Source organism: Vicia villosa, linkage group LG6 (genome assembly GCF_029867415.1).
Source record: "Vicia villosa cultivar HV-30 ecotype Madison, WI linkage group LG6, Vvil1.0, whole genome shotgun sequence".
Taxonomy (NCBI): domain Eukaryota; kingdom Viridiplantae; phylum Streptophyta; class Magnoliopsida; order Fabales; family Fabaceae; genus Vicia; species Vicia villosa.
In genome coordinates, this window is record NC_081185.1 from 2831782 (window position 1) to 2903870 (window position 72089).

Sequence of the window (72089 nt, forward strand, 5' to 3'; positions counted from 1 at the left end):
TGCGATTCTTCACTCACTAATCCTAGAACTACCAAAATATTTGTTGGCATGATAATATCATGCATGTGTTGTTTCGTTTGATTCTTGGAATCAAAGTTGCATCCCGTTGACATTGGTGGGAAATAGGGAGGGAATATGTAAAGGAATGAATCTAGATATGGAGTAGGAAAAGGTGTTGATGTTTACAACTAAATACTACTATTTTGAATTTATTCTCAATTAAATCAAAATTGATCAATTTTTCAAGTTGTTTTTATAAAAAAAAAAATTCGTCTCAAATTGAAGAGAAAATTTTATCAAACATTTATAAGTCGAACAATATTGTAGGTCAGAATTCGGACAGTAAAGAACCAAATCAAGTTAAAGAATGTCATGAAAACTGTAGCATAGATTCTTTAATCCTATACGTTGATATTCAAATCTATTGCCTGCCTTGCACAATAACAAATCAAAATCATCTTTAATAAAAGTCAAATACATATCTCCCAGCTGCAGGGAATAAAAATCGTTGGAAAATATACCATATTTCCCTTTTTTGTTAACATTCCCTTACAAAAAGTCAAGCATCACCCTCCCCTTTGTGGTATTTTGTTAAGGTTTTGACATTAAAAGTAATATTATTTATGATAAAAATCAATCACACTTTATAAGAGAGGTCCATTAATTGAACTATATTTTTTTAAATAAAAAAGTTTAGGTGGGTTGCCTCCGGGGCTCTCCGGGGTTAGAACAGACCTCAAGGCTCATAGAGCACTTACTCAGATATCACTCATCACAGAGACTCTTACATCAGCAGCGAGAGTTGAACCCACGACCTCTCAGTGTGATTCAACTTCTTACCAAGTGAGCCAAACTACCGGAGCAAGATAACCACAAGTGGGAGCAAGGAGGTCCATTAAATGCAACTGCTTGTGTTTAATTCATCCAGAAAATTAGTGTTTATTTTTCATCAGCCTCCTTCAATAAAGGCAAGTTGGTAAATCACCAACCAAAGAGGTCTTAAAACTTCTAAGGCTGAAATAACACAACCTTCTGCAAGTATTGTGAATCTTAAAACCATTTGTAAAACACAATCGAACAAATAGGTATAATATAGAGTTAGCAATAAATAAGTTCATACTTGTAAAACAAAATCTAAACCAACAAAAAAACCGAGGATAGTTAGCACTTCACGCAATTTTAGCAGACTACTGGATTATGACAGTGCCAGTTTCCTTTGAATTTCTGTGTATGCCACTGCTCACTTCTTGGTTTTCTTTGGCGCTTGAGCAGGCTGGGGTGTTGCGGCAGCTGGAGCAGTAGGTGCTGGTTGCTTTTCACCGGGACCCTGAACATTTTATCGAGTGTGTTAGTGTCAATATTTATAGCAAGCAACAACTAATATACAATGAAAGTCGCAATTCATGATATCAAATGCAAGTTTATAAATTGTCAAAACATTACTGAACTACTCACTTGAGCGAATCGCTCCTCACGCCTAGCGAGCTTCCTTTCCCTGCTTGCCTTGTTCTTTGCACGTTTTGCCTCGAACTGATCAGACAAAGTCTTCTCTCTTGCCTTCTCGGCCTTGGACTTGTGGATGCTCTCCATCAAGACTCTCTTGTTCTTGAAAACATTACCCTTCACCTTCATGTACATATCATGGTACATGTGTTTGTCAATTTTCTTCGCCTCCCTGTACTTTCTAAGCAATCGTCTTAGTACACGCATCCTCCTCATCCAAAGAATTTTGGTAGGAAGCCTAGCCTCTCTTGTACCCTTGCGCTTACCTAACATTATTAATGAAACACAATATAACAGTATTCTCCATGACCGAGGTGTAGTTTGTAACTATGTATAAGTTTTTTGATATCTTATACATGGCATCTTATCAAATAAAGTACTGATTCATTTGAAGTTGGGAATGAACAAAAAAGAATACCATATCCTGAGTGACGTCCCTTCCTTTTGGCTTCCTTCATCCTGCGAGCACGTGAGCGGGAGTGAATCTTGGTTGGCTTCCTAATGATAAAACCATCCTTAACCAACTTCCTAATATTTTGTCCTGCAAACAAAAACCCTCCAAGCTTAGCAGTGCTTATATTGCAAAAGATTTGCACTCAATCAGACAGTTTATAACAGAACAGAATAGACACAACACATCTTAATGCTGGTTTCCCACTTCCAATGTTTCTTAACCTTTGTTCAAGAAATTTCAATTCAAGCATTGACTTCAGAAATTCAGGTATATTTAAGAGATGTTAGAAACACATCGCAAATCTTACAAAATCAAGTATAATCTAAAATTCAATAAATATTCAAATGGAAACGATAAACAAGAGAAAAATAGTCGGAAGCTCAAGTCAATTAATTAAAAAAGAAGTTGGGTCAGATCATTTTTTCAACAAAAAGTGAGTGAGTTGATGCATACATTAGTTGCAAAGACAATCGAAAATAACAATAGCCAACAATGCTTTCGATAAACTGAAAGCAAGCAATCCATATACATATCCATCTTTACTACTTTATTCTTTCTTGCACTGTTGTCACATAGCAGCTATAGCAAAACATAATTTACACAAATCCCCATTCTCCCACGATACATTACTTAGTACTAAATATTGTCCAGTAGAAGCTACCACATAGTCACTTATGTTAATAGCGACTACATAGGCGCTATTGTGCTACAAGCATAGCAGAATTTGAACAAATCGACATTGTTACGCAATTTGCTATTAAGTAAAAAATGTTGTCATGTTACACAAATGAAGCTAGTAAAAACATATTAATTGAATGTAATCACATGACTCATGTCATACACCCGAAATTCCATAAAAAAAAAGCCACAGATGCTGTCAAATTGCAGCACTATAGCAATGTTGCGTAGCAGAATTTAAACAAACACTATTTTCCGCCATCTGCAATTGACAACAACACCGACCGACCATAGCCGAGTCGCACCAAACTCGTTTTAATACAAAATCCTGTCAAATAAGCATATAAGCACTATAGCACACTAGAATTCGAAGAAAAAAAACCTAATTTTCAGCAATCTATAATTAACAACACTAATTTCTAGGGTTTGCGAATGGCATTGAGTTAGTTAGTTAAAGGTAAAATTTCCTATTGAAGAATCCAAAATCACAAAAATAAAACTACGAATCCAATGTAGAAAACAAAACCCTAAAAACTAGAAATTGCATTTGAAAATGGAGTAAACAATCAAAGTGAGAGTGAAGAGAGATAGATACGAACGAGAATTGGCCATGGAGATCTCATTGCATTCATTGGGATCAAGCCAGACTTTTCCTCTTCCGCATTTGAGCACGCTTGCAGAAAGCCTCTTCTGCAGCTTCAGAGACACCATTTTCGCTACCTGGTGCAGAACTCGCGAGAGAACCCTAATTTGTGTTTTTCGATGTATATATAGTAAAGGGATGAATAGGTCAATTCAAAATAACCCTCAAATTTTCCAAATTTCTCACTATGGTGCTTTGCTAGTTAGTTACTATAGTATATATATCATTACCATGGGTTTTATTAAAATAAATATTTAAACTATGATTGAAATACTTTAGATTGTGAAAATATAATTATATGTTAATTTAATTTGTCTATTAAGAATAATAAGAGAATGTTTGAAAATATGTTATATGGTAGTTTGTATTGGTTTATGATTTGATTTGGTCAATGCTCATGAAAATAGCTCAATCCATTGGTTTAATTTAGAAAGAATAAGAGTGCATCAATCATTAACGATTAGGTGGACCTTTGTTTAGAAGCTCTGTATAAAAGCATGCATATCTTTTCATCTAGATTGTAGATATGCATTCAATAGTTTTTTGTGCTACACGTTAGACAAATTAGGGACAACGATAAATGTTTCTTCATTATGAGTGACTCTGAGACACACTCAGATACACTTTTACTTATACTTACAAAAATCCTCCTCATTCATACACTAACTTACGCTTTCGGGTCCTAACCTTTTATAGTTATCCATTTTTATTGCTGAATAACCATATCCACCACACTAGAAGTCTCACCATGGTGGTCGTCATCAACATATCATTGATTTCCTATTTCAGTACATATGAGAATTGTCTTCTGATTCTCTTGAGTTTCACTTTGATTTTCTCAAATTTCTTTAGTTTTGTCTGCACAAATGTTCTCTATTGCAACTCTGATCAACTGTAACTGCTTTGTTGCTTATTCGATGATTGGTTATACTCGTAGCACCACCACCAATTTACGATCATCTATTCATATTACCCTGGACAACGGTCAACTAGTTTTTTTGTCGCCATTGAAGATCTCCATGCTTCTTCTATGATTCTTTAACCATCAATTCAAGAGACTTATCCATTTCCTCTTTCACAGATCCAAAATACCCTAACCTCATGATTTGCTCCCTTCACCACAACCTCATGTTTTAGTTCTCTGACCTTTCCACCTTCTTCAATATCTCCAAGCTTTGTTAGACGCACAAAATACTAATAAGCTTATGTTGAACATTTCCAACCTTTTGCAGCAACAAAACATGAAGTTCCCTCGAATAAAATAAAATAAGAAGAAGATTCCAACTGAGATTGCAATGTAGTTAGAGGTTTTGCAACACGATCACTCTGTCGATGTCACGGGGATGCCCTCGTCGAGGTCAATTTGCTACCGTCAAGAGCTTAAGTGTTGCCTAGGAAGCAGCATCATCTTCATCGTGACAACAATTCCCTTCCACGTGACTTAAGTGACACAGATAGTAGTCGTCACCACTTGAAGATCGTTGTCCAATGGGGCCTCCTTCTCCCTATCAAATGTAGAGAATGCCCAAGCACAACTCTGTAAAATAGTTTGTCATCCACCATCGACAAAAGTTGTTGATGGGTAAATTGACATCACCATTGATTTTAGCATCACGGTGAGGAATTATAGAGATTGACTCAAAAATCTCAAATATTTGTTTGAGAGAATGTTATACGTTTTGGGGAAACTCAATGTGCTCATGCTTTTTTTCAAAAACGCAACACATTTTAGAGAAATGCGTTGTATTTTCCTGAAACGTTTAAAACACGCTTTCCATCCCTTTTTTGTATAAGTGGCATATAAGTGTCATTGGAGAGTTTTCTAGAAAGAAAATTAGAAAGGCAAAGGAAGAGATTATTATGACTCATTGTTATAAGAATTGGAAGACTTTTGGAGTCATCTAAGATGATTGAGAAATTATTCTAAATATCTTGAGTTTGTATGATTCATATATTTAGAGTTTGAGATATTGAGAAACACTTGGTTAGAAAATATGAGATGTTCTTGAAAATTTGAAAAGCTATTCACTTGTAAATATTTTGTAATCTCCTGTGACAACTCTTGAAATATATTAAATTTGAGAAATATTCTTTCCTTCAGAATAAATCAGTTCATCGAACTAGATAAACAAACCGTCTGTGTACTCGTCGTGTGAATTAGCTTTTAGTGATTGACAGATTGATCAATTTTACTTAAGTCCATTTATTTTTAGATATCATTGTTGTGGTACATTTTCAAGCTGAATTTTAACTTTGAACATTTAGTTAAATTAGAAAAGAAAGTTCATCTCATCCAAATCCAAATTCCCTTATATGTTTGTGCTAAAAGCCCTTTGTAAGTAAAATTATAATTTTGTATGTTTATTATACATTAAAATCATTGCACTATTTATTATTTTAAATACTTAAGCATGTGCTAAAAAATCTATTATATGTTGGAATAATATATTTATTTGCTACACTAAAACTTAAGGGAATGTTTCATTAGCAAAATAAGATAATAGCACAAACCATAAACTCATGGTGATGACATAAAAACTAGAACTAATAATTACTCTATTATTACATAAACAAAGCAAGCCATAGGCCCATAGTCTCAAGTATAACATAGAACATAATAACTATATGTCATAATTAAGAGACATGTTATTATTCATCATTTTTCATTCATCCTAATTAAACTATAATATACAATGAAACATCAAACTATATTCTCTTTCATTTCCACCACTGAAATGAAATTCTGTTTATTGCCATCATCACCAACACCATGTTCTTGCTTCTCAGTTGAATTAGCTTCATCTTTTTTCTTAGCATTCTTGTATATGAGGTATAAGATCATTTGAGAGATTCCAAATAGAAATCCCAAAATATTTGGCATCTGAAAATTACAAAAAATAAAATAATTAATTAATTAGTTTGATTTCAAGCATATTAATTAATTAATAGGATGAATAAATTAAATATTTATATACTCACCATAATGTAGTTATCTTTGTCAAAGAGTCCATAGAAAAACCACATGGTGGCACATAGAGTAAGAAACAATGACAAAGAAAATGGCATGAACTCCACACTTCTTGTTTTAATCACCTTCCTCTGCATTTAATTAAATATTGTTAATTAAAAATACAAAAAATAATTTATATATATATATATATATATATATATATATATATATATATATATATATATATATATATAATTAAATATGCAAGTTTTAATTAAATATTTTTTAGTCCCAAATATTGTAAAAAATTTGTAATTTAGTCCTTAAGTTCGTGGACCTAAATACTAATTATTTAAATTATTTAAAAGTTTACGGAGGAACCCCGAACCCGTGTTAAAAAAAAATTATCTTTGACATATATTAAATATTTTTGAAAATTCAGGGGTTCAATTATAAATAAATAAAGTTAAAGAGTATGATTAGTCACATATCAAACTATATAAGATGAATGGTAAAAAAGAGAAAGCAAGTACCATTATGCTTAGAGGAGCAGCAAAGACAGCAATGTTAAAAATGGCACAAATCAAACCAACAGCATGAACACGAAAGGATCTCTTCACAACAAAGAAAGTGATTATCATTGTCATGCCAAAGCCTCCAATGTCAGCCACAAGTATCATAATCAAAGTTGATATCTGCAATTCATCAAAACATCATATGCAACACTATATTGACACGTAGATATTATAATAATAATAATTTGAAGTTATAAAATAAATGACAGTTATCACTTGTATTAGTATCGTATCACTATCAAGTTGATATGACATCAAACATGCCTTCAAGGTCGTTTTAAATTTTCAGAGACTCTGCATAGATTAATTACGATTTAAGTGTGACAAATCAAATAAGCATCTTATTTTGTCATGGTTTAAGCGTGACAAACAACTTATAATAAGATCCTTTTTACCATAATTTAAACGTGTAGAATTTTAAATCTTCTGTAATAACCCATCTTACATGTCGTCAAAGACGACCTTAGATATTACATATTACATGCAGTCTGTTTTAGAGCAATCATAATTGTTTTACCTTGAGTTTCTTGGGAGCATATATGATGAACATGAGTAGGTAAGCACCTTCTATAACACATCCAATACAATTGATTGTGATAATCAAAAGAGCATTGGTTTTTAGAAAGCCATAGTATAGCAACAATAATGCACTAAGAAGTGCAACCACATATGGAATTGATTGAAACCCTTCGGATGATTTTTTCTTGTAAATTGAATAAAAGGTTGGCCTACAAGAAGAAAAAAGTAACAACTATAAGTTATTTCTAGCATTCATACAACAAAAAATGATTTTTTTTTTTAAAAAAATTTGTTTGAGATAGGACTTACAATGGAGCTAAGAACACCAAGAATGACACAATGTTACCTAAGAGACCAAAGATCAAGACCATCTCATGATCAGAAAATGTAAACATTTTTTAGATATAGTTGTTTTTGGTTTATGTGTGGTATGAGAAGTATAAGAAAATGTGTGCTTCAACCAAGAATGATAGCTTGAATATATATATAGTGGATAGACAACACTTCTAGGATTGTCCATTTGGACCACAAAATGTATTACCCTTTTTTCTCTCAATAGAACTCTATCTTTTTAGAGCACTAATATAAAGTATCATCCAAAAAGGTTACCAAAAACTATACACAAAATATAATAAGGTTGGTAACTTCTAACATTTCTTTATCTTCATTTTGTCTAGCTTTTTCTCTTGTCAAACTTGTAAAACTCCTTTTAATTTCAAGAGCAATAATGATAAAATCTATCAACCAAGTATTTTGTATTTTACAATCAAATAAGCTTGAGTGTGGCTCAATTTTATGATTATATGGAAATTTTAGAATTAATTTTAGTAAAATTCAAGTCTTGCATTTTTACAGAAACCGATTCCCCGTTGTCTTTCCTCTTCTGTCATCCCTCCAGTCCTGACTCAGAACTAATACAAAATAAATAAATATTTTTTGTTTTGTTTTGTGAAGCGATAAAAAGAAAGATGAATGAGTTAAACTAGTTTTATGAATTGGTCAAAATAGCATATAAAACTGTAATTTACGTAAATATGTTAATAAATATGTTAATAAATATGAGTAATTTTTATTTATAAGTCTTTTTTAATATTGAATTGTATTCAATTCAAATTCTAAAAATTATAGTTGGGTCTAATATATTTGTGAAATTTGAGCCTTTCTTTATATATAATATAATATGATATGTCAATCATCCCATAATGCAACAAACTAAAGAAATTTATTTCAACTAAAAATGTATTTATTTCAAATAAGATTAATGTATAGAAAACGAAAACAAAATTGTGTATGTGAAAAATGATAGATATCTTATCATAAGGTAAAGGAGACAATAATGAGCATCCACTTTGTATTGGACGGTTGATTGAGGGCAAGTGTTCATGCATGGCATTGGCAGGAGAAATAATGTGCTCTACTTTTAAAAATGCATCAAACTTTTTCCTCTTGTTTAAAGTTTTATTTCATCATGTTGATAAAATTACAAAATAGAAACACATAAGGTAAATGAGACAAGCAATTATCACTACTAAATTAATGTTGAACTAATTAAGAGTAGTTTAGCGATTAACTTTTTAATTTTTATAAATTTAATTTTTTAAATTAATTTATGTTTAATTTTTTTATAAAATTTAATTATTAATTTTTTATTATATATATAAATATTCGAAAGCACGTAAACACATTTTATTTTAATAATAATATTTTAATTTTTGTACGCAGATGTGTGGTATGAAAATGCTTTGTTATTGGAGGTAAAGAAAGTTGTTCAATAATCAGGGTCGATGGTATAATGAAGTAATAAATTCTATAACGTATGATCCAAAATTTTAAAAAGTTCAATTTTTTTATTAATATTAATAGATATAAAAAAACTATAATAAAACTCAATAAATTTAAAAAATGCTATAATGAAAATCTAATTCATAAAAAAGATGAGATTCATAAAAAAATTTACCTTCTTTTTTATATGTTAAATTTTATTTAAATGATATGTGTTGTATATAAATTTGAAGAAATCTATATCTTTTTTTAATCAATAAAAGAGAGTGGGTTTGAAAAATATGTGTTTATGAGTATTTTGTTAGGGTTTTTTTTTTCTGAACTAATTAATCATAGAAGTTGGATAGGAAAATGAATTTGGTCTTTTATTTTGATAACTCTATTATTTGAGTAGAGGTGGCAAACTGAAAATTTTGGCCTATTTTAGACTTGTCTCATTTAAGTTGGTCGAATAATGAGACGATGCAAATCAATTTAGGTGGTTAAGTCCAATTTTTCATTTCTTTTAAAACTCTTTTAATATATTTTATTTTTCATGTCATTTAAAAAAAATTCTTTTCAAGTGTTATTTCAAAATAATGTTGAATGTAATTTTATCAACATCATCTTAATTATTTATTATAGAGAAAAAATTAAATAAATTAATAAAAAATTAAGAATAATTTAGATAAAAATAATAATTATTTAAAAAATAACAATGTTTATTAACTTTTTTGAATATGTGTAAAAAATAAAAAATAACACTTAAAAGGAAATTTGGGGAGTTATATATATTTTTTTAAGGTGATTTAGCAATAGGTCATCCAATTATTTTCTTGGTCGTCTCATTGTTGAATAGTACTCACTGAAAATAAATATATTTAAAATATTAATTTTATTTAATTCTAATATATGAATTCATTCGGGTAAAACAAAATATACTATTAAACGTTACATTTTTACATATGTTTGATTTTCTTTTTGGTTTATTACCACCGGTATAGTCCGATTCGAGGGTCACTTCTAACATCAAATGAGTTTAGTCATCTTTTGATCGTAATTGCGGGGATCGATTGTGGTCCTCTCTACCAAGTTCAGCGACAATCACTAATAAACAATTGTTAATTGATTGTTTTATTTTTTCGTTAATCATATCTAATAGTTATGACCGATATATCAATAATATAAAAAAAATGTACACTAACAATATATATCAATTCATTTTTTAAAATAAGTTAAAAAAATAAGCCAACAAATACTGTCTGTTTTGCCACCTACTAAACAACAAAATTTTGAGACAAATCACTATTCTTTTTGCAAATAATTTGATTTTGTTTAGAAAAATCACATAGATAACACAAGGAACTTTTTGGATCCGTGTTAACTTAAAAGTTTAGATCACTTTATAAATGGTAAGGTTCTCCTTTTTTCTTCCTCGAGTGATGAGTAATCTCTTAAAAATTTGAGGGGGAAATTTCACAATGGAAAGAAATAGGCAAAATGGCACTATACAATGAAAAAAACAGCCATGTTTATGCTTTCAAGTATTGATTGACTTGGACATGATGTTAACCTCAACGGTATATCATTAATTGTTGTTCAAATTTATTTGGCATTTTCAACTAATAATTTAATAGGTCCAACAAATAATTTTGATATGTTAGGAGAAGTATATAATGTGGACATTTGTTAGTACAAGAAAGTACTTTAGATTTATAGGACTATTGATATTGATATGATTATGTAATATGAGTTTAACATGGTTTTAGTTTCAATCATTTTTTATGGACTTTATTGTTTAATTTCAAATTCCTTTACTTTAATCTTTTGTTGATATTTATCCTTCTATTTTTTATGGACTTTATTGTTTAATTTCAAATTCCTTTACTTTAATCTTTTGTTGATATTTATCCTTCTAAAAAGGATGAGGTGGCAACAAAATTAGCATTTTTTAATGATATGATATTTTAAATTTATAGACATTAGTATTTGGAGACTATGGAATTTATACCAGAAATAAAAATATAAAAGTAACAATTGAGATTCGAAGTGTGTTTTGAGTTGTTTTTTGTTTCGATTATATTAAAAATTTAAAAAATATGTTTTTTTTAGTTATGACAAGTCTTGACGTCATATCTCAGTTTATTTTTGACTAAGGTGAAAGTTTTGTGTGAATACCCATTATCTCGAAAAAATAAGAATGACATAGAATGAGAACTAATTTATCATCGGATTCTTTAACTAAAACCATCCATTTTCTAACTATCCATTTATGGGATCTTAGCTTCATGAAACATTCTATCTCGCTCTTATTAAAATATTTCAATCCCTCGAACATAGTCTTAATCACTAACTATAATATATAACTAAAATATTTCAATCTAAATTTAACAAAGTCAAAATATTCTAGAGCCCATTTCATACAAATGTTTCTAAGTTTTATTACTTCAAGTTTTATCTTAGAACAATAGGTATAAAGAAAGTTATGAAGAAATTACAAAGAAGATACGCTTGTCACTCTTCAATGATTGTTGTAGAAAATATTATATGCGAAATATATTGTGATATAAGTGTGAGCTAGAAGTCTCACATTGCTTAGAAAAATGGAGGTTGAACACTTTATAAGTGAGATGATGTAAGTTTGAGAGTGTGTCTAAAAAGGGGGGGTGAATTAGGTTATTTAAAAATTTATCAATTTTTAATGAAGATGGAATCATTTTTTCTGGTTTATAATGAGGTTATGAAAGCAATAACGTGCAGAAAAAATAAATAACACATGATGTATACTGGTTTCCCTCACAGTCCGTGAGTACTTCAGTCCCCTTTCAACAGGAAAGAGAGTTGACTATTGTTAGGACTTATGCAAGACTAACAAGATCAACAAGAACAATCCTCTTGTGATCAACCACTAAGTTGAATGAGAATAATCCTCTCACTTTCAACCTCTTGCTTCCAACAATCATGGATAGCAAGGAACAAACCAAACAAGAAAAACAAGAAAACAATCATTTCCTTTCTACTCTCTTGTTTCCAACAATCCTAGAAAAACAAGGACTACACTATACACAATCTTAATTCCAACAATCTTGGAAAAATAAGATGTGATACAACAAGAGTTTTTGAATATTTAAGTTTATGGAACAATTATCACTTTGAGTGATATATCAAAATAATTGATCTTCCCTTTCAATAACAATAATTCACAAACACAAAAGTATAGAATGCTCAAGAATTTTCTATTAAGAATGATATGAAAATTATGCAGAAAATTCCTTGAATGAAGGTTAAGTGTTTGAAATGTGAATTTATGAAAATGCAAAAGTTTGATTGGAAGATGTGATTTTGAATTTAAAAATTTATGTATTTATAAGTGTATAACACCTTTAGGAAACATGGTAAAGCTATGTGAAAATTCCATGAACAAATGTCAAGTTGAAATGAAATGGTTCCATGAAGTGGTGCATGAAAATGTGTTGAAAAAGCTAATGATTTTTCAAATTCGGACCGGGTGCAATCTATTGCACAAAAATAGAAATTTGTTGCAAAGGGCCAACAACTATATTTTTTAAAAATGCTTTAGTGAGCAATAGATTGCACCAATGCAGCAACCGATTGCACAAATAAGATAAAAAAATCTGCTAAGTATATTTAGGCAATCGATTGCACCAATGCAGCAATCGATTGCACAGAGGAAAACTTGATAAATTTGCCAAAGACTTTTATGTTATGGGCATCGATAAGATATGCAATGAGTGTTTGATTACTTGACCATCTAAGACTTTAGTGAAGGTAAATATTATCATTATACCTTCTTGAAATGCAATAGCTTGAATCCAAATCCTTAAATCATGATGCTTTAACTTTGACATGTAATTGCTTGAATTTGAACATGATGCTTTATCTTTGAACTTTATCTTTGCCTTCTTGACACTAAGAGATTTGTCTTCATCAAAACATATTCATCATGGAGAAACTTGACTTGACAGATGACTCATACATCTCACTTTAAGGTTTTGGATGAATTTGTGTTGTCTCTTTCACTTTGATATTGCTCTTGACCCAATGTGAATACTCCTCATGATGATCCAACAATGATATCAGAGCCGGTGGTTCAATTAAGGGACTGACTCCTTGTATAGAAAGTCTTCATGACATGATTGTGGTCAGGTGGCGTGTTCCGTTGTAGTACCCACAACGACGGTACAAGTGTATGTGGATGAAAGAGCTTCCGATTGAGGGAGAACATAATGGATGGACTCACACTTAAGGGGAATATTATTGTGATACAAGTGTAAGTTGGAAATCCAACATTGCTTAGAAAAGTGAAGGTTGAGCACTTTATAAGTGAGACAACTTATACCCCTATCACCTTAAGATTTTGGATGAATTTGTGGTGTCTCTTTCACTTGTGCGTTGCTCTTGACCCAATGTGAATGCTTCTCGTGATGACGCAACAGTGGTACCAGAGTCGATGGTTCAATTAAGGGAACGACCCTTGTATCGAAAGTCTTCATTGCATGCTTGTGGTTAGGCAGCGTGTTCTGTTGTAGTATACCCACAACGACGGTACAAGTGTATGTGGATGAAAGAACTTTCGATTAAGGGAAAACATAATAGATGGACTCACACTTAAGAGGGAGATTATTGTTATACAAGTGTGAGTTGGAAGTCCCACATTGTTTAAAAAAGTGGAAGTAGAACCCTTTATAAGTGAGAACCCATACACCTATGACCTTGAGATTTTGGATGAATTTATAGTGTCTCTTTAACTTATATGTTGCTCTTGATCTAATATAGATGCTCCTCATGATCACCCAGCAAAACATTTGAAAAGTGTCCTAAATATGAATTGTAGAATTTTATTCTCAAAACATCTCCAAACATATCAATTTCATCTAAGTGATTCCAAATCATATAAGTTCACCTCCAACATCATTTACAATCATTTCAAACTAATAATTCACAACCACACATTCATTAATAGTCATTTAATCTAGAGTTTATACCATTCATAATCATCTTTAATCTTTAATCAAGTATCAATTCACCACATTTCTCAATTCTCATAATTTCACTAACATACTTCATCAAACATCAATCACCAATCATAAAGTACATGTTACCTAGTACTTTACTTTCTTTTTGATATGTTAATGAAGTGACAACAAATATCTAAAACTCATGCACACAATTACAATGAATTCAATTAGAAAACAAATTTTTCAACCTAACAATATTGATAATTTGCCATTAAATTACGCATTGATTGAATAATATGCATGGAGCCTTGCACATGCCAACCCCATATGTGGCACCTAAGGTGTACCAATAATTCTTAAAATACATTTAATGTGAGTTTATACTATTTTCAATATCCAAACCAATTACACAACTCTTGTTGAGTTGCTTTTGTTTGTCTAGTAAACGTGGAAGAATGAGGTAGAATCATCACCAATCATGAATCACCAATCTAGGATAAAAAGAAGAGAGTATTCAACATATAACACACACATGTATGAGTCTAGACATGACAAACCAAGCATGAGTCTAAACATGAAACTTGACGTGACAAACCATGCATGAGTCTATAGACATGATTTATCATGTTACCAAAATTTAACATGCTAGCACGATCATAGAAAGAGTGTGTACGTGTCATCACATGTGTACTTGGCACATTCAAGTGGTCGGAATTAATTCATGATTGATCATAGGCACACTTATCAATGATAAAAGACAAAAAGTTGGTTTCAATACGTAATTTCTTATATCAATGCTATACTAATTTTTTTTTTAAAAAAATTATGGTTTAAATAAGGAAATTTCTTTACCCACCTCCCTATGAGGTCACCCCCAGCGAAAATCTCAGTTTACCCCTACTTCGGAAATGCATTTTCGAAGTATTTTTTTTTAAATTTTTCCCAGACTTCGAAAATGCATCTCCGAAAACCCTAAAAGGAGGGTGTTTTCGGAGATACACTTCCGAAAACACCTTTTTTTCAGATTTTAGTGTAATTCGGAAGTGCATTTTCGAATTATGCAGAACTCTATTTTTTTGCTTTTTCTAATAGTCCCGTACGAAATATATACAAAACGTATAATATATACAAAACGGAAAAGCCGAACAAAACAAACCACATATAAACGCAATATACTAATATAATAAATAAAATTCAAATAATATATACAAACCGAGTCATAGTGTGCGAAATATATAATTCGAATACAAAAAAAAAATAAACCCGGACTCCTACTGGGTATGCCTAACCCTCTCTCCCTAGGACCTCCTCTGTCGCCTGTATGCCGCCGCACGGCCCGTGTAACACCCCTTTTTCTAACCCCAAATATATCATATAATTAACAGAGTAAACATGCATAAAGGAAAAGGGCATCACATGTTATTTTCATCACAAATGAAAACCTAAAGCAAAACATCCAACATTCTTAATATGCAAAGATCATATTTGTAACACAATGTAAATCTCATACTTCCATACATATGCATAAACGCTTGCGGAAACCAATTGAATTGCTATTAAAATTTCAATGAATATATCCCATACTATATTCATCTACCGAATTCGAATTAACATCCAATCCACAATTTTGGCTACATCGCCTTAATCAACATATCCGAGATCTCAAACAAACATATCCGAATATCCAACAAAACATAGTAAATAGCAACATCCAAACATGAGTATAAGACTACGATAAAATCCCCCCAAGTGTTACATGATCAGAGCATATGACTCGCTACCTAATCCAATAACAAACTCAGGAGCTCCTCGGCTAAATCCTCGGACAAGCTACTACTCGTCGGAACCTGCACGTTACCAACGAAGGATAACATTCAAACAGAAGGGTGAGAATTCAACTTCTTATAGAAAACATAATAATGGGAAATGTAAACATAAACAAGCATACATTTCACTATTCATCACACTTCTCAAGTAGGCAATTCACATATCACGTATTAATCATTATTCCAAAACAAATCACATGTATACAAGGCAATCACATAACACACAATGTGACTCGAAATGCAACAATGTGACTCAATGCATGTGGTACCCAATGTGAATCCAATGTTTCACCGCTTTCCGATTCAATGTTTAGAATCCAAGCCACGCTTCCGATCCGGACAAGATCAAAGCCAATACGCCTATCTCCAATTAAGGATCACGTCTTCTACGCCTATTTCCAATTAAGGATCAACGTCTCTTACCATGTGAACCCAAGTTTCACCGCTTCCACAATAAAGCCGACCATGCTATGAATGTATGTACAAATACCAACAAATTATGCAATTAAGATTATCTCGTCAATCTTAACTCACCGCATAACACCATAATCCAACTCTATGAATTATTCACCAATTGTACACAACATTCACAACACAATTTAACACATTCAACAAGGCATAACAACCATCACCTATCCAATCACACACATCATGTTTACATCTACACAAAGTGTTCCAACACTGGATATACATCATATACTAACATATTACACATAAGATAATTACACATTATTCCATATGATAACGTCACAATTTATCAATCATGTGCAATTAGATCCTATACTATCATATAGAATATCACAATAGCTTTCTAACGCTTCGAACGGCACATAAAACGGAGTTTTGGATTAAAAGTTATGGCCTTTCAAAGTTTAGAAAAAGTGCTGTAAAACAGGGTTCGCGGCGCGTACAAGGGATCGCGGCGCGCACAAATTTCTGCCAAGAGTTTCGCGGCGCGTGCAAGGGATCGCGGCGCGACTGGCGATTTTCAGAAACCCCAAAACCCAAAAACAGCATACGAAACTCACTCAAAATTCCCCAAACTTAACCCAATCATGTTGGCAAACGTTGCATATTTCGAACAACCACAGAATACATGATATACACACAAATACAACACATATTACGGGTCTTATAACATCATACCAACACCAAACATCAACTAAGCACATTTCAATCCATCAATTTATGCATATGTTCATAAAAACCTAACCTTTCTATGTTTTTCCATGAAATTGCAAAGATGAAGAGATAATCACAACAAAACACATTACCCAATCATATAACCTATAAGAACTTGTATTCAAACCCTTACCTCTTGAATTTCTCCTCCTAACTTCAAGAATCTCACAATCCTCTTCTCTTGTCTCTTCCACTATTTTTGCCTCTTTTCTCTTCTCTCCTCTTCTTTCTATCTTTCTATCTTTCTATCTAATTTAGGTTAACTCACAAATACCTTCTAACTCTAATTATTTCATTTGGGCTTAACCCACCTAATACTCTTTCTCACTCAACTAGGCCCATTTAGCTAATTCCAAACAAAATTCTACCACTCATTAATTAGGTAAATAACACATTACCACAAAATCAAATAATTATTATTCAAACAATAATTAAATAAACACATAAACAATGCCAATTATCAAATAATCCTAATTAATTAAAATGATAATAAAAATAGGATGTTACAACTCTCCCCCACTTAAAAGATTTTCGGCCTCGAAAATTACCTCAAACAAACAACTCCGGATATGATTCCTTCATCTTATCCTCGAGTTCCCAAGTGATATTACCATCGGCGACTCCACCCCATATCACTTTCACCAAAGCAATCTCTTTACCACGAAGCTTCTTCACCTCTCGATCTTCAATTCGCATAGGTGATGTATCAACCGTCAAATTATCCCTCACTTGAACATCATCTAGTTGAACAACATGCGATGGATCCGGAATGTACCTCCTCAATTGAGACACATGGAACACATCATGAAGATTAGAAAGAGACGGTGGCAATGCAATCCGATATGCCACTTCACCTACTCTCTCCGAAATTTGATAAGGACCAATGAAATGCGGCGTCAACTTACGCGACTTCAATGCTCTACCAACACCCGTTATTGGTGTAACTCGAAGAAACACATGTTCATCCTTCTCAAACTCAAGAGCCTTCCTCCTCTTATCATGGTAACTCTTTTGACGACTTTGAGAAGTCTTCATCTTCTCTTGAATCATCTTAATCTTATCCGTAGTTTCTTGAATCAACTCGGGTCCAACCACAGCACTCTTTCCCGATTCATACCAACACAAAGGAGTTCTACACCTTCTACCATAAAGAGCCTCAAAAGGTGCCATTCCAATACTCGAATGGAAACTGTTGTTATACGTAAACTCAACCAAAGGTAAGAAACTATCCCAATTTCCTCCTTGTTCCAAAACACAAGACCTCAAAAGATCTTCAAGCGACTGAATAGTTCTCTCCGATTGACCATCAGTTTGCGGGTGATACGCCGAACTCAAACGCAACTTCGTACCCAAAGCACTTTGCAAACCTTCCCAAAATCTAGAAGTGAACCTTGGATCTCTATCTGAAACGATACTTGACGGAATACCATGTAAACACACAATCCTCTCAATGTATAACCTAGCAAGTCTTTCCATCGAATAGTCCATCCTCATCGGAATAAAATGAGCACATTTCGTCAATCTATCCACAACGACCCAAATTGCCTCGCAATTACTCGATGTCCTTGGCAAACCCGAAACAAAATCCATGGAGATACTATCCCACTTCCACTCGGGAATAGATAACGGTTGCATCAAACCAGACGGCTTTTGATGTTCAATCTTCGACTTTTGACAAGTCAAACACGAATAAACAAACTCCGCTATATCCTTCTTCATACCTTGCCACCAAAACATTTTCCTCAAGTCTTGATACATTTTAGTAGCACCGGGATGAATACTCAAACCACTTCTATGCCCTTCCTCAAGAATTCTCTTTCTCAAATCCATAACATCCGGAATACAAACTCGATCACGACATCTCACAATGCCATTCTCGTCAATCCGAAAATCACCACCTTTACCTTGGTTAATCAATGTAATAATGTCAACCAATTTTAAATCCGATTGCTGACCTTCTCTAATCTCATCCAGAATACCACTTGTAAGCTTTAGCATACCAAGCTTAACACACGTAGTTGTCGCTTCACAAACCAAACTCAAATCCCTAAATTGCTCCAACAATTCCAATTCTCGAATCATCAACATAGACACATGTAATGATTTCCTACTCAATGCATCGACTACAACATTAGCTTTTCCAGGATGGTAGTTCAAACTAAAATCATAATCCTTCAAGAATTCCAACCATCTTCGTTGCCTCATATTCAACTCTTTCTGATCAAACAAATACTTTAAACTCTTGTGATCACTGAAAACATCAAACCTTGATCCAAACAAATAATGCCTCCAAAGTTTCAACACAAACACAACGGCGGCTAACTCTAAATCATGTGTCGGATAATTCCTCTCATGAACTTTAAGTTGCCTTGAAGCATAAGCTACCACTTGTCCTTTTTGCATCAAAACGCCTCCCAAACCCAACAATGAAGCATCACAATACACCACAAACGGTTCAAACGGATCCGGCAAAATCAAAATAGGAGCAGAAGTCAACCTTCTCTTAAGCTCTTGAAAATTCGATTCACATTGCGAAGTCCAAATGAAAACTTGTCCTTTCCTAGTCAACAACGTCAACGGCAAAGATAACTTAGAAAATCCCTCAATGAACTTCCTATAATAACCAGCCAAACCAAGAAAACTTCTAATCTCAGAAACAGACTTAGGAGCTTCCCATTGAGATATAGCTTCAATCTTTGACGGGTCAACAGAAATACCTCCACTAGAGATTACATGGCCAAGAAAACTCACCTCCTTTAACCAAAATTCGCACTTAGAAAGCTTAGCAAACAACCTCTTCTCCTTCAACACTGATAATACAATTCTCAAATGCTCAGCATGATCATCTTCACTCTTGGAATAGATCAAAATATCATCAATGAACACAACCACAAACTGATCCAGATAATCATGAAAAATCCTATTCATATACTCCATGAATACACCAGGTGCATTAGTCACACCAAACGGCATAACAGAATACTCATAATGACCATACCTTGTCCTAAAAGCAGTCTTCTGAATATCCTCCGCCTTCACACGAATCTGATGATACCCAGACCTCAAATCAATCTTGCTAAACACACAAGCTCCAACCAACTGATCCATCAAATCATCAATCCTTGGAAGTGGATACTTGTTCTTAATCGTTACTTTGTTCAATTGCCTATAATCAACACAAAGTCTCATAGAACCTTCCTTCTTCTTAACCAACAAAACAGGTGCACCCCACGGCGATACACTAGGAGGAATAAACTTCTTTTCCAACAAATCCTCAAGTTGACTCTTCAACTCTTTCAACTCAGAAGCAGACATCCTATATGGAGCCATCGATACAGGACTAGTTCCAGGAACTAAATCAATCGAAAACTCAACTTCACGTTCCGGCGGTAAATCGCTTACATCTTCAGGAAATACCTCCGCAAAATCACAAACTATTGGCAATTCATCAATGGTTCTCTTCTCATGCACATCTAAGGTTGCCAATAACATAAACAATTCAGCCCCATCTTGAACAGATTCACCAACTTGCTTCGCAGACAAAAACAAATCTTCCTTAACACTAATCTCAGGAAAGATAACCGTTTTGTCAAAACAGTTGATATACACACGATTAAATTCTAACCAATTCATACCCAAAATCACATCAAGTTGCTCTAACGGAAGACAAACCAAATCAATCCCAAAATCCCTACCAAAAATACTCAAAGGACAATTCAAGCACACAAAAGAAGTAGAAACAGAACCCATAGCAGGTGTATCAATAACCATACTTCTACGCATATCAGATAACACAAGATTCAATCTCTTAGCACAATCCAAAGAAATGAAAGAATGTGTCGCACCGGTATCAATAATAGCAATCAAAGGTGTACTATTAATGAAGCATGTACCTTGGATTAGCCTATCATCGGTAGAAGCCTCCGTTCCAGACAATGCAAACACTTTCCCTTTCGCTTGTTCCTTCTTTGGCTTATCACATTTGGTGCTAATGTGACCTTGCTCACCACAGTTGTAACAAGTCACACTCGAACCAACTCCACACTTGTTTGCCTTGTGACCAATCTTGCCACACTTGAAGCATGTCACAGAATCCTTACCACAATCAACAGCACGATGACCTTCACTACCACATTTGAAGCACTTAAGAGGAGTAGAAGTTCCTCCCCCACTTGACTTTTTGCCAAAACCAAATTGTTTCTTCTTATCGTCATACGGTTTCCCACGGAATTGACCTTTCCTCTCATTCATAGTCTTGTAGTGAGAAGCACTCTCCCTACTATCCTCATCATAGATACGACTCTTGTTAACCAACTCCGTAAAACGAGTAATTTGTTGGTAACCAATCGCCTTCTTAATATCATGCCTCAAACCATTCACAAACTTCAAACACTTAGATCTCTCAGCATTCATAGTATTGTAGTGAGGACAATACTTGATAAGCTCTTGAAATCTAGCAGCATAAACAGCAACAGTACCATTTCCTTGCTTCAACTCAAGGAATTCCACTTCTTTCTTTCCACGGCAATCTTCTGGAAAATAGTTTTCCAAAAATGCATCGCGGAAAAGATCCCAAGTAATTTGAGTACCCTCCTCATCAAATCTCTGAGCCATATTGCCCCACCAATCTTCAGCTTCCTTTTCCAGCATGTGAGTACCAAACTGCACTCTCTGAGCATCGGTGCAATTCATGACCCGAAAAATCTTCTCAATCGCCTTCAACCAAGCTTGAGCTTTATCCGGTTCATGCTCACCCTCAAATGTAGGAGGATTGTTCCTCTGGAACTTCCCCAAAGCACGGTACTCATCATCATCACCATTCCGATTTCCAGCATTAGCTTGAGGAATTTGACCAAGAGATCCAGCCAACATCCTCAATGCTTCAGCAATGGCATCATCATTCCTTCCAGCAACCATCGTCCTACGACAATCGACAACCCAAAACAAACAAAACAGTATCGATCGTGTCAGATACACAAATCTAATACAACGGAATTAAAGACATCAACGACTCTGACCAACTGGTCGACCATGCTCTGATACCACTAATGTAACACCCCTTTTTCTAACCCCAAATATATCATATAATTAACAGAGTAAACATGCATAAAGGAAAAGGACATCACATGTTATTTTCATCACAAATGAAAACCTAAAGCAAAACATCCAACATTCTTAATATGCAAAGATCATATTTGTAACACAATGTAAATCTCATACTTCCATACATATGCATAAACGCTTGCGGAAACCAATTGAATTGCTATTAAAATTTCAATGAATATATCCCATACTATATTCATCTACCGAATTCGAATTAACATCCAATCCACAATTTTGGCTACATCGCCTTAATCAACATATCCGAGATCTCAAACAAACATATCCGAATATCCAACAAAACATAGTAAATAGCAACATCCAAACATGAGTATAAGACTACGATAAAATCCCCCCAAGTGTTACATGATCAGAGCATATGACTCGCTACCTAATCCAATAACAAACTCAGGAGCTCCTCGGCTAAATCCTCGGACAAGCTACTACTCGTCGGAACCTGCACGTTACCAACGAAGGATAACATTCAAACAGAAGGGTGAGAATTCAACTTCTTATAGAAAACATAATAATGGGAAATGTAAACATAAACAAGCATACATTTCACTATTCATCACACTTCTCAAGTAGGCAATTCACATATCACGTATTAATCATTATTCCAAAACAAATCACATGTATACAAGGCAATCACATAACACACAATGTGACTCGAAATGCAACAATGTGACTCAATGCATGTGGTACCCAATGTGAATCCAATGTTTCACCGCTTTCCGATTCAATGTTTAGAATCCAAGCCACGCTTCCGATCCGGACAAGATCAAAGCCAATACGCCTATCTCCAATTAAGGATCACGTCTTCTACGCCTATTTCCAATTAAGGATCAACGTCTCTTACCATGTGAACCCAAGTTTCACCGCTTCCACAATAAAGCCGACCATGCTATGAATGTATGTACAAATACCAACAAATTATGCAATTAAGATTATCTCGTCAATCTTAACTCACCGCATAACACCATAATCCAACTCTATGAATTATTCACCAATTGTACACAACATTCACAACACAATTTAACACATTCAACAAGGCATAACAACCATCACCTATCCAATCACACACATCATGTTTACATCTACACAAAGTGTTCCAACACTGGATATACATCATATACTAACATATTACACATAAGATAATTACACATTATTCCATATGATAACGTCACAATTTATCAATCATGTGCAATTAGATCCTATACTATCATATAGAATATCACAATAGCTTTCTAACGCTTCGAACGGCACATAAAACGGAGTTTTGGATTAAAAGTTATGGCCTTTCAAAGTTTAGAAAAAGTGCTGTAAAACAGGGTTCGCGGCGCGTACAAGGGATCGCGGCGCGCACAAATTTCTGCCAAGAGTTTCGCGGCGCGTGCAAGGGATCGCGGCGCGACTGGCGATTTTCAGAAACCCCAAAACCCAAAAACAGCATACGAAACTCACTCAAAATTCCCCAAACTTAACCCAATCATGTTGGCAAACGTTGCATATTTCGAACAACCACAGAATACATGATATACACACAAATACAACACATATTACGGGTCTTATAACATCATACCAACACCAAACATCAACTAAGCACATTTCAATCCATCAATTTATGCATATGTTCATAAAAACCTAACCTTTCTATGTTTTTCCATGAAATTGCAAAGATGAAGAGATAATCACAACAAAACACATTACCCAATCATATAACCTATAAGAACTTGTATTCAAACCCTTACCTCTTGAATTTCTCCTCCTAACTTCAAGAATCTCACAATCCTCTTCTCTTGTCTCTTCCACTATTTTTGCCTCTTTTCTCTTCTCTCCTCTTCTTTCTATCTTTCTATCTTTCTATCTAATTTAGGTTAACTCACAAATACCTTCTAACTCTCATTATTTCATTTGGGCTTAACCCACCTAATACTCTTTCTCACTCAACTAGGCCCATTTAGCTAATTCCAAACAAAATTCTACCACTCATTAATTAGGTAAATAACACATTACCACAAAATCAAATAATTATTATTCAAACAATAATTAAATAAACACATAAACAATGCCAATTATCAAATAATCCTAATTAATTAAAATGATAATAAAAATAGGATGTTACAGCCCGCATCAGTGACGATCCTCTCCATCACGGCGACTGCCTCTGGACCGCCCTGATCAACGATACCTCGATCCAACGCGTCCCGCCCAAGCATCTCTATCCGCTGGAAGATCGGCAGGAGATCAATGGCGTGGTCATCCTCGGCCTGCTGGTTCTCCAGGATCTCCTCGTGTGCTGGCCTAGGAGCGCCGGGAGCGTCGGGTCTCATCAGAGGATGTGACACCCGATAGAACCATGTGACATATCCCTCCACACTGTGCCAGTCCTGGGTGACCCGAATGCGACGATACTCCTCTGGGACCACATGATGCTCCCAATCCGCAAATATGCCAGTGAGCTGCACCCGGGTCACTGTGTCGGGAGCAACCTCAAAAGGTGACCTGGGTATCATCTGCACAAATCCAAACTGCCGCATGCACCGCTCAGAAAGATACCGCACCATGGTGTTGGTCCCGCATGCCAACCAACCAGAATATAACGAGATGCTGTTAAAGGGGACAACATCAGTGTAGTCGCTGAATGGCCTCCAATAGATGTCATCGTGCATCGTGCGGTCGAGGTACCCACGGTATGGTCCCACTGCATTGTTCCCCCTCTGGAGAACGTATCGGGAGGCCCTGGGCATGGCGTCCTCGTACTCAGGATCAACGCGGAAGCCGTGGATGCGGGGGAAGTAGGAGATGATCCAACTCTGAAACACAAACACGATAATGTATTAAAAATAAATACGAAACAAAAATAAATGTGAAACAATTAAAATGAAACGTACCGTAAGTAGTGTGCAGGATCCGGTCAACTACCTGGTCCTCCAGTTAGAGGCCTCATTCAGCTTCTGGTATAGGTATGCCAGAACAACTGACCCCCAGTTCCACTGGTGAACGGTAGTCAAGTCCCTGAAATAGCGGAGGTAGGTCACGTCGACGTACCTTGCACTCTTGTCCACAAAGAGTGCAGCGCCTACCACAAACATGTACCAGCACCGGAGAGCGCATCCACGGTGATACTGCACAAGTAGGGCGTCTCCTGCCTCCTCGGATTCGGCCTCCGTCACAAGGTGGTGCTCGAAATAAGCGCCCAGTGTGGAGAACCAAATATGAGGCCCATTTGTCGTCTGGCACTCAAAGTCAGCAACTTCTGGCTCCATACACAAATAGAGTCCCATCCACTCACTGGCTTCGATCCTCTGGATCCGGGAGTGGTCCAACAGCGTCCCCCTGATCGGCAAGTGGAGAAGACACTGCACATCGTGCAAGGTGATCGTCATCTCCCCAACCGGTAAGTGGAAAGAAGACGTCTCCCTGTGCCACCTCTCCACAAAGGCACCCTGCATGTCGTGGCTGATGGTGGTATACCCCGTCATGCACAACCCACTAAGCCCTGAAGCTCTCACCGCGTCGTTAAACCACTCAGCATTCGGTTTAAACAGACTGAAAACCTTCCGGGAGTGGTTCACCATTTTCAAAGTCTCTCTCTCCTGTTACAACAAAAACAAATAAAAAAGTATGTTAATTAGACCGTTAAGAAAATGTTGAATAAACGGCTAAATTAAAAACGGTTAAATAATAAAGTCGGGCAAATTATAAAAATGACCTCTCCCCCCAGATACGCCGAGCGACGTGCTCGTTATAGGTAATCAGCAAGGTAGTGTCATTGGGCCCTCCCGGGTAGCCCTCCTCCTGCTCCTCCTCCTCCCCGTGTGGAGGGTCAACATCCGGTACCTCCTTCGCCTCGTGGTATGTCACTGCCTCCTCCTCTTCCTCCTCTCGCTGGCGGGAAGAAGATACCCGAGCCAGACGACTCCTCGATCTAGATGCAGAGGTACCCTCGTCCATATGCACGGGAACTCGCACACGTCCCCGACCCTGCCCCCGTCCCTGCCCCGGTCCATGCGTCGACGCCAGCTGCGCCGCCCGCTCGCGTCTAGCCGACACAGTCTGGGTCTCTCTATCCTGTCTGATGCGTGCTGGGTTGCCTGCCATGTTCCTGAAAACAATTGAATTCAATAAGAAAGCGAAACAATTGAAAAAACAAAAAAAATGAAATTCTGGACCACTTCGGAAGTTCATTTCCGAAACTGGGAATGGAGGTGTTTTCGGAAATGAACTTCCGAAACACCCCTGCGAAGAAGTTTTCTGCAACTTCCATGGCAGGCCCCAAAATCCATCTTCAAAACAACTTGTAATGCTTCTAAACAACCTAAATACTACTAACAACCTACCCCTATATCATTTATGCAATTGAAAACAACCTTAACATGCATTTGAAATATGGATCTAACAATTATAAAACTTACAAATTGAAGTGATTGGAGGGCTTTTGAATATAGTATAGCAAGGTGATTGGAGCCTTTGATGTAGCCTTGGAAGTGGTTTGCAAAAAATCTCTTTGGGGTTGAGTTTAAAGTTGATTTAGGGTAAATGAATTGGGGGAGGGGGCTGTTTTGCTAAATCTGCAAAACGCGCAGTATTTCGGAAATGCACTTCCGAAATGCTGTTCTCGAAAATGCATTTCCGAAATAAGACAAATTTTGAAAAAAAAAAGGCGCTTTCGGAGATGCATTTCCGAAAACAGCATTTTCTTGCATTTATGAAGTAAGAGGTATATTTGGTTTTTCACCAGAGGTGACCAAGAAAGTTGGGAGGTGGGTAAAGAAATTTCCTTAAATAATCATTTTTAAACTTTTTGATATTAAATATATAATTTTAAATATTTTTTATATTTTATTTTAATGTAATTGTTAATCTTGCATAAATCACATAGTTGCTTCCGTTGGTGAAACGAGAGTCATATTTGAATTATTTTTAGAAAAATCGTTAGTCGACTTTAATATTGGTTGGGAGAGAATATTTCGGTTAAAATTATTTATTTTGTTAACAATTGATCTTGCTTTATCGTGTCTCTTGTTTGTTATCGTTGTTTTTTTTACTGTGACAACATTTTGTAATAGGAACGTTTTCGACCAAGACAATCCTTATGAATACCCTTAATTTATAATTTGACCCAAGACAAGGGATGATTATTTGTCCCCGATAGAGGCACGTGGGGTGGGGTCTTCCTGCCATTCTCCAATTGAGAGTAAAGTTATATATTTGTTAGTGCCTTTAAATGGACTTCACTTTTTTACTTCAAGGTATTTCTACTGGTGGACGTTTTGGAATGTTGGCATTTTCCTAAATTCCTGCCAAAGGCTTTTTTTCTTGGGCTTGGGCATAATTATTGGGCCTTTTATCCATCCCTCATTTGAGGACAAGAAATCGGATTTGAGGTTGATACCAATCAACCCACTTCATTCTGGTTCGAACACAACTGTATTTTTTCTCTCTAATTAACCATCTACCAAATCTATTGGCCTATATTGTTATTGTAGCGCCTCAGACTCTTTGACAATTGCATTGTCAACCTTAACATTTAATGTTGACACAATGCAAGGTCTTTCAGAAGATTCTTTTTCTGAACCTATTTTTACAATACCTGCTCTTCGCTAAACTTCTATGATGACTTATATTCGACAACTTCACACCCTTGAATCTCAACTTCATTCCCTTCCCCACTTTTTTCACTCGCAACATTGATTACCTTTTCCTTATTATCTTTTACCTTTTGATTTTGATTAGACGATGAACTAACAACCTGTATATCTTTACCTTATTCGTTAGTCCCTTCTTGTTCATCCTCATCCCACTAATCTCCATCATCTTCCGAACTACTAACATCCTGGGTTTGGTCCTTCGTGAATCCTTTTAGTACAAAGATTCGTTTTGGCCCATGCATATCCTCCACCAATTTAATGCAGTAAACATTATCATTGATCTCCACATTAAACATTTTATTCAAAACCAGAGAATACTTAGTTCAAACCAAAATTCTTATAACGTCCATCTTAACGTGGTTCCTTGTTTTGTAATCAGAGTAAACATACACTTCTATTGGGCTTGTTATGAATTCAAGAAATTTGAAACCCATGCATGACATGACACTCCATAACACCTCAACCATGTTAAACGTTCATTATCCATATTTTTCGGCGACCACTGATGAATTTCAAAAAACCATTGCCTAATCTAGTCACTTTCCTCTTCAATCAATGCTTTAATCTTCTCCTCTTCGATTTCTTCAAGAAAACATAAATAGGCTCTAAGAAGAGTAGCTTTGACTCTAAAGTATCTCTCACCATTAAAAGCTTCTTGTATGTTATAGGTCATACCAACATTAACCACCACCCCCACAAAAACTCTTTTAAACCTAGTCAAATTCTTTTTCTAAATATTAAACTAAATGTTCAAATATTGGCTTTTGCTCTTTCCTCCTTCAACCAATATAGTATTTTGCCACTATAATGAAACTTGTTAGAAATCTCCTTAACCGCCACTTCAAGCAGTTTGTATTATTTGGAAAAGTTTTCTAGGCTCTCTGAATTTTCAAGACTTCAACATACTTTAATTAGTCATTTTGGCCAAGTCCTATTGAATTTTCAAGGTGAAATATAGTAAATGTTCTTTTTATCAAATACAAATCATCTCAAGTTTTTGAAAATCCTTTATAAGTTAATTATTATTTAACAATGACAAAATAATTAAAGATTCTATATTACCAAATTTTAATAATGGTAGAGATGTATGAGCCTCAATTTTATTACAGTATAATTGTAAAAAATTTGAAGTCATGTGCGGTAATCCGCCTTACACATTCTCAAATACGCCATTTACTCCTTAACTTCATACTAATATATTACTAAATCCAAAACACCTATATTATTACTTTCGATAATATAGTAATTATTACCAGACAATATATTATTATGACTTTTCTTAACATATTTTTCAGCGAAACACTTAAACAAAATGTTAGTGGAATAATTGTCCTTCTTGTATTATTATCATAAAATTATCAATCAAAGATATTATGTAGAGACTAACTTAGTTCTTTCATATAAATGACATTATAATATATGAGAGATTAAATTAGTTTAGTTAGGATCATTAATAAACAGCATCCTTTATTAATTTTATCAATTTTTAAGAAAAATAAAAAAATGTATAGCTTATTAAAAAACAAAAATCAGTTGGTAGTTAATGGAGTGTCCCCAACTTTAAGGTGTTATGAACTGTTTGGCTATTTTTAGCACAACGTAGGATGGACGTGTACGTTCACCACTGCATTCCTTATCTTCTGTCACTTCCACCATTGTAATTTGTAATGCTGTATTGTATCTTCTTACAACACCTTTTTCTTATTTACTTTTTTGCAATTTTCTTAATTCATATAAGAAAAATAAAGGTATCAATAATGTGTATCTATATACATCGTGGCAGAAAATAAAAGTGACATGAGATAATGGATGTTTGTTTTTTTGGGAGAGGGGGGTGTTATACAAATGTAGTAATATATTATTCAATAGTGGGTTATAGAAGAAAAAACATTCATGGAATGTAAGGTTTAAGTAGTTAATAAGGATGGAATGTTTCAAAAGCCTACTTTGCAACATGCATTAAAATGTTTAATTTTATAAGATAAAAAGTTGCTAATTGGATAAGTTTGTTTCCTCAAAAATTGGATTAACTTGCTAGTTAAAGGGTTGCCAACTAAGTTGGAGACTTTAATGTTTTTCTTTTTTAAATGATGTTAGTGTATGTTTGGTTGTTATTATGGGAGTCTTTAAAATCTTAAATAATGAAGAGAAGGAAAATGTATTTTAAAACTGTCAGAAATCATAATTGTAAATTGTAAAAAGTAGTAATAGAGAAGTTGACAGAGGTGTCGGAACTGCAAAGGGCAGTGTATTGGCGGAAAATCGTTGGCAGTAGTGTGGCGACGGTATGACTATAGTTCGTCGATCTTATCAAAGGTGTTGCGGTTGTAGATCGTTGGTGCGGTGGCTTTCTGGCGGAAGAGTGTTGATGGTTATCCATATGGATTTACGTAAGATTTGTCGTCGCACATGAGTAAGAATAAGTTACTAAAATATATTAATGCTTGTGTCTGCAAAAGCCCGTATAAAAAGAAGGCAGAGCGGGACAAACATATTAGAGAGTGCGGGCCTAAAACTTTGGCACATCCTGCAAAATAATGCGGGCAAAATAAGCACGTCCGACGGGTTGGGCCCGTTTGTCACCCCTACATCTGACAACCAATAAAAAACAACGTAAGCATTTTTTTCTTCTTACGCATTCTGGTTCCCATAGAAATATGGCCCTAATAATCCAGAGATCATGCCGAGATGTCATGACAATGATTAAGCACTGTTTCCACCAAAAATAAAACTCAACAAAAATGTTTTTTTTTTAACAAAAGCGCTGTTTTTATTTTTCTCTAATAAACTAGAGCGTTTTTGAAACGCTTTCTATTTTAGAAACATTTTGAAACTTTATAAAAACGCTATAATGGATATGTACTGACAGTGTAAAATAGTTTTACACTGTCATTCAATAGAAAACAAGCGGTCTGCCATGTCATTAAAAAAATATTAAAATAAAAAGATGATATAATTGGATACATGGTTGTGATTGGTTGACAATGTAAAATTATTTTACACTATCAGTACATCACATTTTTTTTATAATAAAAATAATGTTATTAAAATATTAATCTATCGTTGTGTGAAAATTGTTTAATAAATAATTTATAAATATATTTTTATAAGTCACTCGGAATCTTAAAATTTGTCATAACCTTGGAAAATCTTCAAAATCCAACATATTAAACTTTCTTATATAAAAATAAATAACACAATATTTATTTCGGAGTAAAAAGAGTTGGATCTGCAAAGTTCAAATCCTACCAAGATTATAAAATATACTAATAATTAATCTATTATAATTTGTCATTGAAAACAAAAATTTAAGTTGGTAATTCGGTTGGAATGTTTCAACAGCCTACATTACAACATATAAACTAAAATGTTTAATTTTAAAAGAAGTTGCTATTAATAATTTGTTATTTAGCTACTACTACTAGTTTAGTGACAAAAACAGCTTTTTCTTTAATCATATAGAGAAAAAATAACAACAATTGGGAAAATTTAACATGCATATAGTATCTTAAAAGGCTACTTTACAACATGTATTAACATGTTTAATTATAAAAGAAGTTGATAACTGGATTAAGTTGTCTCCTCAAAAAATGGATTAACTTGCTAGTTAAAGTGTTGCCAACTTAGTGGGAGATTTAAATGATGTTAGTCATCAACCAAGCATTGAGTGTTGATTAATATAATTGATTGGACTGAGCATGTATTGAAAAGTTAGTTAATTAGTAATCACTTTAGTTATCAAATTATTTCAATTTTGCAAAAGAATTTTGTAATGGATCATTTGTATATGTATTATGTATTATGTATTGAAATTTTTATAAACTAAAACTAATTTTGAAATTGAGTTTTGAAAATTTTCTACAATGAAAAATATTTTTAGTGTGAGTTTTGAAAATTTTAAATTTTATAACTAGTTTCATACATAATTATTATTTTTTATATAAAGATGACATATAATGTGTTTATTTAGCAGTAATTTTAATAATTATAATTGTTGGAAAATGATTGTCAGAGTAGTGATTGGTGGAGGTTAGAGTGATAATTGGTAATGATTATAATAGTAGTCGGTAGCGGTTGAATTAGTGATGAAATATAGATAAAGTGACGATATGTGATGGATAAAGGCAATGTGCAATCTCTATATTTTCTTGATTGACTTGCTAGATTGATAGCTGAGCTGTTATCTATTTGTATCTTGATTGGCCTCTTGACTTCAATTTTCAATTCATTTAGAAATGACTTCATCCATATGGCCTGACATGAAACATAACATCCAACTATGTACTCTAACTCGCATGATGAAAGGGCCACAAATGGTTGTTTTGTTGAGAATCGAAAAATTAGTGAATCAAGGAACTCCAAGTATGTAATGTTTGTTTTGTCCACTTTATCAGCACAACGCGCGAAGAACTTCATCTTCAACCCTTGAACTGTGATTTTGCAGGTTCATGAACTTGTGTTTTGAGCTCAAACACCAAGCTTGCAAGCTTCTACACACATCACCGTTCATGTCTCTCTGCATTAGAGACATTGATTGGCTATAAGCAGAGAGAATTTGCAAAAAACACACAAAGAACGCTTGTTCTTTAAAGTTAAATTAAACGGTTAATATGATGATTAAATGACAAGTAATAGAGGACTTTGAATCAGTGAGGCAAAACGAAGAGAGTGGTAACTTGCTCTTGCAGTGAAGTAACTCTTATCTACCTATTAAAAGTGAGCTTCAAGGTCTGGAAATGGTAAAATCGAGTTGGTGCTTGCAAGGTGTTTCAAACTTCTGTAATGGTTCGAGTAGCTTCAGATGATGCTGATGAAGGTTTTTGGGTGAAGAATTGAAGTTAAAACAAGCTTGAATGAAAAAACAAACTTATGGATTTTAGAGGTATCAGATTGACATTTATTGAGAGTTTTAGAGGCTTTTGAAGCTTGCAAATGAAGGCGAAAGACTCCTCCATTTATAGGAAAAGCAATAAGGACAAGGTACGGGTGAAATTAGATCCCAATCGTGTGAAATGATTTGAGAAAATTCTAGATCCAACCCGTGTGAAAATGAGCATAAAACATGTGAATTTTGGATCAACTTCATGTCGTTTTGCATTGTGGTGAATGCGTTTTGGTGTGAGGAACGGATTTCACATGGTTTGAGTGTTCGCAAGTTAGGTTTTGTGGAGTTTTGGTTTCAGATCATGTACCAAAAATGTGTATACAACGAAAATCCATCACTTGCTAACGCCAAAGCGCTCATCGCAAAATAATCAGAAAACACGTAAACTACGGTAATATACGCGTAACGCGATAAAATTCCAGCACCTCAATAAGCTATATACAATATTTGCGCCACTTTAAAACTAAAAAGTAATCGAAAAAGTAAACCGAAAACAGCCTCACGCGACTGAAACTATGCGTCCAAATGTGTTCGAGAGCTAAATCAAATTAAAACTCCTGAAATTGCAACACAATGCAAAATTCAGCAACACAACATACACATGCACATTATTACAATGATTCACAGTCCAGCACAGATCGAATTACAACAGATCGAATTACAACAGTAGCTACGCAAACAAAGACCAAAAAATCAACATGTCATACTACAAAATAAATCGCAAAAGGTAGAACCCACCCACAGAGTGTCGAAGACGGTGTCGTTGCGACGCTGATGCTAATGCAAATCGAACAAATGTTGATGACTTGAAGTGTTGCTGTTGGAGCTGTTTAACGGTTTTGGGATTGAAGCGCAACAGGTACTATTGAGAATAAGATCCTCCTTAAAGCTAGAATCTGTCCCGCCACCACCATTGACGACAAAAAGTTAAACCAGCAACATTTGTTGACTTGCAGTTTCGAACAAACAAACATAGTCTTCATATTCGCGAGAACACTCCAAAAAGTCAAGTCATGTTTTCTTCCCAGTTTCAGATTCATTTACAGTTGCATTTCCTCATTACTCTTCTCAATTCCAGAACCTTCTACAACAACCTCCTCCTCACCAACATCATTGACTGACTTTGACTTGTTCCCTTCAAATTCAATCAAGAATTTTCCCAGAAGATCAGCTACTGTATTGCCATTGCAATTATCTACAGAAGAAGGCACAAAGATGGCTCAATTGAGTATGTAAACTCAGAATTTTCAAATCCTTTTTGCATAAAAATCAGAAACCTCTAAGCAAAAGTTTCTGAAATATAAATTGATATAAATACATCAAAAATAACAGGCATTGCATCCTATGGTGGAAGGCTCAGAAGATTCCATCATGCCATGGTGGAAGCACATTGTAAATTGCGATTTATTGACTTTTTTTCGGGTCTGAACCCCTCATTCAGAAAAACCACCTTTGCCTTGGAGTAATCTGGAGTTAAGCTAGGTAGGATCTAAAAGGGTTCCAAAGCTCTCTTAGCACTTTTTAGTTTTCGGTTATCTCGTGGCTTTGATTTCCAAACGATTTTCCTTGTGTATCCTTGCAGACAAATCTGAAACAAGAGCATAATTATTGCTTTCATAGCACGCAGTCATAAATGCTGCTAACGATACACGATTAACATGAACATCCATGTCTAGTAACTTATTAAAGAACAGCGCAGCCATGCCTACTTTTTTCTCACTACATAGCTTTCTGACCAAGGTATTAGCTGTCCGAATCCAATGCTTCTTTTCCAGCCTTTCTAGAATAACCATAGCAGATAAACAATCATCTTCCTTACAATATTCGTAAGCCAAAGTTACCCTAGTAACTTCACACGGGGTAAGTCCCTTTTCTATCATAGAGTCATACAAACCCCGAGCCTCGTCGAGTTTTGACTGCTTGCATAGCCCACTTATAATAGCACCGTATGTAATAGAATCTGGAACACAACCATGGTCACTCATCCTACGGAAAAACTTCATCGCCAAGGTCAAATTTCCTTCTCTGCAATAACCACATATCATAGATGTATAAGTTTTGTTTGTAGGAATAACTCCGATTCTCACAGCTTCCTCGAAACACATCTCACTTTCTTTCATACGATTTTCCCTACAGAAGACCGCAATCAATGTTGTGTATGAATGAATATCCGGTTGAATACCACTTTTTACCATCTTATTGAATAACACCAATGCTTCCTTGATATTTCCCTGTTTGCAATGCTCAGACATGAGAATACTATAGGTGACTTTATCGGGTTTCAACCCATTATGAAAGCCATCCTCGAGCATTTTGTAAGCCTCCTGTACCCTTCCCCTTTTACAAAGACCATCAACAATTGCATTATATGTACACACATTAGGACTGAAACCTTCACTACTCATTAGATTCATCAAATCGTACGCTCTATCAAAATTTCCGGCTTTGCAATGCCCGTCAATGAGCGCCGTGTATGTGTTCGTGTTCGGGACTAACCCCTGCTCCTTCATTCGACTCAGTAGCATCTCTGCCCGGTTTAGTTTCTCATCTCTACAATACCCACTTATCATGGCAGTATACGTAAGCACATTTGGCTTGTGATTTTCGCTTCGAACAAGCTTAAGAAACAATCTAAACGCTTTCTCGGTCCATCCTTTCTTACAAAGACCGTCAATCAACGACGTATGCGTATACACATTAGGTTTCCAACCTTTCCCAACCATCTCCTCCAACATTTCAAACGCTTGCTTAATGCTACCCCTTTTGCACAAACCTTCAATCATAGACGTGTAATTAATCAAATTCGGCTCCAAACCCATATCAACTAACCTACGAAAATACCACAACGCTCTTGTCCCATAACCCTTTTCACAGAATCTACTAATAATTAACGTAAACGTTGCATTATCAACGACAAAACCCCTCTCGAGCATCGCACTCAACCACCTATCCGCCTCCAAAACATCACCAATCTTACAATACATAACAACCATCACCCTATAGCTAACAGAATCCGGTTGCACCCCTCTCACACACATTTCCTCAAACAGCAACTCTGCATACTCAACCAAACCAAACTCACTCGTCACCTTGATAATCCAATTCAAAGTCCGAGTATTCGGAACCAAACCCTGGTTATGCATTTCAATAACCATCTCCACAGCCTCCTTCAACCTCCCAACCTCAGCAAAACTCTCCACCATACACCTCATAACTTCATTCCCTTTCTCCAAATTCCTATTCCCAATCAACGAACTCGCACAAACTACATACAATCTCATAAAATATCGAAACTTTGGATACCCAATTGCCCAATAAAAGAACCCAAGAGCCACCATTGAACCACAATCACCTGCAAGTGAAGCAACAACAGTAACAGCTTGTTCGTGGGTTAAACAATCAGGATCAACCCCAAGATTGAGTCTTGGAGGTGAAACTCGTACATGGGTGTGTTCATTGTATGATTCGCGAACCAATGAACACACCCTTTGGACTATAGATTGTGATTGTATTGATGGAGCCACATCAGAATCAGAAGAAGTTAATTGTGTTGATGAAGATAAATAGCGTAGTGATTGTGTGTGGAAGATGAAGAGTGAGGTGAATCTACGTGGAATGGCATGAGTTCTGAGAATCATAAAGCACAAAATGAAAAATGACGGCGGCGCCGGTGGAGATGAGAGAGAGAGTGTGACCTAATTTTGGGAAATGGGGGGTGTAAAGAGCATAGTGGAATAAAATTATCATTTTTTGAGTATTTGATTATTATTATTATTATTATTATTATTATAAAATAAAAATAAAATACGAGAAGTGGGTAACTTTCTCTCTCTTTTTTTGGTTAGTTTCATACTCTTTCTTCTTACAATTTCTGCGTTCAGTTTCGTTTTTATTTGTTAATTTGATGCCTTTTTTGCAGATTTTTCAATGGAAAGGTGGAGTGGAGTTTTGAGTGTTCCCTTGTGTTCTAACAGTGGGACATTCTATAGAGTTGGTGCATCTCTTTGTCTTTCTTCTGAAACCACAACTTTTACTGTAAGTTTCGTTCTTTAAATTGGATCCCAAAGGTTATGCAAAAATGGACGAGTTTTTGTTCTATAAGCTTTGAGTATCTACATATCTTAGCTTTGCTTTTCTGCAAAATTAAAAAATCATACTATGAATTGAATGTAAGCTATCTTTAAACCACTTAATTAAGATTTTTGAGAGTTTCACATCAGACAATATGTTGTCTGAACATATGTTTATAAGTGTAGTAGTCAATACTAGATAGCGGCGTGGAGCAGCCGATCCCAAAAATGGGCTAGTGGGATGACTGTTATTCGGTCATTTGTTTGGAAAAATGATATAAATAGTAATTATAAACCTAGGAAGTACGAGGGAAGAACGTAGCGCAGAGAGAGGTGATGGAGAAACTTGTGATTTTTCTTTTGAACAACTAGTGTAGCAATGTCAATGAAGGAATGTTAGGGTTGAGTATCAACTCAAATTTGATTGAAAAATCCAAAATTACCTTTAAAACGTTTTAAATTTAAGGGATTATTTAAGTTTTTTTAGGGGAAAAGAATAATGGGACGTAAACCGCTCCGCCCCTACTTTCCGTTAATTACCCTATAGAGACCACTGTAGTGTTTTGCACTGCTAAGGCTCTTCCCATAGTAGCCGACCTCCGTTATAGCAATATATTGCCGCTATTAACTACTCAATTTATTAGTGGAAACAATCTTAATTTTATAAGCCAGTTTTATAGGAATGAGTTATACACAAGTTCAGATGTAGATGCCGGTTTTGTAGGGATAAGTGGGGAATTCCTATGTAGGGATGTATATCCATGCATCAAGTCCATATGTGGCCCAACATAGGAAAATAAGGTGAGAAGAAGTTACTGACATGTTATAACCTGTTTTCATTTATTTATGCCAATTGATAAGTTGAAATAAAACAATCCATAGCAGTGGTGAACTTATTCTCCTTATACCCAGAACCATGGTCGAATTTATTGAACGAAGGAGTTATATTATGTTTCTACAATTGGGAAAATGTGAAATAGGAATATTTTTTTCTTGTGGTTACAACTTACAACTTCAAATTAAGAAGTAACTATGGACTGTTCCATTTTCTTTGTTAAGTAAACTCTTCAAATATGTACATTACTGTTTTCTTTTTTGCATATCAAGCAAATATTGTCTTCTGATCTTTTTACAGGTGCCTAATGCAAATGCCATATTTTTCTGTGGTGATCGAGTTGAAAAGACTCGTAATCCATTGATTGAGAAGTTATCAGATTTACAGAAACTATCTGAAATCGTCGTGTCAAAATTTGGTTCTTCCATCAATGCTTGGGTAATCGAGGCTTCTGTTTTCAATGGACCTTTTGCGGTCTATAACGACTTTATACCATCGGTGAATCAATATGGAGAGCCAAAGCATTACTGTCCAATTGGATTCCCGGCATCTACGTCAATTGTCGCACTCCTATCTAATTGCCTTGAACAAGTACAAACTACTTTTTTCCCTCCTTAGATTTTGCTATGCTATGGTTTTAGCTACTGCTACTTTCCGAGAACGGTTTCAATATTCTGAATTTTCTTGTAATGCAGGTAAGAAAAATAATTTCGGGAAGGCAAGTAGACACTCCTTCCTGTAGTTTACATCAACCTAAGACATTCATCCTTGGATTTAGCAAAGGCGGAACTGTACTTAATCAGATGGTTACTGAACTCGGCTTCTCGGACATTGGATCCAATGTAAATTCAGCTGATGCGGAAACTTGCATAGTACCTAAAACAAAGGAAGCTTTACTAAACAGCATCAGTGAAATACATTATGTTGATGTTGGTTTGAACTCAACCGGTGCATACTTAACAAACCGCAATGTGTTTGAGAGGATCTCGGAAAAACTCGTACAAGGATCTCCTCGACTTCGTTTTGTCCTTCACGGAACCCCGAGGCAGTGGAATGACAAGCAGCGAGACTGGATACGGAAGGAGAAGGACGAAATGCTGCTTCTGCTTGAATCGGAAGCTGGCAAAAGCAGGGGAAAGCTAGAAGTTTTATCGAGGTATTATTTTGCTGATAAGCCTCCAAATTTGCAGATGCACTTTGAAATAATTGAGAGTTTAGATGTAAGTTAGTACTTCACTACACATAGGTATGCTGAAAACGTGTTACTTATCAGGATGATTGTGTGTATATAAATAAATGTTGTTCCACTGGAATGATTATATTATTGCATTGAAACTCATAACCGAATTAACAAGAAAATATCAGAAACAGTTAGGAAAATTAATAACTCAATCATTACTAGTTAATCATAGCCATTAGATCAACTTCCTAGTACAAAATAAAACATAGTTCTTAGTGTTTCAGAAACAATCAAATCAAGAAAATATAAGTTTACAGTCTCTTGGACAGATAGATAATTTATGTAATATTTCATCCTTTGTGTTTTTGCTTATGGAAGAGGAGCAGCGAATTGTCATGGAACTTAATACTTTTGAGTTCCGCATAATGTAGTCTGCAAATTTAAGCTCACACTCTGTGCCTCTCCAGAGTCTAAACAAACAAGTTCTGAGCTGAGATAAAAGACATTCTGGAACGACAGGTGGATCCTCCCAATTCTTCTCATCGATTCCATTTTCAGTTTCTGTTTCCTAAAACAAGTAAACAAAACAGAGTTAGAGTTTAAACAGAAAAAAAAATATAGTAATAATGAAGTGGAATGATCTATAAAACATACTTGGTGAATAATGAGGTGCTGAAGGTTGGGACTCTGTTGAAGAATTTTTAGTATCCATTTCCACTTTGCATGCCAAGTTTGTTCAAAGTTAATAACAAGCTCAATTCGAGTTAGATTGTAAAAGACGGGGAAATGCATAATGTGGAGCAGCGGTCTCTTGTTGAGATTGAGAATGAGTGACCTGGAATGATGGAATAAAGGAGTAAGCTCAATGTCGGAGATATTAGCTGTGAGCAAGTTGGGCAAACATTTAACCATTGGGTATGGAACAAAATCCATCCTGCCAAGTACATATACAAGATCTGTATGCAATTCCTCCAGAGCGGGAAAGCCTAAGAAAAAGTTGATCATATGTAGTGATAGTTTGAAAATGACATCGACCAAATGAAGAGTTTTAATAAAAGAAAGTTTTATTTGAGAAAGGCTTTCCTTAATGGCTACGTTAGTGAGTTTGAGGACAGTGAGAGTCTTACAAGAGTGTAAGTTAGAAAGAGTTTTCATCTCTAAAGATGAATACATGAGGTCAAGTTGTATGGTTTGAACCCCTCCTCCTTTTGTAGCTGCTGCCAAGATAAGGTCGTCGACAACTTCGGGAAATGTACACTTGAGGCGGAAGGATAGTATTGGCACTTTGGTGTGACGAGATAGCATGGCTAGCATGGCTGAATGTAGAAGAGCGGTTCGGTACAAGTCAAACATATTGAAAGTGGGGATAGAAAGCCATACTGGATTGAATCTCTTAGAGAGGATGGTTGTACGGACAGCTAAATGAGTGGGGAGAAAAGAGAGAATGTGAGAGAGAATTGAGTCAGGGAGATGGCTAATTCTATCTTGGGGTGAAAAAATCAATGGCGTTTGCGACGACGACCAATCTTTGGTCGGCCTAAGTTTGAGTTTTTTTGAAATGGATGGCAATGTATGGTCACTGTCGAAGAGCTTTTTGATTAATAGAAGTTCAAGTTGGTTTGAGACAGGGTCTTTGATTGAATTAGATTTCAAAATTGAGATAGAGTTATCTTGAATTGACATGCCTGGATTTTGAAACAACAAATTCAAACTACCGGAGGCTAATGCAGTAGGATTGAATGATGTTACTCTGGGAATGCAACAACTAAATCTATTATACTTATAGATGTTCTAAATAGGGTTTGAGTTGGGTCTATCATGAATTGTCATTGCTGGAAGTAAGGATTTAGAAACAAAGTATCGGATAGTGAAGCAGTAGGATTTTGAAACAGTAAGTAGTAAGGATTTATAAACAAAGTACACAATTAAGCGGTACACAGTAAAACCTGATTCATCGACGGATCTAAGAAGGGTAACTGGCTATTTAAACAAGACGAGGTTTCCCAGCGTATTTCTTTAACGACGCGCGTCTTCTTTTCGTAACATCATTCCAATATTTATTTATAATATAATTAAAATAAGTTATTATTAATAAAGAATAATTTAAATATAAATTGTTATAAATAAATAATAAAGAAATTAAATAAAATTTTAATTTTGTAATAATTTATTTGTCATAATTTTTTTTAAATTATAAAAGTAATTATTTTTTAAATGGTTAAAATATTATGCATTATAATTAATGAAATTATAATATTAAAAATATCCTCCTATTAACATTATAATTTTTAATTTATATTAATTTTATATGAAAATAATGTGTTGATTTAAATATTTAATAGGTTGATATTATTAATATATCTTGATTATAATGATATATATTTAATTTTGTATTTTGATTAATACAATTAATTATACTATTAATTGTATTAATTATTTAGTCAAAAAAATTGTATTAATTCATATTGATTTAATTTTTTTTATAAATATTGATTTATTTCGGATATCCATATCTGAAAAATTCCAACACAAAAAATTGACTTATTTCATATATACATATCTGAAAACATCATAAATTTAGTGCATTCGGAGATGCATCTTCGAATTTTAGAGAAAAAAAATTCCGTCAATGAGAATTTCCTAAAATAAATACACTAAAACATGTTAAGAGTATTTTTTTTATATATCATTTTTTTTAAGTTTTAATTCTCTTATTTAATCTCCATATTATAATTCATCCATTTCAATTTTTAAAGATTTTAATCTTCCCCATTCATCATAAGGACGCCAAAAACCACATCAATACCTCTTAATTCAAAGACATAGAATATTTCCTCAACTTGATAATCGCCCAATCACACATTCACAATGTTTCACAGAAAATTTTATTTCGTACCCTAACAATTATACTTATACCCCTACGCGAATTATTTTTGGACCAAAATATCCTTGTATAAATAATTTATATTTGAAATTTTTTTACTATTTTCTCACATTTTAGAAAAGCTCTCGGAACACCCAAAATATATAAACCGGAACACATTTTCAAAGTAATCTGGTTTGCAAAAATACACACCGGAACTCTTTTTGAAAGTCTTCCGGTAAAAAAATTCATACCGGAACACTTTTTAAAAGTGTTCCGGTTTTCAATTTTTTTTTTTAAAAATCATTTAGCAATTTTGGCAACAGACTAAAACCGTGACTAAAACTAAAAAGACAACATTTTAAAACCGTTGCAATAAACGTCTCTTATGTGAGTCTTTAACCGAAACACTTTCCTAAACTGTTCCGGTAATTTAATAATACACTCTACCGGTTCCGGTAATGATAATTTTTCTAAATTAATTTCGGCAACAAGTTAAAACCGATGCCTAAAACAAATAGACAACAGTTTTGAACTGTTACTGAAAATCATTTAGCAATTTTTTTAACTGGAACACTTTCAAAAACTGTTCTAGTTTCTTATACTGGAACACTTTTAAAAAGTGTTCTGGTATGATAATTTTTTTATAGAAATACTTTTGGCAACGGTTTTGAAATGTTGCTGAAACTCATTTAGCAATTTTTTGGTGTAGTAAAAATTGAAATGTTAAATTGGTTAAAAACATTGAAGGATAAAATTAACCTTTTTGAAAAATTGTAGGGGTACAAGTCTAATTATAGGGGCACGATGTAAAATTTTATGTTTCACATCTTCAAAATAGCCTTGTGTATGTTTCACAGTGTCATCCCATAGTTTAGCATAACGCATCTCGTCATTATATGTTGTTACTTATAGAAATTGGATAAGTTTTGGGCCAATCAAATACAATGAAAGACTAAAATGTCCTACATGTAAAATTTCTAAAATATTTTCAAATTTACATGACATACCGCATTTTTCAAATTCATAGGTGATACTGGAAATTTCGAGGCGATACTGGAAATTTGATGACTAACAGTAAGATTTCCAGTTTTTTTTACAAAATTTCTGGTATATTCAAACCGGAAATTTCAAAATTTTTGGTATATTGCCACCAGAAATTTTAAATTTCCAAAAATTTTAGAAAATTTTATACCGAGAATTTTGAAATTTACGGTAGTTATACATTTTTTGAAAAATACCGGAAATTTCAAAATTTCCGGTATTTTGTAATTTTTCGAATTTTCCCTTGTTTTTAATTTGTTTCAGCGAGGATCAGAGGTAGAGACGATACAATTATCAGCAGGACATTTGATAGAGTAGCAGAGGCTCGTGCTAGAGCTGAGGAGGCACAAGCTTCACAGTTTAGAGCTGGACACCATCCTCCGACCGGTTCTCATCGGAAATGGTTGGCAGAGCAGGCGGCGCAGTTCCGCCCACCATGTCATCAGAGACATGCAACTACCCAGGAGGTACAACCTCCTGCTACATTGATCGAGCGTGCTGTTGAAGAGCCTGTGGTGGAGCCGACACTTGCGCAGGTTGTTGAGCCGGTAGTTGAGCAGACTGTGGAGCCTACACCCGAGCAGGTTGTGTAGCCTCAGCCCGAAGAGGTTGTTGTTACTGAGGCTGTGGACGAGGTGTCTCTGACCGATACAGACACCACTGCCAAGGCGTCTATGGAGCCATTAGTGAACACTGATGGATTGTTTAGGCACCAGAAGTGACTTTTAGTCAGTGTGTCGTAAACATATGTACCTAAAATAGGAGAAAATCTGCTTAACTAAGAAGCACACTTGTAATCTCCAGAAGAACAATTCTAATAGAATTGGTGTTCCTTGAGTATTCTCTGATATGAATACTTGAGAAGTCCTTGAGATCTGTTAGACTCTTGGAGGGTTCTAGGTCAATAAACGTTATATCTCGTGGAGATCACTGAACACTTTATTGTCTAGGGTTAGTCACGAGTAGTTGGCTTGTGCAGGGTTAGTCACAAGAAGTTGGCTTGTGCAGGGTTAGTCTCGAGTAGTTGGCTTGTGCAGGGGTTACCTTAGAGTTTAGATCACTTTAAATGTTTTCAATTGTTTGTTTTGTTTGCTTTACTTTTAAAGAGTATTTTTGGATATTTGCTTGTGTGAAAGATTCTAACCCGAATCTCGAGATACCTTAGTGCGACACTTTGGTTTGTCCTGATGTTCCTTGGGATCCGACTCAAGAAAAACATTAGACTACCGCGTGGTGTCATTAAGCACTAATTTGTCCTTAGAACCCTAGTGAACTTGACTTTGGCCATTAGAAAATAGTGAGATAGCCGACTTTGATTTCGACCGGAGATTGGTTGATACTCGATACTACACTCATTGAGGTCGGACTCCCGGACGTTTTGGTTGGCAAAACGATTGCCGGTCTGAAATAGAGTCTTTGAAAAAGATCGGTGATATTGAGATTCCATAGAACCCGGTTACTATTTAAGACAGGTTGAACCAACTAAACTTCAGTGGGGAGGGTATTTACCTTTGAACTTCAAGCAAGCCTTTAAACCTAAGGCTACTTGTGTGACTTGTTTGTTATTTAACCACTTAATTTCCTTGCAGAATTTGTTTGTAGGACTTGCTTGTCCTCGTTACCTTATGCTTTGTTTAATGCATAATGTTAGAACAAGAAATGTTCTGATCAATATTCTTAGTTTTGATGATAACATTATGTATGAATTTTGCATAAGACAACGTGGTACTCTAATCCTTTACGTTTTCCATTTCAGGAAAAGTATAAAAGAGTATGCACAAATCAGCATTCAGAAGCACTGACTCAGAAAGTTCTGGATGGCTTCACCAGAACATGCTCTGGCAAGACATCAGAAGATGGTCCTGCAGAATCAGAACATGAACTGGAAAGCATAGAAGAATGGAAGTCAGAAGTACAAGCTCTGAAGCTCTGATGGTATCACGCTCAAAGCTCTTCAAAGTTAGAAGACAGAAGATGCTCTGCACCAAAGCTGATGACTCTGATATTCAAACGTTGTTATCTACAAATATGAGTCCAGAAGAAAGTACAAGATGAAAGGCTGTAACGTCAAATCTCTGACTGACAAACGGAACGTTAGAAGCTACAAAAGGCAAAGTCAGTAAAAGCAGCAAAAGCATGGCTCGAGGTAGTTGACAAAAGTGTGAAACATTAAATGCAGTGTTGTACTATTCACGCAAAGCATTAAATGCTCCCAACGGTCATTTCCTCTCAAGCGCCTATATATAGAAGTTCTGATCAGAAACAAAGTAGAACACTTGCGCAAAACTTACAGAAACACTATCAAATTCAAAAGCTAAAGAACTTCATCTTCAACCTCACAAACTTTGTAATATCTTAGTGAGTGTTAAGTTTAGAACTTAAGAGAAATATCACAGTTGTGATTACAGCTTTGTTAGAAGCTAATCTAAACTCTTGTAAACATTTATTTTTACATTGATCGTAAAAGAATTCCTAGAGTGATCAAGTTGTGATCTGTAGACTCTAGAAGACTTAGAGGGTATCTAAGTGGAAAACCATTGTAATTAGTTGGATTAGTGGATTAAATCATCAGTTGAGGTAAATCACCTTGTCAAGGGTGGACTAGAGTAGTTTGGTTAACAACGAACCAGGATAAAAATGATTGTGTTCATTGTTTTTATCTTTCAAGTTTTTGAAGTTACACTTATTCAACCCCCCCTTTCTAAACGTTTTTCACTCCTTCACATAACATCCGCATAACGTCATGACATCATAACATAACATGTTAACTAACCTTTTTCAAGGATCCTAGGGATTTAGGGCGCACAATTTCAGGCGCTATTATAGGAGGATTATCAAGAACAGTACCTACCAAGAGGCAAGAGGATTTATTTTCCTCTAGCCATATGTCTTACAATTCAAAAGTACAAGTATCCCGAATCAGAGGCTATGACCCACTGGATATGGTGAGCTCGATTCTCATAGAAGGACGTTCAAAAATCAGAGTTGAAGATTTGTGGATGTCCTTAACATGGGAAGAATAGTTGAAAGCACTTATAACCTAGAATGAGAACACAAAATTGCAACCGCAAAACCTATTAGATAAACTCTATAATCCACCAGATAAACAAAATATAAATTTAATTATATCAAAAGATGAACTTTGAATCACACTAAAAGTTTTTAAATACAAAAGTAAAGAATCTCTAATGGGCTTTTAATCCATAACACAAATAAAATAGAAAAAAACTCTAATGAACTTTTAATACAAATAAAAAATAAAATAGAAAATTACGAAAAATATTAAAATTCTGTTTTTGGGCTGAAAAACAAACTCGAACGGCTTAAAAAACCTTCCTATATTATTTTATATTGTATTTGCATACTTTTATTTAAAAATCATAGAGAAGGATACATTATGATAATAGAAATACTAAGGATTATTTTATCAAATCTAAATCAATCAAATTAATTATTTGAAAACTGTAAGTTCAAATCCTTATAATTAAGTTTATACTTTTTGAATATTTTTTCTTTAAAATTTACTTTGATTCCATATTCACATTAATTTAATTTTCATTATTTAAATTATTTTATTTAAATTTATTAATATAGAAAAAAATTAGGTAAAAATTATTTAATTAAAAATTATTACAACGGTAAATAAAAAATAAATTGAGTTTGGTAAAATTACTTTGAAAGATATATTTTTAATAAATCGAAGAAGAGAAAATTATTATTGATTAAAATGGAAATAATAATTAGTTTACAATTATCTTAGGAGAATCTTGCTAAAATTACAAGGTTAAGCATTTTTTTAGAGATATAAGAGTTGAACCAATGCTCGCGGAACTGCTGGCAATTAGATGGTGCCTCCAGATGACGAAATTGTTGGAAATTGAGCGTTTCATTTTGCATTTTGATGCCCTTTTTGTTGTTGACTGTATTAATAATGTTCAAATTTCTGGTCATTTTCATGATATTGTGGTTGACTGTAGGAGCTTGTTACAGTCCTGTGTTGATGTGTCTGTAATTTTTCTTAGTAGGTCCTTGAATGGTGATGCCCATCACATGGTGAGGCAGTGGCGGAGCCAGGAATTTTAGGTAGCCTGGGCAAAAACTTTGCACCATTGATTATTTATCTGTTTTAATTTTCACACCCTATTTTTACTAATTTTGTCCCTAATTTTGCCCCTGAGTTTGTTTAAAAATCGACTATCAAATTGAGGAGAGTACAAAGAAAATAGGGGTTGAGCCCGGGCGCCTGCCCGGGCTAGCTGGGCCTTGGCTCCGCCCCTGTGGTGAGGGTTGGCAAAAGTGAGGGATCTAGAACTTGGTTGAATCGTCTCCCACAATCAATCCCTTCTTTTTCTCCTGTTTCTTGTTTTAGGCTTTTAGCCTCTTAATGGAATTTCTTTTCCCGTCAAAAAAAAAAAGAGAAAGAGATATAAGAGTATATTTATGAAGTCAAAGGTTTATTCTAGAGCATACTTAGTCTTGTCATTTCTTCAACACTGAAGGGGAGAAGCATTTATAAAAAACTTACTTGTTGGTGGATCTCACTCTTTTTCCAACAATTATTATTAATTAGTAGTTAAATATGACAATTTTACAAATTAAATTTCAATTTTAACAACTTTGTCCATAAATAATATTAGAAACTTTGAAAGAAACATTAATAGCTTTCTTGTGAATTTTAATTACAACAAAAAGTTTATTTCTCTTAATTCCTATCAAATTATATAAGGTCTACAATTTGGTTTACCTTCTCGTAGGTTTCAAATACAAGACAAACACATATTAAGTAGCCAAAGACAAAAAATTGGGTTGATACTTAAAATAGTTATAATAGAGAGAAAATTTATGAGATTTTTCCTAATAAAATAAAAATTAAATGTAACCGTGTTGAACATTGAGAGGTGTCAGATACTAGACACACATTCAATCAATTGGTGATGCATAGCTTCTATTGATCAAATAGTCAAGAGCTAGATAATTATGTGATGAACCATCTGGTTGAGAATGATTTAGAACATCTGACAGAACAAGCATATCTAAAAATGCCAGGTCATCACCCATTTTAGCCTAAAAAGCACCATCAATAAGTGTAGCAGATAATTGTCCAGTTGGACACTCAATAGTTTGCGAAGAACCATGAATTTCATACTCTAAAGTTGGTGATTATTAACATGTATCAATTATGGAATTGAAAATGATCATATTTGACTTGACTTGATACCGTTATCTATCATTTCAATAAGCAACATTATATAAGACTTGCTAAACAATTTTTTCATGCATTTATGACTGCACTATAAAACACAACACCGACGTCCAATCACGACATCTTTAATCCTCGATAAACATTCATCACTTTCGAGAAAATTTCCCATTTCGTGTACACATTGGCCATTGTAGAGTAAGATAGTGGATTTGGATTATTTTGCTCCTTCATCTCTTCAAATAGTCTTCCAACTTCACCATACATGCCCTATCATCTGTACCGAAAATGTAGAGTGACGTATCTTTTGATGAAGCTATTAGTAAGTGCAATGAGATGGAAATATGTGGAATCAAAATAGACGTTGTAACAAACAATGCTATGTTGTCTAGGTACATAAGGCATGCCATGTATGCTGAAGTTAGAAAACTATCTGAATAGATAAAGACGCAAAACATATATCCAAATACACTAACTTACTCTATAGTGATCGACGTGTACACGAAAGACAAAATGTTCCAGGAAGCGATGAATGTTTATGGATAATTCAAGATGTCGCGATTAGAAATCGATGTTGTCTTTTATAAGACAATCATAGATGCACTATACAAAAATGGTTTAGCGGAGTCCTCTATTCATGTTCCTATTGCAATGATCGAGCAAGGAATCAAGCCAAATATAGTCACATTTAACTCCATAATTGATGCATGTCAACAATTAAAAACTTTGTAATAAGATATTCAAAGTCATTCATAACCATTAAGTATTTAATTAAAACATCATCAATAGACGCAATATCATTACCTGCATTATAGAGACAACAAAGCGCACTGTCTGCATCCTTTGTGTGAGACTATTTGTCATGTGTTCCTATGGCATTCCAAAATATTTTTTCGCCGCGAACCGGGTTGGCCTACTGCCATAGAACTCGGTGGACAACTTCAATTACTTGTCGTCCAAGAAATAGCCCAATGTAGAGAAATTCACAGTTTTGCCACTACCACTAGCATTGCTTTTAGAATTGAAGTACCAACTCGGTATCCAACCCAAAATCCAACTAATCCGAGGGAGACCAATTCCAACCAATCTCACCGTCCACTTACAAGGGTCCCATTTAAAGTCAGAGAAAAACTCTATATAAACTGACTAACACAATAATAGGGGGGTTAGGTGTTTGAGTTGTAAATGACTCATATACTATTCATCAATGACACTTCAAATTTAAGACATATTTAGTGTCTAACTAATGTTAATGCACGATGATACTAACATTTTTCTCAAATAATAACTACAATCAATGTGGCACTTTCGTGTCCTATGTCGGTGTGTCGTAACCCATGTCCTACAATAATGTAAGTTCACTTTCAAATCAAATACTCCATACACTCTTACATTGCATACACTTTTACAGAAGAAAATTCAATATCATATGCAAAAAACTAAAATAAAAAAAATGCTAACTATTTCTACAATTTTACTAAAGACCAAAGCTTTGTTCTAACTTCTAAGCTTGTATAATAAAAGGCAATATAAAAATAAAAACAAAACAATTAAAATAAATATTTCAATACTGTACAAATATTTATATTCAATAATAATTTGATGTAATAATAATATTAATGATAAATAGTTCAACACGATTCAATTAAAATTCAGCTAATACCAGGTTCGACATCAAGAACAACTGTGCCTCAGACGATGAAGATATTGAATGAAGAAGAAGTTGAAAATAAATCGAAGAAAAAATGTGATGAGTTTATTGATTTTTGGTTTAGGTGAAGTCACTATTTATGTATGAAGAATCTAAAATGGATTCAAATCACAATTCAAGATGAAAAATACCCACTTTTAAATATAAAAGTATATCAGTTTTTTAAGTTTGTTAATATCAAATGTATTTAATCTATAATATAGGCTAAATACACAAGCTTATTAGGTAAAAAGAAAAAAAAATAGACAATTTAACAAATTAAGTATTTTAATTGATGCTTTCAAGGAAACAGATTTTTTTAATTACATATCAAAGAAACATAATTTTTTTTTGCTTAATTTATTTACTTTTTTTCTATAATTTAAAAATAAACTAAATACACAAGTATTTTAATAGATGCTTTCAAGGAAACATAATTTTTTTTAGTTACACATGAAGGAAACAAATTTTTTTTTGCTTTATTTGTTTACTTTTTATCTTTTAAGCTAAAAATAGATTAAATATACAAGTATTTTAGTCGACGCTTTTAAGGAAATAGAATTTTCTTGGTTACATATCAAGGAAAAATATTTTTTGCTTAATTTGTTTACATATCAAGAAAAAAGTAGAATATATACACAAGTATTTCAATTGATGCTTTCAAGGAAACGGAACTTTTTTGGTAACATATCAAGGAAACAAAATTTTTGTTCTTTAATTTGTTTACTTTTTTCTATAAGTTAAAAATAGACTAAATACACAAGTATTTTAATTGCTGCTTTCAAGGAAATATTTTTTTTTTGTTTAAATATCAAGGAAACATATTTTTTGTTCTTAAATTATGCATTTTTCCTTTAAATTATATTTATTTTAACACTTAAATTATGCAATTTTTCCTTTACATGTATAATTACCACTTTTCCTTGTTCGAGGTATACAATGTCGCATTTTCAGTGGTAGCAAAGGAGGATTACTGGCCTGAGTATGATGGAGAAGTAGTTTGGCATAATGACATGATGCAACGAAAGAAAAAGGATCGCCCCAACAGTACTCGTATTCGAATCGAAATGGATGTTCATGACAAAATGGAAAGAAAGTGTAGCATTTGTCGTCAGCTAGGGCACAATAAAAACAAATGTCCTAGTCGTCGAACAACCTCAACGCATGTTAAATTGTATGCCCTCCACCATCCATTGTGTAACAACTTTGTAAAATATTTTGAAGTAATGAACTTTACTTTATTTAATGGCGAAAAAATATTTATTTCAACACTCATACAACCACACAAGCAACACGGAATCAACATAAACATAAACAACACTACATCGACAACACAGACATTAAAAACATAATTAGGGTTAACGATAGTTTTACGATATCACAACAACCAACGTAATATCGTTTGTCCCATGTATCATGTTACAGACATCGGTCAGTCTTCACTTCAACCAACCAACTCTTTGTTTTTCCCGTGATAATACACGTCATCGTTTTACGCTTTGGATTCTTCGAATGGTTTCACCGGGCGCTTACTCCCCTTCTAACCATCACATCAACGACCTCTTTAGATGGTTCATGCCGTGAATGTTCCAAAATTTCATTTTAATCGGGGCTTCACAGCTCAGAATGCAACATGCCCATTCCTCTTAAAAATTGGAAAATCAGACATGATGAAAAAATTAGAGAGAAAATTGAAGAATCGGAGATAAAACTGTGTGCGAAATGAAGGGGAATTGGTGTATTTTTATAGAAAAAACCCTAACACACAGGAGCCATCTCAGATGGCTCATATGTGCAAACCTTAACACATAGGCACCATCTGAGATGACAACCCTAAAAAGGGCACAACATAGGCGTCATCCCATATGGCGCATTCACTAATTATTTAAGAGTAGCCGCCATCCCAGGTGGCTCATGCACCTGGGTGCCCTACCAAACCTGGTCATTTGTGTAATTTTTCCTAAAATATATATTTTTTGTATTTTTTTAAATATGGTTATTTTAATTATTTTCTCTAAGATAATTTTACTAAATTGTATATATCATTTATTATACTAAATTTAAAACATATAATCTTTAATTTTTAATTAGTAAAATTGTATATATTGTAATTTTATTTTTAGTTATAAAAAATATTCATTTTTTTATTTTTTATTTTATAAAAATGCAATGAAATAATTTTATAGAATGTAAAAAGTATCTTTGGTTAAAAAAATACATTTTTCTTGTAGTTAGTACAATAGATTCTACTCTGCCTGCGATATACTACATCCTCCCAAATTATAAGACGTTTTGACCATTTCACGCTAATTAAGAAATACAATTATTAGGGAAAGTGAAAAAATATGTGACTTTACAAAAATGTCCATCAATAATTATATTGGAAAGCAAAGTTAAAAAAATCGAAAAGAAGAAAGAGAAATAAATAGTAGGGTGTATATTAGACAAAAAGTCATTAATGATGTATTGAAATGGTAAAGTGACTTATAATTTAATTTATTTTTTTGACAAAGTGACTTATAATTTAGAACAGAGGGAATAATGTGAGAGGGCTCAACATTTTTATATGTCAAAGAATAAATCAATCTTACCTAATTAACTTTTGAGGTGGGTATTTATAGACACGAGCCTACTCAGGGAGACCAATTACATCACCTACAAATTTAGCCACATGTCACTTGATCTTAACTCATTAATGGAATCAATGGAGTGAGTCATTCTTTTAATATACTCCCTCTGTCCCAAATTAGAAGTTACTTTGTAAAAAAAATTGTCCTAAATTATAAGTCAACTTACAATTCTAATACATTATTAATGACTTTTTGTCTTATATACCCCCTCTTATTTATTTCTCTTTCTTCTTTCAATTCTTTTTATTTAACTTTCCAATTTAATTATTGAAGAATAATTTTGTAAAGTCATACATCTTTTCACTTTTTTATAAAGTAATAATGATATTTCTTAGTTCTCGTGAAATGGTCAAAACGTCTTATAATTTGGGACGGAAGGAGTAGGGACTGAGAAAGTCTTGTTAACTTTATTAGAATAATATGGCTTAACACGTCATCCTTGTAAGTATGACTAGTATGGAATGCGGCTAGCTCGCCCACGTGTATGTCAAGTGACATGGCCCTATTTAATTTCATATTGGCTACGAGTTGGAGAATTAATGGTCAAGGACTTTGGACTTCACTAGGCTCGATTTATGATATAACAGTCTAAATCCATACATATGCATTAGTTTGATTATGAAATCTTAGCCAAAAATCATGCAACAAATGTGACAATTGGAGAGCCTTGTTTTAAGATTATAAGAACCTAAAGTTATTACTACTACAAATAACATTATTTAACCTCGACCGCAAATGGGATATAACTTTGGTTACACATGCGAGGTAACGAAGGGCAACATGAAAACCCGCCACTTTATCCCTCAGTTTTTAAATAATTGAGGAGAAAAGTGGCACTAGTCATAGGTTCGATCTCCAGCATTATTTTTATCTCGTTTTTTAAACAAAACCAGAGGGGTAAAATCTTGTTTATAAAATTTTAGTTTTAACCTATTTTTTTCTTCCGTTTTACTCTGCAAAGTATGAAATTTGTTGAATAAGTCTAAATCTTCCTCCTTATCATCAACAACAATACCAATAGTAAAACAAAAACAAAATCAATAAAATCTTTAAACATTAAATCTTAACAACAACAACAATAACGATTGGTGAACAATGAAATAAGATGAACAAAAATGAACAATATGAAGATGGAAGAAAAGAGAGAAATGGTAACTAACTTTACTACTCAAAATGAAACGGTTACAAAAATGGTTTTACATCTTTTACATTCGCAAAGCAACATGCAATATATACAATACCCTTATTGGGTCAAACTATCTAAAGCCCAATTACAAGGCCCAAAACATCAAATACTCTGAATGTGCAATTACACTTCAACAACAACAACAAAATCTATGAAATCTTTAAACATTAAATCTCAATAAGAAAAACAACAACAACAACAACAAATAAACAAAATCAATAGAATCCTTATATACTAAATTTCAACAATAACAACAATATTCAACATTTTACTTGATACAACTACAACTATCCTTAAATATTTTACTTGATACAACTACAACTAACATTAAATATTTTTAACAAGGAATTACTAGAGAAAATTTTACATTAAAAAACCAACCTTGAAATCGTTTTCTTCTCTTGCTTTCATTTTCATTGCTTTCAATATGTTAATTTAAATTTCAGCATTTTGCATCCAAGATGGATAGTTGTGGCATTCACATTTTGATTGACTAGTGAGAGTTTCACGCGGATCACTAATGTTTCATGTGGATTTATGTGTTGGCAATGTCTTGACCTTTGTTACTTTATAAATGTATGACAAAGATTAGTTATTTAATTTTTTTTTATCAAAATGGTCATAAATAAAAAATAAAAAGTAAAATACGCTACTTTATTCCTTGGGTTTTCAGCAAAACTGAGGTAATATGTTATAAAAAAAATTAAAATATGATAAAATTTAGTTGATGGGATTCGAAGAGGTGTCCTCTAACTATTCGATTTTCTGCAAAATCGAGATAATAGGTCATAAAAAAAATAAAAGGTGATAAAATGTAGTTGTTGAGATTCGAAGACATGTCCTTTAAATATTTTATCACTCAGTTTTCAGCAAAACCGAGGTAATAAGTTATAAAAAAAATTTAAAAAAATTAAAAGGTATTCAAATGTAGTTGTTGAGATTCGAATGAGTGTTCTCTAAATATTTTACCCCTCACCTGTTGGCTCAACCGAGGAAATATATATATATATATATATATATATATATATATATATATATATATATATATATATATATATAAATTAAAATGTGACACATATTTTACTCTTATTTTTTGTTGGGTGAAGTGAAATTTTTATCATAAAATATATTATTTGTAGTAGTGCCTTTAATGATGAGAATCCAATCCCATTTAGATCAACTTTGACATCAAAATTTATTTCCAAAGTGACTTTAGGGTTTCTTTCAACTCTTTTGCAGTAGGCGACTTCTCACATTTCTTTTCAAAATTAACCTCACATTCCCTTTAAAACATTATATTTCACATATGAGATTGAATCACTCTTTAAATACGATTGAAGAAATTTGAAACAAAGAAATTGTTGGAGTCATTTAGGGTTTGAGCAAAGGATTTCAACGAGGAAGTTGACAATGTCATTCTTCCTATTTATTATATCTAGCAAGAAGCTAGCGAAAAGAAGATACAAACATAGAAACAACTCATTGCTTTAGGGTTACCTTTCAGCACTCTATAAAAAGAAACAACCCTTTAATTGTATGAAGAAGAAGCTGAAAATAATTCGAAGAAAAAAAGGGATGAGTTTATTGATTTTGGTTTAGGTGAAGTCACTATCATGCTTGGAAATATAGTGGCTTTGCAGGTGGAATTGTTATTGTTTGGAAATATAGTGAGATGGATGTTTATCTTCTTAAAAAGGGTGATCAGTTTATTCACACTATAATTAAGATAGAGAATGAGCAAGAATGGAATTTCACAGCTATCTATGCAAGCCCCCATTATAATACAAAGAAGATCTTATGGGAGGATTTGAAGGAGATAGCTAGTAATATGAGAGTTTCTTGGATGTTGGCAGGGGACTTTAATGACATAGCTCATGTCGGTGAGAAAAGAGGTGGATCTTTTGCCTCCTTTAATAGATGTAAAAGATTGCGTTAGATTGAACATGTGCAAGATCAATAATGTGCTCCTTCTATTTCACATGTGAAAACATGATCTTCTTCGGTCGTCCATGTCCCCACGCCATTTCTCAGAAAGTATTAGTTCAAATGACAAAATCCTCACTTAAATTTGTCCCTAACCCTAAGGCTAGGAGTTTAAACCAATCCTGTCTGCTTTCGCCGTTGAAACTTGCGGTGTTTGAAACCTGAAAAATGTACAACTACAATCTTCTTTTTGGCACCGAATCTCGCTACCCTATGTTGGAAATCGTCTATCAGAAATCGCCAGACTCTAGTTTAAAAAATATTTATAAAAAAAAAATAAATAACCATTTTACATTATTAAAAGATATCTATCTATTTTAATTTAAATCTCAAATATATATGTCTAAAAGAAATTTTTAAGACAATATCAGATATAAAAATTACATTTATAAAAGAAATCATTTCACTTATTTTATTAATCTAATTTTTAATTCTCAATGTAATAGTTTTCACTTTAATATGTAAAAAATAGTTTAATTTTATATTTAACTAAATTATTGTTTGATTGTACCCCAATTTTAAATGTTTTAAAATAATTTTTTTTATTTTTTATTATGAAATATTTAATTCTTATTTTAATAGCTTTTACTTTAATATTTTAAAAAATTTAATTTATATAACTTTTACAATTCTATAACTTATAATACTTTATTTCTATAACTCATGATAATTCTACAATTTAAATATCTTTGTTTTATGATATCTTTAATTCTAATTTTAATAGCTTTTTACTATATTTCATAAAACTTTTCATTTTTATAACTTTTCATTAACTTACCTTAACTTAGGATATATAAATGAGGATTTTGTTAAAATATCATTTCTCACCTAAAATGGTAGACACGAGAATACTTTAATTTATGGTACTTTCGTTTTTCTTTAACATTGTATCACTGAACGTGTATAATGCCTACTTTATTTTCAACACTATTTTTTGTATGTAAAATATTAATATGTTACTTTAGTTATTTCCGTTGATGGTAAAAATTTCATTGAAAATTTTATATTTCTATTTTTTTTTCTTTCATCTTCGTTGTTAATTTTATGAATGATTTCTTTTGAAATGAATTGAACCGGAGAAACTAATATGAATATTCTATCATCAGTTAAACTATTTGTGTATTTCTATATTAAACATTTATTGTTAATATTATGAATTACTTCTTTTAAAATGAATTGAATTGTAGAAGCTAATATAAAGATTCTATCACCATTTCAACTACTTTATGTATTTTTATAGTAAACATGTCACTTACACATCTCTTTTTATATTATTTTAGAAATTCTATTTTCTATTTTTTCATTGAACCATATTTCATGGGTTAAATAACTTGATATGAATTATGAGACGGATGCAATTTTGATTGATATAAATTGATTTTCAAATACAACTTAATTTTTAGATTATAAATTTCTATGTCAATTCAAATGAATATATTTTCAGTGAAGGGTTAGCGAAACAAACAATCTACATACACTATAATAAACTCAAATTGATCTTCTGTCAATCTGCATAAGAATTTAAAGAACAAAATATTACTAAGTCACAAGAAAGTCTCTTTCTTGTGACTTAGCAATGTTTTATTCTTGCTCTAATAATATTAATCAACAACAACATACATCAACTTTCATTAACATACAGTCCAAATACATTTATTATTTAATACATTTAAAAAGTAAATTTTCTCTTATAAATAAGACTGGAGATAGTACAAGATAGTACAATTTATGAAGTTTGGAAAGTTAGAAATAGAAAGATATTCTCACATATAACTGCTCATATTTTCATTGACACTATGCATAAAGAACTTCATAATCATGTAAACACCATTACACTAAACATAGAGTAGCCATTTAAGTAGTTTTGATTGTTTTGATTCTGTGAATCTTGGATCATATGTGCATTGGTTTATACTTAAATGGTTTTTGGAATGAAAATTTATTTGTTTCCAAAAAATATAGCTAAATTACAAGGTAAAGCATTTTTTTAAAAGATATTAAAATATTTATGAAGTTAGAGGTTTATTCTATACATATATGTGATAATGAGAGCATGTTTAGTCTTTTGTCATTTCTTCAACACTTAAGGGAAAAGCATTTATAAAAAATTTACCGGCTATATGACAACTTATGTGTCAATCGGGATTCAAATCCCGATATCCACACTCTTTTTTCTTGTAATTATAATTAATTAGTAGTTAAATTCGACAACTTTACAAATTAAATTCCAATTTTGACAACTTTGTCCATAAATGACATTAGAAACTTTGAAGGAAATACATTCTTAGCTTTCTTGTACTTCTTGGTTGTAACAAAAAATTTACTTCTCATAATTCCTCTCAAATTATATCAGGTTTAGAGTTTGGATTACCTTCTAGTAGGTTTCGAATACAATCATCAAGGCAAACACATATTAAGCAGCCAAACATAGAAAATTGAGTTGATACTTAAAGTAAATGTATAGTAGAGAGAGATTTTGGGAGAGTTTCATTAATAATTCTAAAGTAGTGAAATAAAATATTGAAATTGAGGAAATAAGAACTTTAATCAATCAAGCAAAACTAATATTATTAATTAAATTTGTTCTCTGCACGAGAAATACTAGAAAGTAAGAAGAGACTCGTATCTTATGAAATACAAACTCAAACATGAACACGAAATGTAATATGTTGATACTAATAAATCATTTTAAAATATAAAAAAAAAATTAAATATAAAGGTGTTGAACAATGAGAGCTTTGAGGTACTAAACACACATTCAATCAATTGGTGCTACATAGCTTGAATCAATCTAATTGCCAGAAGTTGGATAACTATAGGACATACCAACATGTTGAAAATGATTTAGAATATCACACATAACAAGCATATTAAAAAATGTCAGGTCGTCATCCGACTTAGTCTGAAAAGAACCATCGCTAAACGTAGAAGACGATTGCTCAATTGGATATACTTAATAATTTGCGAAGAATGGTGAATTTCATTCTCCAAAGTTGACGATTGTTGGCATGTATTAATTATGGAGTTGAAAGTGACCACATTTGGCTTGAATCCTTTATCTATAATTTCAATAAGCAACATAACAGAAGACTCTACTAAATCATTTTTGCATAGTGCATCTATAATTGCACTATAAAACACAACATCGACTTTCAATACAGACATCTTGAATTCTCGATAAATATTCATTGTTTCTTGGAATATTTCCCATTTCGTGCACAATCGATCATTGTAGAGTAAGTTAGTGGATTTGCAAATATGGTTTGCGCATATATCTTTTTAAATAGTCTTCTAACTTCAGCATACTTGGCCCGCCATCCGTACCTAGGCAGCAGAGTATTGTATGCTACGACGTCTATTTTGTCAAAGCTATTAATAAGTGTATTGTCCTGGTACGGAAGACATGACTTGTATGCTGAAGTTAGAAAAATATTTGAAGAGATGAAGGTGCGAAATATATATCCAAATACGCTAACTTACTCTACGATGATTGACATGTACGCAAAAGGAAAAATGTTAGCGGAAGCGATGAGTGTTTATCCAGAATTCAAGATGTCGCGATTGGAAATTGATGTTGTCTTTTACAAGAAAATAATGGATGCATTATGCAAAAATGGTTTAGTGGAGTCTTCAGCTATTTTGCTTAATGCAATGATATACCAACGAATCAAGCCAAATGTAGTCACTTTTAACTCCATAATTAATGCATGTCAACAATCGCCAACTTTAGGGGTAAGAAATTCAAAGTAATTCACAAACCAATGAATATTCAATTAAACCAGCATCAATAAACACAATATGTTTACCTGCATTGTAAGGACAACAAAGCGCCTCATCACCTAGAGCAGCGTTTCTATGTAGTTTATGTTTATTGTAGTGACCATGATAACTATTTATGTTATATATACTTTGGTAAAATAACTAATGACTAGATTAGTTATGTGCGAATCACATACTTAATAGATTATTTTTTATTTGTTATGTGTTGGAAAGTTTTGATTATTAAATTGTAAAATATTAAAAAAGAGGAAATAAAATTTTTAGAAATAGAAAATTTTTATTATGAGATTATTATTTTAAATATGGTTTATCAAGATTTTTTTTATTTAGGAATAATCCTTTATAAAATGTTAGTGATATTTAATGTTTGCATATATACTTGGTTTGGAGAGGAAATATGAGATTGGAGATTAGAATAATAATGAAATTATCTTATGTAGCAAAAATTAATAAGCAAAAATAAATTAAATAGTTATCAATGTGGTCATTTCAAGAAAAATTACCCAACTACTAAATATATATTTGACATAAAAACACATTTACAAAATTGAAAAAGTTAGACATTACATAATGGTTAAAATTATACTTTAACTGTCATAAAATTAATAATTGTACATTGAATAAAAAATATTTATATTTGAAGATATTGTATATAAATGTAACTAATCAATAATATAATCTTACTTAAATGTCACACTAGTACATAATAAACAAATTTGCAATATGAGTATATCAGTTTGAAGAGAAATAAATTTATATATATAAACCCATGAATATAATACCAAAAATGTTGTCTAAATTTTTTTATTACAAATTTATAATTACTTAATTGTAAAGTATACTTTTGTTTAAAATAAAGATATATTTTTTATTTAAAAAGGAATTTTTAAAAGATGAATTTGGACAATATATAATGATTAAAGTAGGTTGTAAAACGGGTCATAGTCCGCCGTACCGGCCCGTGCACCTACCATAAAATGGTGGATTGGGTTGAAATTTTATGTCCTCCATCCGTCAATGCTCTTTCCGCCAAAATCCACCGTCCGCCAAAGCCCGTTGTGATGCATAAGTATCAGTGATGTGATGCATAATTCATTCACTCAAATATTTGAGACCCATTATTTCTATGTTACTATTTTAATTTAAACCCATTATTTCTATGTTACTATTTTAATTTATTTTTACTCAGTTATTTCTATTTTAAGAGACAAAATCTAAAAAACTTTAAACACTAATTACTTATAATAATAAATTTTACTTAAAAGTTGAATTTCTTCACCCAACTATGTGGATACGATAATTTTACTAAATATATTATAATTTTTGTTGATATGAAGATTATACTACTTTGAAAGATTTTACTTAATTATGTGATAGACTAGCAAATTGAAAATTATTTAGAACATCATATTGAACAACCATATCCAAAAATGTCAGTTTGTCACCCGGTTTAGTCTGAAAAGCAGGATCAATATGCGTAGCAGGCGATTGTTTAATTGGATACTCAATAATTTATGAAGAACGATGAATTTCATACTTTAAAGTTGGCGATTGTTGACATGTATCAATTATAGAGTTAAAAGTGACCACAATTGGCTTAATTCTTTTATCTACCATTTTAATAAGCAACATTATAGAAGATTCTACTATTTTTTTTCATAGTTCATCTAAAATTGCAGTGTAAAACTTAAAACCAACTTCCAATCAAAAAATCTTAAATTCTCGATAAATATTCATCACTTTCTGAAACATTTCCCATTTCATGTACACGTCGACCATTATAGATTAAGTTAGTGTATTTAGATTGTTTTGCTCCTTCATCTTTTCAAATAGTCTTCTAACTTCACCACACATGCCCTAACACTCGTACCTAAACAAGAAAGCAATATATTTTACGACATTTGTTTTGATGAAGATATTAATAAGTTTAAGGAGATGGACATGAGTGGAATCAAAACATACGTTGTAACAAACAATGCCTTATTGTCTAGGTACAAAAGGCATGTCATGTATGCTGAAGTTAGAAGACTATTTGAACAAACGAAGGCGTGAAACATATATTCAATTACAATAACTTACTCTACAATGATCGACATATACTCGAAAGTAAAAATGTTTCAGGACGCAATGAATGTTTATCGAGAACTCAAGATGTCATGATTAGAAATCAATGGTGTCTTTTATAAGGCAATCATAGATGCAATATGAAAAAAATGCTTTATTGGAGTATTCTATTATGTTTCTATTGCAATGATAGATCAAAGAGTCAAGCTAAATATGGTCACTTTCAACTTCATAATTGATGCATGTCAACGATTGCCATCTTTGAAGTAAGAAATTCAAAGTAATTCGCAAACCATTAAGTATTTAATTAAAACATGAATAATATACGTGATATCATTACCTGCATTATAGAGACAACAAAACGCATTATTTACATCCTTTGTGTGAGGCTGTTTGTTACGTGTTGCCCTTATCATTCCAGAATGTTTTTTCATTGCGAATCGTGTCTGCCTACTACCATAGAACTTAGATGCCAACTTTAATTTTCTGCAATCCAAGAAAGAGCCCAATATAGTGAAATTTACAGCTTTGCCACTACTTTTAAAATTTAAGTACCTAATCAGTATCCGACCCAACAACCGACTAATCCAAGGAAGACCAATTCCAACAAATTTCATCGTCCACTTGAAAGCCATATCAAAGTTCTGTATAGATTGGCCCAAGACAGTAAGATGAGTAACTAGTGAGATTCGAACTTAAGACATTAAGAGAAGCACACTCTCAAGTCGACCAAACCTTAGAGAGTTAGGTGTTTATGTTGTAAATGACTCATATACTATGCAACAATGACACTTCAACTTCAATTATAAGACAAGTTTGGTGTCTGACTAATTTACATGCCTGAAATTACTAACACTTTCTCAAATTATAACCAAAATCAACATGTCATTATCGTGTCATGTGTTAGTTTAATGTAACATGTGTCCTATGATAGTGTACACGTCACTTTCAACTCCAATACTACATACACTCTTACACTACATACACTCTTATATATAGAGTAAATTATGAATCATTTGATTGTTAAATTCAAAATTTTTATCGTGAAAATTATATGTATAAATTTAAAAAAAAAAGAAAATTATAAATAAGTAATTTAATAGTCAATATTTAATTGTGTTTATAATAAAAATATAGTATATGCAAAAATAAAATTATTTTACAATACTTAAAAAATCTGTACATTTTTAACATGATAAATTTTTTGAATTCAACAGTCTAATTGATAATGTTTGTAATAACTTTTTAAATAGAATATATATATATATATATATATATATATATATATATATATATATATATATATATATATATATATATATATATATATATATATATATATATATATATATATATATATATATATATATATAAAGTTTGGTTTACCTTCTCGTATGTTTCAAATACAATAATTAAGGCAAACACATATTAAGCATTCAATGACAGAAAAATGGGTTAAAATTAATTTATAGTAGAGAGAAATTTTAGAAAATTTTCCTAATAATTCAAAAATAATGCAATTAAATAATAAAGTTGTGGAAATAATAACCTAGATCAATCCAACAAACTAATTAAATATGGACACCTAATTAAATATGCTGCTACTAACAAATCATTTTTTTTACGGAACTAACAAATCATTTTTAAAAATAAAAGAATAAGTAAAATATAACGGTGTTGAACACATAGAGGTGTCAGATACCATACACCTAATGAATAAATTATTGGTGCATAGATTCTATTGATTTAGTCATACAGAACAAGCATATCGAAAAAAAAAATGATAGGTCGTCACCTAGTTTAGTCCGAAAAGTACAATCAATGAGCATAACAGACAAATGTTTAAATGGACAATGGTTTGTGAAGTTGGTGATTTTTGACATGTATCAATTATGGAGTAGAAAGCAGGGCCGACTCGATTAAGTCGGAGGCCCTGTACTAAAAAAAACATATGCATGTACAAAAAAAAATATTAAAAAAATATTTTAAAAGTTTTATTTATTTAAATTGTAAATATTACAAAAATCTAACATTATTTTTTCTTCTTTTAATTTTTGAATAGAATATAACTTTATAAATATTTTTTTTAATTTCCTTTTTATATAAAATCAACTAAATTTTTAACTTAAATCATATAGTAAAAATACGGAATAATATAAAATTAGGGGAGTATTTCATAACTCTTATTATAATATTTTCAAGGAAATATTATAAATTTATTAGTTTATATAATTGAATTTTATTTATTTATGTATATTTAACTTATTATTACTTTTTGGTGTCAAAGACAAACATAATGTTATTTAAAGTAAACATTTAAATTCAGCATATTAAAAAAAATCAATAATAGAATAATATACAAATGTAATTTTTTGTAAAATACTACTGTAGCAAAACAATAGACGTAATGTTATTTTTAGTATTCCATTTTCTAATTTTCATTTATGAAAGTAATAAATAATAGTGAAATAGTAAAATATGGGCCCCACTAATTAGGAGGCCTTGTGCAATAGCACTGTATGCACAGCCTATTCACCGGCCCTGGTAGAAAGTGACCACATTTGTCTGGATTCCTTTATCTATTATTTCAATAAGCAACAATATAGAAGATTATACTAAATTTTTTTGCAATGTTCATATATGATTGCAGTATAAAACTCAACATCGACTTTTAATCACGACATCTTAAAATCTTGATAAATATTCATCGCTTCCTAGAACATTTCCCATTCCGTGTACACGTCGACCATTATAGAGTAATATAGTGGATTTGGATTGTTTTGCTCCTTCATCCCTTCAAATAGTCTTTTAACTTCACCATAAATACCCTACCATTGTACTTAAACAGATACCATTGTACTTAAACAGAAGAGCATTGTAACTTACACCTTCTGTTTTGATTAAGCTATTAATAAGTGCAGAAAGATGAATATATGTGAATCAAAACAAAAGTTATAACATACAAAGCCCAATTGTCTAAGCATGGAAGGCGTGACATGTATGATGAAGTTAGAAGACTATTTAAACAAGTGAAGGTGTGAATTATATATATCCAAATACACTAACTTATTCTATAATGATTGACGTGTACACTAAAGGCAAAATGTTTCAGGAAGCGATAAATGTTTATCGAGAATTCAAGATATCATGATTGTAAATTGATGGTGTCTTTTATAAGGCTATCACTATTTCACATAATAATAATAATAATAATAATAATAATAATATTAACAATAAATAATTAATTACCAATTAAATTTGAATTCAGCTTATATCAGATCCGGTGTCAAGAGCAACAAGAAGAAGATTAAGAAGAAATAGGATGGAAAAGAAGTTGGAAATAACTAGAAGAAAAAGTGATGAGTTTATTGATTTTTGTTTAGGTGAAACTTTGTGTATGAAGAATCTAAAATGCATTCAAATCATAAATAGATATGAAAAACACCCACTTTTAAATAAAAATATTTCACTTTTTAAGTTTATTAACAACAAATGTATTTAATCAATAATATAGACTAAATACACATGCTTATTAGGTAAAAATAAAAATAAAAATAGGCAATTTTATAGATTAAGTATTTTAATTGATGCTTTCTAAAAACATGATATTTTTGGTTACATATCAAGGAAATCGATTCTTTTTGTTACATATCTAGGAAACAATTTTTTTGGATTAATATCAAGGAAACATATTTTTTGCTGCTTAGTTTGTTTAATTTTTTTCTATAAGTTAAAATTAGAGTAAATTCAATAGTATTTGAATTGATGCTTTTTTGGAAACATATTTATTTTTGCTTAATATGCTTACTTTTTTTTAAAAGTTAAAAATAAATATAAAATTCAAAAATCATTTTTATTTTTTAATTAATGCTTTTAAAAAAAATTAAGTTTTAAAGTATGAGCAAAATCTTATATATAGAGTAAATTATGAATCATTTGATTGTTGAATTCAAAGTTGTTAGAGAAAAGAGGTGGTGCACTGACAGTGTAAAATAGTTTTAGTTTTACACTGTCAACCAATCACAACCATGTATCCAAATCCTTCACACTTTTATCTTTAAAATTTTTTAATGACATGGCAAATTGATTGTTTTCTATTGGATGGCAGTGTAAAACTGTTTTACACTGTCAGTGCATATCCATTAAACCCAAGTTATTATCGTAAAAATTATATGTATAAATTTATAGAAAAAATTTAAAATTACAACTATGTAATTGAATACTCAATATTTACTTGTTAATGAATCTTTAAATGAAGTATCAAATTAACCCAATCTATTCAAGAATAGATAGGATGATTGGGTTTTAGATCATGCCACAATAGAAACTCTCCAATCTAGAATTTTAGATTGGATGAAAATCGGGCTCACGCCTAAAGGTTGGCAGCAGGAATTAGATTGGATTTACAAATGGTGAAGAGGAAAAACTACCAAAGCAAAATTATGAAAATAGCTATTGAAGAAATGGTGTACTTAGTCGAGATTGTTAGAAACCACAAACTCTTTAAGGCCAATAGTGGGAAAGAGTTAGTAAGCCAAGAGATATTTCATAGTAACATATGGCTAGTTGAGAAGTTTAGCTTTTGAATGTCATGTTCTCATGTCGTACCCTGGATCGTATGATTGGCTGGTTGCACTAAACTATTTTTTGGAATAAAATTATTCTTAATTGCAAAAAAAAAAAAATGAAGTATCAAATTATTTTACAATATTTAAAAAAATTTGTACATAGTTAAAATAATAAAAATTTAGAATTCAACAGCTTGATTGATAATCCTTATAATATCTTTTTAAATAGTATATATATATATATATATATATATATATATATATATATATATATATATATATATATATATATATATATATATATATATATATATATATATATATATATATATATATATATATATATATATCAAGTCTAAAGTTTAGTTTACAATCTTGTAGGTTTCAAATACAACAATCAAGAAAAACGCATATTAAGCATTCAATTACCAGTAACCAACAAGCTTCTTCGAAGGAAGAATAGGAAGTAGCTATTGAGAGAATGGCTGCACAATATTCTCAGTTTCAAGAAGAGACACGAAACAACCAATGGAACACCACAACTTTAATAAAAAATGTGGAAGTTCAAGTGGGTCAGATAACACAACATCTAACTCTACAGGCACAAGGTACTCATCCGAGCTAAACTGTGACAAATCCGAAAAATCAAGAGAATGTCAATGCTGTCACAACAAGAAGTCAGAAAGTATCAAACTCTGAAGAAGAAAAGGCAACAGATGATAACTTGGTCATAAAGGTAGATCTGGAAGGGAGAGAGAATCAGAAAGAGCCCGAAGCAGTTGTACTACCGGTTAAGCAACTTGATTAGTGGTTTTTACGCGTTTATTTGCCGTTGATTTTTGTTGTCTTTGATTTATATTGTTAAGTGTTTCATTGCTTTCTTCTACATTATTTGCTTTGGTTGTGTGTTTTATTATTTTTAGGCTCAGATGAATAAATCGCGACAAATCAATACAAAACTAAGAGTTTCGGAGGAAATTAAAAATCATGCTTCAGGAGGCCTAACACGGGTGGCCGTGTCAGGAAAAAGGCTTGGGCAAAGTTCAGAAAAGGGAAAAGTCAGTGGTGCAACACGGGTGACCGTGTTAGCTGACACGGGCCATGTTGCCCGTCCTTGGACTTGAATGGAAAAAATAATTTGACAGAGACCCAACACGGGTGACCGTGTTGCTTGACACGGCCTGTGTTGGGCTGCGATGCTAATTTCAATAACTTTGGTAATTTTGCTCCTAGTTGGCCTGCGAGGGTGTTTTTGGTATTTTCCACTGACTTAAGTAAGTCTGTAATACTTAAATGAGTTTTGAAGAAGAATTAAAGGACTTTTTCCTAGAGGAGAAGAGATGATTAAACATTGGAAAAAAGAAGTGCTTGGGAGAGAAGAAGGTTTTCATGAACGGAAGCAATTGAAGACCATCCTTCATCTAAATTCTTGTAATGTCTCTATTCTGTAATTTGTTTTCTTTGAACAATATGAGTAGATAAACCCCCAATGCTAGGGGGTGTCCCTGATTAACATCTATAATGACTTTGATTTTCCAATTTCAGTAATCTATTTGTCTTTCATGTTCAGTTTAATTTTATAATGTTTCTAAAGCTTTTCTTATCAGACCAACAGGATTGATGCATGGATAAAAATTAGGCTGGACTGCCATTGTTAAGGTTTTTGTACAATTAGACCGTAATAGATATCGCCTAGGAATAGGATACCCTATTGTAACCATATTATTCGTGATTTAATAATGCGTAATTTCATCGGTAGGTTGCTATGGAAATACAACTTAGGATGAAAGATTACAGGTTTTCTCGCTACGGAATTAGGAGTAAACATCCTTACGAACTGGTAATTGATACTTAAGATAAATTGTTACAAATAGGGAATCAGAGTTGTTACATGTTAATGCACACACCTACCCTGGATGTTCCTCATATTTGGCCAAGGCAAACTGTTATTTTTATATGCAATTTAATTCATAATTCTCCAACCAAAACCCTCATTGCTTTTGTTTAACTATATTGAAACATAACTCTATATCACCACGCAGTCCTTGATATCGATACTTTGGGATTTCCCATTATTACTATATCGGCAAATTAGTATACTTGCTAATTTACCGATCAATGGACCTGCAAGTTGGGAATGATTTAGAACATCCTATAGAACAGAATATCGAAAATGACAGGTCGTCACCAAGTTTAGTCTGAAAAGTACCATTAATGAGCATAACAGATAAATGTTCAATTGGACACTCAGTGGTTTGTGAAGAACATTGAATTTCATACTCTGAAGTTGGCGATTTTTGACATGTATCAATTATGGAGTTGAAAGTGTCCGCATTTAGCTGGATTCCTTTATATATTATTTCAATAAGCAACATTATAGAAAATTTTACTAAAACATTTTTGCACAGTCCATATATGATTGCAGTATAAAATTTAACATCGACTTCCCATCAAGACATATTAAATTCTTGTTAAATATTCATCGCTTCCTGGGACATTTCACATTTCGTGTACACGTCGACCAATATAGAGTAATATAGTGGATTTGGATTGTTTTGCTCCTTCATATTTTCAAATACTCTTTTGACATAACCATAAATGTCATACTATTTGTACCTAAATAGCGGAGTATTATATTTGACAACGTCTGTTTTGATTAAGCTATTAACAAGTGCAGAAAGATGGACATATGTGAATAAAACAGATGTTGTAACATACAAAGGCCAATTGTCTAGGTACAAAAGGCATGACAAGTATGATGATGTTAGAAGACTATTAGAACAGATGAAGGTGACAATCATATATCCAAATACACTAACTTACTCCACAATGATCGACGTGTACACTAAAGGAAAAATGTTTTAGGAAGCGATAAATGTCAATCAAGAATTCAATATGTCATGATTGGAAATTGATGGTGTATTTTATAACGCAATCACTATTTCACGTAATAATAATATTAACAATAAATAATTAATCACCAATTAAATTTTAATTCAGCTCATACCAGATCCGGTGTCAAGAGCAACCGCGTCAGTGACGAAGAGGATGCTGACTTTAATAGAAGTGTTGATCCTGAGAAGAAGAAGTCGAAGACAACTAAGCGACCAGAGATAAAATTCAATATATGTCCCTACGGCACCTCCGTACAACTTAAGTAAGCTAGATTAATCTTGAACACTTTTAACACTTCTCCATGTTGTTATTTTGTAAAATGCATCCAATCCAAAGATAAAATTCACGAGGAACTTCAATTTCCCCCTTTGGAAAATTATGAAAAAACAACACTTCAAGATATAGCACTCATTCAGATCCGAACAAGTGACAGCCAATAGGTATAGTGGACTATCAGAGCATACATGTTTGGTGTCAGACAAATGTCAATGTCCGATGCTATTAACATTTTCTCAAATTATACCCAGAATTAACATGTCACTATTGCGTCTTGTGTCAGTGTATTGTAACATGTGTCCTATGATAGTGTAAAGTTCACTTTCAACTTAAATAATGCATACAGTCTTACACTACATATACTCTTACATAAGAAAATCAACATCATATACAAAAACACAAATAAAAAACATGGTAATTGTTTTTACAATTTTATTAAAGAACAAAGCTTTGATCTAACTTCTAAACTTATATATAGAAGATAATATAAAAACAAAAATAAATTTGTTAAAATCCATAATTCAATCTAAATAATTAATACTTCAATTTTCATAACTACTTATATTCAATCACAATTTCAAGAAATAATAAAATAAATGATAAATAGTTCAACACAAGCTCAAAACAGGATATTGGGTTGATACTTAAAATTAATTTATTATAGAGAGAGATTTTATCAGACTATATCAATTAAGAGAAATACTAGAAAGTAACAAGAGATTTTAAGAGAATTTAACTAATAATTCTATAGTAGTACAATAAAATAAAGAAATTGAAGAAATAAGAACCTAGATCAATTAAGAGAAATACTAGAAAGTAACAAGAGACTCATATCCGATGAAATACAGACACAAAGATGGACACTGAATGCAATATGCTTATACTAACAAATATTTTAAAAAAATAAATTAAAAAAATGCAATGGTGTTGAACACTGAGACCTATCAAACACGAGATATGTATTCAATCAATTGGTGCTACTTAGCTTTTATTGATCTAATAGCCAGGAGCTGGATAATCATGTGATGGACCAACAGGTTTGAGAATGATTTAGAACATCAAATAGAATAAGCATATAGAAAATTGTCCGGTCGTCACCTGACTTAGTTTGAAAATCACCATCAATAAGTGTAGCAGATGATTGTTCAATTGGATACTAAATGGTTTGCGAAAATTAATGAATTGCATACTCCTAAGTTGGCAATTGTTAATATGTATAAATTATGCAATTGAAAGTGACCATATTTGACTTGATTCCTTATCTATCATTTCATTAAGCAACATAATAGAAGACTCTACAAACCATATTTTGCATAGTGCATCTATGAATGCACTATAAAACACACCATAAATTTCCAATCACACCATCTTAAATTCTCGATAAATATTCATCGCTTATAAGAACAATTCCTATTTCATGTACACGTCGATCATTGTAGAATAAGTTAGTAGATTTGGATATGTTTTGCGCCTTCATTTTTTCAAATAGTCTTATAACTTAAACACACATGCCTTTCGATCCGTACGTACGCAACAGAGCATTGTATGTTACGACTTCTCTTTTGATGAAGCTATTAATAAGTGCAAGGAGATGGACATATCTGGAATTGAAACATAAGTTGTAACATACAATGCTTTGTTTTCCAAGTACGGAAGGCATGACATGTATGATGAAGTTAGAAAACTATTTGAAGAGATGAAGGCACGGAACATATATCCAAATACACTAACATACTCTACGATGATCGACATGTAAACGAAAGGCAAAATGTTTCAGAATCAATGAATGTTTATCGAGAATTCAGGATGTCACAATCGGTTATCGATATTGTCTTTTATAAAAAAAATCATAGATGCATTATGCAAAAATGGTTTAGTTGAATCTTCTGTTATATTGCTTATTACAATGATAGAGCAAAGAATGAAGTCAAGTATGGCCACTTTCAACTACATAATTGATGCATGGCCACAATCTCCAACTTTGGAGTAATAAATTTAAAGTAATTAGAAAACCATTAAGTATTCAATTACAACGTCATCAATAGATGCGATATCATTACCTGCATTGTAGAGACAAGAAAACACTCAGTATACATCCTTTGTATGAGGTTGTTTGTTAAGTACTTCCCTTGGAACATGGACCACATCAATAAAACAATGTTCATCATTATAAATACTTTGGTAAGTGGTGAGATGGACATCAAACCTTGGTTATTGTCATAAACAAATTCACCGAGACAAAGAATTAAGTTGAGAAACATTAAGAGAACCTGAGTTAAGAGATTGATCGATAACATGAAATCAATGAATGAATGAATTAAGATCCAAATATGAATGGAATGGACAGTGTTTTGAGATGAAGAATAAGAAGAATTGAATGAGACATGTTATATTATTGTGTGCATGTTATATAAGGTGTTAAATGTTTAATTAATAATTAATCTATTAATTAAATAATTATAAATAACATGGAAAGTGGAGAGGACGTAAAGGAAAGTAATTATGAAAACGCGTAACAAACGAAAATCTAATTTAGAAATTTTTAATATTTAGTTATTTTTAATTTTTTACTATAACAACTTTATAGAAAATATTTTAAACAAAAAAATTTCCATAAAATTTCAATTACTAATTTACGAAATTGAATACAATTTTAGTAATCAATTTTTTAAGGAAACAATTTTTATTTTATTTTTATAGTAATCAATCTTTTTTATTTATTTTTTTCTTTAAATAAAAACTTGATTTCTTAAAAAAAGGAGATTTTTTCCTTAAGAATTTAATTACTTCTACTTCTACTTAATATAAATCTAAGGTTGTCATGATGACAACCCTAGACAAAATCATAACTTTAGTATGATGTGTCATTCTCTCATAGCTTTTTAGATGATGTGTCATTCTCTCATTGCTTTCCAAATTAAATTGATTTAATTATTATTAAAAAAAAAGTCACCTAAACCAAATAATATATCTTTTCATTTTTTAAACTTTAATTCTTAAATTTTATAATTATATTTAATTTTCATTTTGGTTACCACTAAAATTGTAATTAATACACTACAATAATAAAATTAAATAAAAATAAATTTTTTTAAAAATTTCATGATTAGTAAAAT

At 32.6% G+C, this 72089-nt stretch overlaps 5 protein-coding genes across 5 annotated transcripts; 1 reads left to right on the forward strand and 4 right to left on the reverse strand.

The window, feature by feature from the left end:
- Positions 1-1030: 1030 nt before the first annotated feature.
- On the reverse strand, positions 1031-3392 carry LOC131608757 (large ribosomal subunit protein eL19y-like). The gene is made up of 4 exons (XM_058880287.1): positions 3235-3392; positions 1922-2044; positions 1456-1769; positions 1031-1327 (listed from the first exon to the last, which is right to left on the reverse strand). Exons 1-4 carry the CDS (start codon positions 3344-3346, stop codon positions 1241-1243), a joined length of 636 nt encoding a protein of 211 aa, XP_058736270.1. The 5' UTR covers positions 3347-3392; the 3' UTR covers positions 1031-1240.
- Positions 3393-5776: 2384 nt separating this feature from the next.
- Positions 5777-7789, reverse strand: LOC131611132 (bidirectional sugar transporter NEC1-like). Its single transcript, XM_058883238.1, has 5 exons — positions 7632-7789; positions 7321-7531; positions 6762-6923; positions 6258-6377; positions 5777-6159 (listed from the first exon to the last, which is right to left on the reverse strand). The coding sequence occupies exons 1-5, from the start codon at positions 7715-7717 to the stop codon at positions 5980-5982; spliced, it is 759 nt and encodes a 252-aa protein (XP_058739221.1). The 5' UTR covers positions 7718-7789; the 3' UTR covers positions 5777-5979.
- A 25052-nt stretch (positions 7790-32841) lies between these two features.
- On the reverse strand, positions 32842-36445 carry LOC131608758 (pentatricopeptide repeat-containing protein At4g19890). Its single transcript, XM_058880288.1, has 2 exons — positions 34028-36445; positions 32842-33904 (listed from the first exon to the last, which is right to left on the reverse strand). Exon 1 carries the CDS (start codon positions 36345-36347, stop codon positions 34242-34244), a length of 2106 nt encoding a protein of 701 aa, XP_058736271.1. The 5' UTR covers positions 36348-36445; the 3' UTR covers positions 32842-33904; positions 34028-34241.
- Positions 36446-36530: 85 nt separating this feature from the next.
- LOC131608760 (uncharacterized) lies at positions 36531-38985 on the forward strand. Its single transcript, XM_058880290.1, has 4 exons — positions 36531-36549; positions 36629-36744; positions 37915-38205; positions 38310-38985. The coding sequence occupies exons 2-4, from the start codon at positions 36637-36639 to the stop codon at positions 38841-38843; spliced, it is 933 nt and encodes a 310-aa protein (XP_058736273.1). The 5' UTR covers positions 36531-36549; positions 36629-36636; the 3' UTR covers positions 38844-38985.
- A 22-nt stretch (positions 38986-39007) lies between these two features.
- On the reverse strand, positions 39008-40529 carry LOC131608759 (F-box/FBD/LRR-repeat protein At3g52680-like). The gene is made up of 2 exons (XM_058880289.1): positions 39449-40529; positions 39008-39362 (listed from the first exon to the last, which is right to left on the reverse strand). The coding sequence occupies exons 1-2, from the start codon at positions 40475-40477 to the stop codon at positions 39090-39092; spliced, it is 1302 nt and encodes a 433-aa protein (XP_058736272.1). The 5' UTR covers positions 40478-40529; the 3' UTR covers positions 39008-39089.
- Between the last annotated feature and the right edge of the window lie 31560 nt (positions 40530-72089).

Bases quoted from the DNA above. Each gene is read 5' to 3' on its own strand.
- LOC131608758 (XM_058880288.1), bottom strand. From the start codon at position 36,347: ATGATTCTCAGAACTCATGCCATTCCACGTAGATTCACCTCACTCTTC.
- LOC131608759 (XM_058880289.1), bottom strand. From the start codon at position 40,477: ATGTCAATTCAAGATAACTCTATCTCAATTTTGAAATCTAATTCAATC. The intron at 39,363-39,448 runs GTATGTTTTATA...TACTTGTTTTAG, and splicing joins AGCACCTCATTATTCACCAA to GAAACAGAAACTGAAAATGG.
- LOC131611132 (XM_058883238.1), bottom strand. From the start codon at position 7,717: ATGTTTACATTTTCTGATCATGAGATGGTCTTGATCTTTGGTCTCTTA. The intron at 7,532-7,631 runs GTAAGTCCTATC...TTCTTCTTGTAG, and splicing joins TTGGTGTTCTTAGCTCCATT to GCCAACCTTTTATTCAATTT. The intron at 6,924-7,320 runs GTAAAACAATTA...GATGAATTGCAG, and splicing joins ATGCTCCCAAGAAACTCAAG to ATATCAACTTTGATTATGAT.
- LOC131608757 (XM_058880287.1), bottom strand. From the start codon at position 3,346: ATGGTGTCTCTGAAGCTGCAGAAGAGGCTTTCTGCAAGCGTGCTCAAA. The intron at 2,045-3,234 runs GTTCGTATCTAT...TTTTGTTTGCAG, and splicing joins GATCTCCATGGCCAATTCTC to GACAAAATATTAGGAAGTTG. The intron at 1,328-1,455 runs GTGAGTAGTTCA...TAAAATGTTCAG, and splicing joins GTGAGGAGCGATTCGCTCAA to GGTCCCGGTGAAAAGCAACC.
- LOC131608760 (XM_058880290.1), top strand. From the start codon at position 36,637: ATGGAAAGGTGGAGTGGAGTTTTGAGTGTTCCCTTGTGTTCTAACAGT. The intron at 36,745-37,914 runs GTAAGTTTCGTT...ATCTTTTTACAG, and splicing joins CTGAAACCACAACTTTTACT to GTGCCTAATGCAAATGCCAT. The intron at 38,206-38,309 runs GTACAAACTACT...CTTGTAATGCAG, and splicing joins TATCTAATTGCCTTGAACAA to GTAAGAAAAATAATTTCGGG.